General features: G+C 39.3%; 2 protein-coding genes across 11 annotated transcripts in view; one reads left to right on the plus strand and one right to left on the minus strand.

Annotated features, from left to right (window-relative positions):
- Positions 1–600: 600 nt before the first annotated feature.
- Positions 601–42627, minus strand: NKTR (natural killer cell triggering receptor). Of its 8 annotated transcripts, XR_009747058.1 has the most exons (18): positions 42497–42627; positions 42078–42172; positions 33488–33562; positions 29575–29682; positions 28504–28548; positions 26644–26731; positions 17438–17467; positions 16444–16589; positions 14958–15180; positions 14208–14363; positions 13217–13304; positions 9514–9659; positions 5608–8538; positions 5323–5418; positions 4955–5014; positions 4289–4387; positions 2668–2916; positions 601–2598 (listed from the first exon to the last, which is right to left on the minus strand). XR_009747058.1 is itself a non-coding variant. In XM_061474428.1 (17 exons), exons 2-17 carry the CDS (start codon positions 42133–42135, stop codon positions 2838–2840), a joined length of 4404 nt encoding a protein of 1467 aa, XP_061330412.1. In that variant the 5' UTR covers positions 42136–42172; positions 42497–42627; the 3' UTR covers positions 601–2837. The 8 variants fall into 8 exon arrangements, 7 of the variants coding, with proteins under 7 accessions (XP_061330412.1, XP_061330411.1, XP_061330409.1 ...); XM_061474428.1 differs by having other exon boundaries at positions 601–2916; positions 14208–14360; positions 14979–15180; XM_061474427.1 differs by having other exon boundaries at positions 601–2916; positions 4289–4384; positions 14208–14360.
- Positions 42628–70741: 28114 nt separating this feature from the next.
- The window catches only part of SEC22C (SEC22 homolog C, vesicle trafficking protein), a 15693-nt gene continuing 14345 nt past the window's right edge, over positions 70742–72089 (plus strand). For 2 of the 3 annotated variants that reach the window (XM_061474280.1, XM_061474282.1), the window contains exons 1-2: positions 70742–70897; positions 71451–71660. In XM_061474280.1, the coding sequence (XP_061330264.1) occupies positions 71479–71660 (182 nt within the window). In that variant the 5' untranslated portion in view covers positions 70742–70897; positions 71451–71478. The remainder of the gene's footprint in view (positions 70898–71450; positions 71661–72089) is intronic. The other variant, XM_061474281.1, reaches the window with a different exon arrangement.

Genomic DNA, 72089 nt, shown 5'->3' on the forward strand with positions numbered 1-72089 from the left:
ACCACATTTCCAACATGCTATGGAAATGATGTGGGAACGTGCATTTTGGAAAGAATATTTAGTGAAGTAATTAAACCTGGCTCATACAGAGATTTCCATGTAGATCTGGTAAGTGTATCTTTTCACAGAGGAAAGGACCCTTTATACATCTTTAGGAAATGGTAAGACCTCAAATCACATAGAAATTTCAAAATATTTGCTCTGACGATGACTCTTATGTAAACACAGCACAGAGTCTTGCTGAGGAATCATTCCCTATGTAGGTCAGGAAAAGGAAAGGCAACTTGTATGCAGTCTTGCAATGGAGAAAAGCAGATACAGAAATCAGTGTATTTTTAATTTCCCTGCCTGTTTCCCCTCAAGCAGCAATGGATTGTTCCAGATGTAGAGAAAACAGTATTTGCAGATATATATAAAAGTTTATTTTACAAACAGCAACTACCTTTGAGTAACAAAATTGCAAAACCACAGACCAACATTAGAAAAAACAGCTCAGGGGTACGTTTTCTATCTGAAGTAGAACTTAACAGACTTCATTAAGTAAAAATACACCCTCCCCCCTTCACTCAAACCCCTCCCCCAGTCATCTACCAGATAGAATTTCTTTATAAAGCTTTAATTCAAGATATGAAATAGCCATTAATGGCATTACAGTAATTTTGGACAACTGCAATTAACTGATTGACTGTATTTTTATTACCTTTACCTGATCTTAAAAAGTCAACTCTGATCTGAAATACGATGAAGTCCAATGCTGGAGCAAGTTCTTCTCTAGTAAGTAAATGACAATCTTTATAGTTGTGCATTTTTACAGACCACTAATCCACTAGTTCCATTTTCTCAGTAAGGGAAAAAAACAAAACTGTGAAACTCTTTTGAGTTAGCACTATCTGTTGAGGACTTTGAAATGGTGGCTACTGTTAGAAACATGCCTGTAGATGTGTACTGACTTGAGTAATAAATGTCCTTAGTGTTAAAAAAAGCACAAGAAGCTTACAAAATATTGATTTGAAAGGATTACATGCACACAATTTTTCATTGAGCTTCAAGAGGAGGAAGGGTATAAGCCCAGAATTTTGGGTTCTTCTCAAAAGTGGAAAAAACAGTATGACAAATTCAGTTTTGGGAACTTACGACAAACGTCTTACTCAGCTGTTCATGAGCAGAAATGGAGGGCACCATCACTATCTTCAAACTTCACTCTGAGCTTTCTTTTCATGTTTCTGAAGTGTATCAAAAGCTAATTTTGCATAGCTTAATTCAATCAAAGAGACTGCATGAATTAATGTCTAAGCAAGAAATTACCACTTTCAATTTTCAAAGCTTGTTGGGTCCTGATGAGGTTGTTGGGTTTTTTGTAATTTCAGTATCTGAAAAATTTGAGAAAATGAAAGCATCTCAAGACATTACAGAAAGTTGGTAATGAAAACTATTATCATACAACAGTACCCTTTAGCTCTAATAAAGCTGTGTTAATCTGTTTTTTCACTACAGAGCTCACTTTTATTATTATGCCACTATAAAACTGTGTCTAAGTACACAACTTCCTAGACACTGAAAAACTTTACAAATTATTTAAAATCAACTCAAATCAGAATATCGTAAAAATTGCTCAGTGCTCTTCAGCTGAAATCTGTGTGTTTTTCTGCAAACCATTTACCTGTAACACAGAGTCATTTTTGGTATTAAACTTTACTTTGAAAGTACTGTCCATGCTTTTTACCAGGCATACCAGGCTTTTTGTAGTTATATCACTTTAACAATATGTAGATCAGTATTTGCAATATCAGTATCTGATATTCCCTATGGCAAATGGAATACACCTACAGACATTCTTATAAAGGAACCATTATGGTTTGTTTTTTTTTAAAAATCATTACATATCATTAAAAAAGTGTTTTGAACAAACTTGTGATATACTCAACAGTTTACAACATTCAACTTCAAAATATGCTGAAGTACACCAAGCACTGTAATGTGAACTGAAATTGAATTCAAAATTCTTAGACACTTGAGAGTATTGCTGTTTTATCACAAAATTAACTTTAAATGTAAAGTTTAGACAAAATGGATATCAAGAGCAAAATCCGTCATGCTTTTGCTCACTATTGTCAGTTTAACAATTCGTGTTGTGTAATCTCACCCTTTTCAGCAGACTTCTGAAATCACAGTACGGAAAGGATTAAGACAGAGTGGCAGCCTTTGTTTTCATCACCTAGCTCTTGTGCGTATGCACTGTATATAATGCAATAATCAACAAGACATCACAGAAACCCATCTTCCAGCATTAGAAAAAGCATTTTAATAAACTAGAAATGGCAGCCTTTGTTAGAAGGTTTGGTTTTTTTCTTCACAGTTTTACAGTTGCTAGCATCTATTTAACAGGAACAGGCAGGAAGACCTAAGATGTTTATAAACATACTTGAAGACAGTAACAATAGCTGCACCCAGAAAAGTGGTGGCAGCAAATTCGCCTGTCATTCATGGCTTGGAAACCTAATTCAAGGAAATAGTACTTTTTATTTTTTTTTAATTTCATGTTTTGTAAAAGCAGTTGATATTAAAAAAAATTAATAAAAAACCCAGTTAAGTTCAGTACTCTATACTTGTATGGAGTACTATGTATGGAGTATACATGACTGTATACTCCGTAAGTATACAGTATACTTACACTTCATAAGTATACAGTCTCTCAGGCGAGTTCACCGTTAAATAGGAAAGTTTCAACTAACTCAGTAAACACCCTTCAACTTTACTTGTGACACTGTCAAAACGGTTTTAACATAACACTGAAAAAAAAATTATTAAATGCAGTTTCCATCGTAAAAGAAACGGTTTCAGCTATATCTGCTGCTTTCACTGGGGCTCCGATTGTTAGAGTAACTGCGATCGCTTTCACTGTCAGAGCCGTAAGATCTACAAAGAAAAGATTAAAATGCCTCAAAATTGTATTTTGAGCTTCAAATTCAAAATTTCATCATGTAAAAAAAAATGTCAAGAAGCACAACAGACAGCAAGAAAACATATAAGAAGTCTTTTACAGGATATTTCATATAACTGAAGTATTCGTTAAAGGACTCTCAAATTAAAATGATGATTAATTCAAAGGATGAAAACCCTGTGTAACTCCAGTCAAACAACTGTGGTTGTAACTACATAATTTCTTGTCTTCTCTGATAACTACATAACTTCTTGTCTTCTCATCCCAAATAAATGGGTTTGTAAATGCTAATAGCTGAGAAGTATATTCTAACAAACATAATTTTATAATTGCAAGCATTTTCTCAATTATTTCCCAAATCCTTGCTTTATATATGTTACAGTGCTTCATCTAAAGAAGGATCTTATGAATTAGGCCCCGTAACAACAACAGAGAAGGATGACTGTCTGCAGAGTGGAAATTGTAGATTAAAATATTTTGGCTTATACGGACAAATTCCAAGCACCTGGCTAAACATCAAGATAGAGTCCAGATGGTTTCAGACAAGCCACAGGACATATTCTAATTACACAGAATAAACTTTCATTAGAGATTTTCTAGCCTCATGCCTGTAGAGAAGGCTTTCTAAACAAAAGGTGAACACATCCTAATCCAGCATTGTTCCTCTGAAGCTTCCCAACATCCTAAACCAATGATTTTGCAAGTCTTTTTTCCACAAGCCAATCTCATTTCCCCTCAAACACATGATGAAAATTGTCCTACTGTTAAAGCTAGATGTGGAAATGGGCGAGAACAAAGTCCATTAAAAGCTGGTACAAAGTTCTAGAAAAATAAGCATGAGGACAGCAGGGGATAAAAATTTACAATAGTCTTAGGGGTCTTCCTGATTCACCACTAACGTGGGACATTAAAAAGGTATAAAAGCAAATCATCACTGATAGAATTTACCATCCAATGACATTCTCTGCAGACTGGGTATTTTTTAATCCACAATAGGACACTTGATTTAAATCTTATGTTCACTGTAGTTTTTAAGAAACATTTAAAATTAATAAAAAATTACATGTATGTATTTTGAATGCATACATACAATGAACTGGAGCCTTCTCAAATCTTTCTTCCCCTAGTTTCTTCCCCATCCTCAAATTTAGTAAGTTAGAAATTCTGATTTCCTCAATCACATGCTTGCTCTAATTTGAACTGGCTTTAATTACTACTTTTGCTAACAGTGCATTTTTTACGCTTGGGGGAAAAAGAACCACATCAGCCTTCATGAACATCCTAAGTATATATTTAGCAAATTCTTTTACATAAATTCAGTGTCAAGTCATGCTAGCAAAAACCTACCTGGATCGCCTATCATAACTTCTGGATCTTCGATAGCTGTCACTCCTTTTACTTCGACTTCGACTTCTGCTGTAGTAACTATCATATGTGTATGACCTACTTTATAAGAAAAAGAAAGTTAAGTGTAAATTTACAATTCCTTGTCTAAAATGTATAATATATGTATCAAAGACATTCATATACAGAGATGAGCAGCTATACAGAAATTACTTTTGAAGGGTGTGTCAAACAATAATTCTATATTTTATAAAAGTTTAAATACAAGTACCTTAAAAACAACAGTAAAAATCTCAAATTTATTAATCCAGAAAAGAGACAGTAGCCATTTAAACAGTTCCACATTTCACATTTTCTCTACAAATTGTAGATGCAGTAAACATCATTTATACCTCAGTTGTTTTTTTTTAACCAATAAAGGGAAATGGGTACACTATTACTTATCTCGTATCATCTATAACTGCAATGCCAAGATGATTTTGTTATTTTTTGCTTTTAAATGTATCTGATGTTGATTTTGCTTTGATTCAAGGTGCTATCACGGTATTATAAAATGTAAATACCATAGATAAAGAGGTACTCTTAGATTTTATTTTTTTATAATATGCACATTTACTACAGAGTTTGTATAAAACTATAATACAGCTTTTATAAAGCTATAATCCATACCTGGATCGACTATGATGATCGTAAGAACTACTTCTGGATCTACTTCTACTATAGGTTCGACTGACAAAAACAAAAACAGAGATGTTTTAAGTTAATCAGAAACAAGTGCTGAAGAGAGAGGGAAGAGGGGGAAGCAAGAGACAAGTAACATATTTTGATCAAAATTCCTTATCTGTACTACAAAACATTAGATAAAATTATTTTTCAGTAACAGGAAATTCTGAAATCCAACTATTCTAACCTGCACATTTCAAGTAGCTACTTCAGACTGTAGTACGCATAGCCAAGCGTATAGCCAAGCTCAGAGACTGAGGCATCAGACTGGTTTGTAATACATCCTAACACTGTCACCAGTTAGAGAAACTTACCTACGGCTCTTGTAACTGTGGTAAGAACTACTTCGACTTCTTGACCGATCTCTACTATACCATCCTCTGCTTCGGCTTCTTGTGTAGCTTCTTGATCTACAATGAATGAACAACTTTGAAAAGCACAAAATAGGATGTAAATGAAGAGAAGACCATTATAAAGCTTCACCTTTTAAGCTAGGTATTTATTCCATACTTGATAAGTGACATAGCTGAAAAAGAAAATAAGACTTCAAAATATCAGAGCTTTCACTTTCAGCTGTGGGAGCAGCACAAACTTCTTACCGATATGAAGATGTAGAACTTCGTGAGTGACTTCTTGAGTGACTGTAAGATATGGACCTTGTTCTGCGTCTGGATTTAGATTCAGATTTACTTCGTGACCTACTGAGACTCCTGGATGGGCTATTATCATCTCTACTTGGAGATTCTTCCTCACTGGAACTTTCTTGGTTCCTTGGCCTTCGATTTAGCCGTGCTGTTTTTCTAACTTCATCAAACAGAGATCCGGGCCTTACTTTATTTTTAGCTTTTATTTCAATTCTTAAACCTGCTGGTTTAGGCTCTGGTGCTGAAGCTATGTTCTTAACTTCTGCAGCAGTACTAATTGTGGTTGGTTGTAAGTTAGCAACACCTTGCAAAGGCTTCCATTTATTATCTATCGTATTGCTTTGTGTATTTTCAGTAATTTCACCTTTTAAACTACAGTCTTTAGCACTAGACACAGGGGCAGAATTATTTTCTTGTATTCCCATTTCTTTTTCTTCTTTAATATTCATGAAGTCTATAACATTGTTTCCTAGTTTGACAGCATCTTGTTCATGGGTCTTAACCTGTAAATCTTTGTTTATACTAGCAGCTAAAGCCTGAGGTTTAGCAGTGAGAATGACAGGAGACAAAACATCTACATCAACCTTCCCTGGTGAGTTACGATCTGGAGTACAAATCTCCATGTTGTCATCTGTCTCAATAACATCTTGCAATCCATTCTGGTTACTTTCTTCAGCTTGTTTCATCTCATCTTTGCAACCGGTCACATTTATTTCTGCATTTAAGATACTGTCTGAAGCATTCATTTCAATGCTATCTTTATTAAGGTTATTACAATCTGGAGAGGCACCACGTGTAGGGTTTTTAGTTAAAAGGTTTTCATCCACAGAAGGCTTTTCAGTTAAATTTTTCATTTTATCTTTGACTATTTCATCCTTGTCATAAACTTGGTTTTTATCTTTTAAGTTCCTGTTAAGCTGCTTTTCTTTATCATCCTTGGTAACTGGCTTTTCATTAATCTCATCATCATCTTCTTCACCATACTCCAGGGGGGGCTGCCAATGAAACATTTCTTTTCTTTTCTGAACTTTGTGTTTCTTCTCCTTTTTCCCTTTTGATTTGTCTTTTGCTTTTTTTGAATGGGATTTTTTAAGAGCTTTTTTCGATCCACGTTTGTGTTTTTTTGACTTTCCTCTAATGTTTGTTGAGCTAGAACAAGAGCTGTCAGACTCAGAAGATGACAACTGCTTGCTTGTCTTCCATGTACAATCAGAATCCAGAAAGCCTTCTGAAGAATTTGACCGTTTTTTTATTCTTTTGGTAACACTAAGCTCTGCATCAGATCCTGATGTGGCCTCTCCTTCTTCTTTACTAGAGGAGAGTCTGGAATCTCCCCTATTACGCCTTGCCTCTCCTTTTTCAGAATTTGATTCAGAGTCCCATTTACTACCTGAATAGGATTTTTGTTTAGTTTTTCCACCACCCCTAGGTTGCTCAGAAGATTTCTCCTTAACTGCTTTCTTTTTAGCATCATCAGAATCCTGCTCACACTTGGGTTCCTTCTCCCCTTGCTCAGAACTTAAGCTATTTTTGTCCTGTTTCTGAGTACCTCTTTCTAACTGAAAACGGCCTTCTTTTTCTTGGACTACTTTCATTTTGGCAGAATGCTCACTGTCAGTAGAGAAGTCTGAAGATGATGAACTATCACTCTCTTTCAAGCCCTGAGAAGACTCATCATAGTCTTTTGTACGCTTATAAGGGACAGTGCTTTCAGAGCTTGTTTCTTGCCTCAGTTTAAGAGGTCGAGCCTTCTGATCACTTGATGCAGATTTTCTTTTGCTTCTGTCATCATCACTAAGGGAAGAGTAAGACGTTGACTCACTATAACGTGACCTGTCACTGCAGTATTTACTCAGTGATGGTGACCGGCCAGAAGAATGAGATTTTGTCCTAGAGCTTGATGGACTTCTAGATCTCGTATAAGATCTTGAGTATGACCTACTTCGAGAAGACCTGCTTCTTGATCTCAGACAACTGTCTGAGCTTCTGTCACTATGGTATTTGGAATAACCACTTCGATCGCTATCTGAACTCCTTTGTCGCTTATGATATGAGGAAGTAGTATTAGGCTCTTTAACAGCTACTAAATTGTAATTAGTTTGTGTGGGTATTAAATGTGTCGTTTTAGCTTTCATTTCCTGAATTCGCTCATAAGATGGCTTCCATGGTTTCTGCCCAGGTTTCCACCTTGAAGGTGGTGGACTCTCACTTAAGGGTATAACAGGGAGGTTTTCTGAGACAACTGGTGGTACGACAACTTTATCACTTGGGAGTATAGCTGCTCTTACAGGCTCAGCAGTCTTGGTAAGCTTATTCTCATTTAATCGCGTTGAAATATTTCGTGGAGAACTGGAAACTGTCTTTTGATGCCTAGGGTTAGAACTTGACCTTGACCTACTTCGTGAACATGATGATTTAGAGGCTGATCTTGACCTAGAGCTTCTTCGGGAGTAAGATCTTGATTTAGACCTAGATCTGGACCTGTAGTATGATCGAGTCCCTCTGCTTGATAAAGTCGATGAGCTCTGGTCTTCCTTGTCAGATTTAGACCAGTCCCTTCTGGAGGAATGCCTGGAAGATGATGAAGAAGAACGAGATTTCCTGTCACGATCACAAGATGATTTTGTCCTCCTGAGGAAGGAATGAGAAGACTCTACATCTGATGAAGCGGACGTTTTCTTCTTTTTTGTTTGCTTGTGCTTCTTGAAATGCTTCTGCTTTTTAGATTTCTTTTTATGTTTCATCTTTTTTTTATCTTTTCTGTGCTTTTTGTGGTGGCTAGAGTATCTCACAGTACTTAAATCAGAATAACCGTTACGTGACCAAGATCTTGATCTCTGGGACACACTTCTTTCATCCCATCTGCTTGTACATGGGTCGCTCAACCTAGAAAACAAACCCCACACTGAGTGGAAATTCTTTAAAAACTTCAGATAAATTAAGTATTTTCCACACCTCCAAGGCAAGTAAGTAAGTTTAAGAGAAATTAACACAGCCCCCCTTTACTACCAGACAATTATGTTTTAACTGAGCTTGTTACACTCTTTTTAAGATACGAATTACATCACTATCAAGAAAGCTACTTCTCTCTAACAACTGAATCAGCCAACATCAGAAAATTTTGCATACTGTAGTGCCTGTGTGAAGAGAGTCAATGCTTTAACTACCCTAGACTACATGTCTTTGACATCTACAACAAAAGGATTCTTAAACATTTAAATACAAATTTTAAAACATCTTATTTAGTAGTCTTTTAGGTGGTATGTTGCAATACAGCAATAAACTGAACACACAATATATAAAATTATTCAGCAATAATTTATGATAGATAAAAAAGAAAAACTGAAAATATTACATATAATTTGTTATAAGCTCCTATTTATTATCAAGTCATCAGAAATTCTGAAGAGCTGGCTTCCATCTCTAAGTTTGCAATTGCAGAAAATACATAACTAAAACAACGTAAGATTGATGGATTTTGTTGTCTTACTTGGTATTCAAAGAAACCACATAACCAAGTTTGAGGTTAAAGGAAATCTGACATGACTAGCTATAGGGAAAGCAACAGGAAACTGGACAGGTCAATTAATTACTTCTTAAATAAGTATCCAAGATGACACCATGACAAACAACTCTTCTGACACTTTTCAGCTTGTGTTCATCTGGTGTCACATTAGCAAAGCAGAAAGGTTTTAAGAAAGTTTTCCACTTTTATTTTTTGGAACTTAAATGGAACATGTTAACCACAAAGTTGTTCACATTTTCTTCTTTTCAAATATGAATAACACAGTACATGCACATAATTTATTAAAGCTTGTGTAAAAAAAACAAGACATTTTAAAATTGCAGTAAGGATCTTACTTATCGCCTTTACTCCACTTTTCTCCACTAGGTGGTCTGTATGTTCGTAATCTCTGCATTTCCTCCTTCCAGTGAGGAGGGGTCTCACTGCTCTCATCATCATCAGATTCAGAACACGATCGTGATTGAGGTGGGGTGTGATATCGCTATGAAAGCAAGGAAAGATAGTTATATATTATATTTTTCTTTACAAAAGACTGGAAAATACAGCAAATAGAACTATATCATAAAATCTTACAATGGTTTAGGCTGGAAGGGACCTTAAAGCTCATCTCATTCCAACCCCCCTGCCATAGGCAGGAACACCTTCCACTAGACCAGGTTGCTCCAAGCCCTGTTCAGCCTGGCCTTGAACACCATCAGGCAGGGGGCAACCACAGGTTCTCTGGGCAACCTGTGCCAGGGCCTCCACCACCCTCACAGGAAAGTTCTTCCTCAGATCTCATCTTAATCTCCCCTCTGTCAGTTTAAAGGCATTCCACCTTGTCCTATGCCTAGATGCCCTTGTAAAAATTGAAGAAAAAAGAAAAAGTGCATCCATACAAGGTCTACGAGGTAAACACAAATTCCAGGTTTCCTGCCAAAAAATACCCACGCTTGGTATGCATATATCCCACACAGTTGGCTGTATCTTTTCATTCTCCAAAAGCATTTCACAAATAGGGCCCAGGAGCTAACCCGTTTTTACCAGACATAAAAGGAAGAATCAAGAAGAAGTCATAGATTCTCTTTACGTAACACCTTTTGGAATAACACAATTACTGCAGATAACCAGCTTTTTTGGGGGGATACTAAAGCACAGATGTTTCACTTCAGTTAGAAGACTCTTAACTGCCTGTATGAGAAAAGACAAGCCCTATTTCAAAAGTTAACACTGTTCACTCCTTCAGAAATGGGAATCCAGTGTAAGCCACCTTCCAAAACCACCCCCCCCCCCCAAAAAAAAAAAAAGACATCTTCCACAGAAGTGTAATGAAGTATCATGCTTAAAACATTACACTTAAGCAGGCAATAAGAACTACTTGTGCAGCAGCAAAAGAACTCAAATGTTGCTAACTCATTATTTTCCATTACCCAGTTGGATACACTTAGGTAAATTCTGTGAGGAAATTAGATGCTCCTTGACTCAATAAAGAAAAACATCTGGAATTCAGTTGATTATTTTAAGCCACTTAGAAATGAAAGCAATTAGGGAAAAAATATTGCCCCCCCCTGAAAAAATACAGAAAGATGTATGTATTGGTTTATTCAGTTGATTACAGGCAGAAGTTCTTAAGATATCCTGTTTATATAAAAGGTAACCTGCCATGAAGATTTGGAGGTTCTCTACTCTTTGAGGTGAAGCAATGACTACTTAAAAAAAAACCTCTTACAAATAAAGGGCATACAATAGGTTGCGAAAGTGTCATGAACCTTCCTAATTCTCTCATATTACATTCAGGAGTCTCACAGAACCCCAGAAAATTCAAAACTAAAAGCGAGTATTTTGAAAAACATCAGACAAGTTCACCCTGGCTACAAACTTTTGCTAATCAGTCTATTAGAGACAGGAGAAAAAATGTGTTTCTCCAACTAAATGCTAGCCCTGAATTATTTCTGTTATGACTGGTTTTCATTCTTGATTTTGCCAAGAAGGTACCAAAAATATGAAAAACAGGACAGAGACACCCAAATCCCTGACAAAAGCCAATTCCACTCAACTTTAAACTAGTTTTCTGAAAGTCTTTTTTTGACATAAGTATTTTAAAACACTCCATTTAAAAAGCCTCCTTTCGTGGATATCACAAATAACAAATACAAATGAAAGATTTAATGTCATGGCTGGCAAATGAGGGCTGGTTCTCAGGTGAGGCTCAAACACTACAATACCTTGTAGTGGCTACAGCCAAGCCATTAATTTTGTGGCTTAAAATAATTGCACCATAGGAATCAAGAGAAAAGTACTTCTCAAATTCACTGGCTACCACATAAGAAAACAATGCTCAGAGAAGCCTCAGTTAAGATTACTGTAATGAAAAATGTTGTCAACTATGCAGATACTGGTTTTGGGGTTTTTATTTGTTTGGTTTTGTTTTTTTTTTTAGAACTTCCACCTACAAAAAAAATTGTCAGGACCAAACCTTGGTTTGGTTTATGGTTACCCACACGCTGCTTGCAAAATTGATCGAGGAAAACATTCAAAACGGGAAGAATATGCTCAGTCATGGTATGCTACAATTTGAAATACACCAAAATCGAATGCACAATTACAAAAGCTTTTCTTATTTTCTCCCTCTTTTACTGACTGAAAAACACGAACACAGCTGCACAGTGCTTTGAGTCCCGTACTGAGGTTTATTAGAGAAAAGTTTTGCTTGAGTAGAGTTGAACTAAGGCAAAAGCAAAAGTCTTCATGATACCAAAGATTTGAAGTGGAAGTGATATTTGCATAACAGGGGCAGTCTTCAGAAAGGAAGGTAGGGAAAAAGGACAAAGTCTGCAGGTCTGTAAAAAGGCTTTGCTATCAGCATTGCAATGAAGTAACTTCTTGCCCATGCAGAGCCATCTATGAAATAACACAGACATGATCTCAGTCCAGACAGCTGATGAAATTTGACAAGCTACCATAGAATCCTACAATATTTTGGGACCTCCAAGCTCATCCAGTTCCAATCCCCTCCCACTGGCAGGGACACCTTCCACTAGACCAGGTTGCTCCAAGCTGCATCCAACCTGGCCTTGAACACTGCCAGGGATGGGGCAGCCACAGCTTCTCTGGGCAACCTGTGCCAGGGCCTCACCACCCTCACAGGGAAGAACTTCTTCCTCAGATCTCATCTCAGTCTCCCCTCTGGCAGTTTAAAGCCATTCTCCCTTGTCCTATCACTACATGCCCTTGTCAAAAGGCCCTCCCCAGCTTTCTTGTTGGCCCTATTTTAGGTACTGTGAAGCTGTTCTAAGGTCTCCCTGGAGCTTTCTCTTTAGAATGAACAAGCCCAGCTCTCTCAGCCTGTCTTCATATCAAAAGTGCTCCAGCCCAACACATGAAACTATATTAAGTGGATAAAAAAAAAAAAAGCAAGAAGGAAATAAAAGGTTGACAAAATGTCAAAAAGCCGAACAAACAATTTAAGCTATTCTGCCAAAGCTGCCAACAAAACTGCTGTTTCTCAGCAATGCTAAGTACAGGCATCAGAAGATGAAAATATCAAAACTCAGGAGGACAAGCAATATACATCACAAAGGACTGCATATACTGAGGACACTATAGACCTGCTTTGTCTACTGTTACATGTTACAGTCCTAATGCTGAACAGAAACAGCAAAGAAATCCAGTGAGTGGAGTAAAAGCTCTTGTCACTTCTCATTACTTTAGATCTTGTGGTTCATGTGGGATGACTGCCTGAATTACTTTCAATCTTCAACAAAAAAATAATTAAAAAAATTATGTCTGAAGACTTCTCATAGCTGAGGAGTAAGCATTTGTTCCAATCTTCTTATAAAAAGACAGTAACAAGAAGGATGGAATAAAAGTGTAATAAAATGAACTATCAGACAATATTTCAACCTAAACTGGAATCTACAACATGCCAACAACGATTAAAGTGCCACACAAAAGCCTCAAAAAAAGTTCAAAGCTGAAGGTCAAAGAAGATATTCTGGATGGAAGGAGGAAAAAAAAAAATAAAAAAAATGGGAAAATCAAGAAAAAATTGCCACATACTATTGTGCCTCTTCCTTTAATTTTTCGTCCAGATTTAGAGACTGATGGTTTCGGGTCAGCCAGAACTGGTGTAGTATCAAGAAGCTTCCTACATAAATAAATAAAATATGAGCTTACATGGAAAAAAAACAACAAAAAAATTAACTTGAATTAATTTTAAGTTAATAATGCAAAATATTAATCTTATTTATCTTAAGATGGCAGACCTAAGAATTCAGTGAATTCTCCAGGAAATAAAGCAAGACATGAACAGTTCTGCAATGAAAAGGAAATCAAGATCCTTGTTTTAGATCAAATCTGTAGCCAATCTGACCTCTCCACCTGTAAATAAATGCTAACAGTGAACTTGCAAAGCACTATTGAAGTGGCAAGTGGCTTTTCTAAAGAGGTTAACTGCATTTGGTGCACAAATCATGAAGACGACATGGACAGAAGAGTTTCAGGATCTCAGCAGTTATACAACCATGTCTTAACTCAGAGACTGACAATTCATGATAGGTCACAGGTTCCAAAGCGTTGCTTCTTTCCTGAGCAATAGGAGGTAACTCAGCACTCCTTTTTACAGTTTGTGTAATGTCCTTCAGAGAAGCAGTTACTAAGGCTTTGAAAACATAAATAATGTTTCAAGGCAAAACGTACAGGAGACTACACCATTAACTGAAATGAATCAATTAAAAAAAAAAACAAATCACCAAGCTTATTTTAAGAACTTCTGGCAATGTAACATATTGCTGATTTGAAGAGGTATCTCACAATGTAACTTAATAGCTCATCTGAGTCCAAACACAAAGAAATTTGGCAGAAAAAGAACCAAACTGCAATTTAGTAGAGGTGCAAAACAAAGAAAACTGCAAAAAGGACAATTAAATTACCTCATTTAGAAACTTTAGCCATTGTTTGCTACCAGCACTAGTTACTTGAATGGTAACAGGAAAATTTTTTGCCTAGTTTCCACCAAGAAAACATCATAAAAAAGCTCAATGTTCCTTACGGTTCAGGTTCTATATTGACAACGGGCACATCTCTTCTCAGCAAAAATCTATTTTCAGGCACTGGGGGAATTTCTTCAGGACGTACCACTGGTTTGTCTCTCTTCATGCTAACATCAATTGCTTTTTCTGTTATATCACTCTTGTCAGAAAGGCTGCTAAGGGAATAAACAAGTTGATAAATCAAAATTAACTGTCAACTGATAAACACCCCTTTTCAAAGCAAATTCCAAAAAAAAGCCCATGTGGTGCATCAAGCTTTAAGATGGCTTAACAATCAAAACATGCTTCATTCACAACCCATTTTAAGCTAAAAAGGAAGGATACACAATTACTGGAAGGAAGGTTCAGGTTTTGCTTTACAGAAAAATAATTTTGCTTTGAATTTGCCATTTGTCAAGAAATATTTTAAAATCTAATCAAATATATATCAAATCTATTCCCTAATCTTTCACTTTAACACAGGTATACCGAGTCCCAAATACTTGAACATGCTGAGATTTACTCATTTCAAAATCACTCTAGCTTCCATCTACAAAGATCTTAAACTCTTTCATGGAAAAATCTACTCAACAAGCTTGGCTTTAGGGTTTTTTTGGTTGGTGTTTTTTAATAAAGACCAAGCACCAAACCCCAAACCTAAATAAAACATAAATAATTTTCATATTAATTGCTTCAGTATTTCATGAAAACAAAAGTAGAATTTCTCCGATTTCTCTGAAATTCTTAAATTTAAGAGACTAGTCACCCACCGTCTTTGGTTTGAGGTTCGCCTGCACTTTGGATCCTCTTTCTTCCTCTCTTCCTTTCTTCGTTTTCTTGATTGTTTGGTTTTAGCTCTTCTTTTACGCTTTCTTCTTCTGCTTCTTTCACTTTCAGCTTCACTTTCAGATGAACTTTCTGAAGAGCTTGATGCACTGGAGGAGGAGTCTGAAGCTTCTGACTCCGAACATACTTTCTTCTTCTTCTCCAAAGCTTAAAACAGATATTTTAAATTTACAGTGTGCACATGTCCATGTGTGTGTAGCGTGTATATATAGAGCACAAAATATATCATTTTATATATGTATAAATACACAGAGATACTGTTTCAGAAGAGCTCTTTGAACTTTTTTCACAAGGAGTTAAAGTACAATAATAAAAACTGATTTTGGCCTAGTCTAAAGCCATACCACTAAAAGATACAAATATTTTCCAGCAAAGATAGCTCCTATACAGTAAGCTGTAAGAACTTCCATGCATGAATTCCACCATATAAGGTGACATATCACTGCAAAGCCAAAACTTTTTTACATTAATACACAGTAAGTTTATAAATGAAGTTCGACATTATGATGTGCCAAGCTAATACAAAGAAAATAGTTTTAAGAAGGAGGGTTCCCCCCTTTTCTCTTTTGAAAAAGGTATTTTAAGTTGTAATACTGACTTCACACCTTTAAGTTAGAATACACAGATAAGAAAAGACCATCTGTAGTAAAAAAAAATAATTTCTAGAAAACAATGCATAGGTTACAGAACAAAGTTTAAGAAAGAATTAGTCATAGCCTCAGCTGTTTATTTCTTATTTATAAATCTTTGTCATTCTCTCTGCATGCGATACTTTCTTACTCTATCCTCCTGACTTTTTTTAAAGGACATAAATAACCACATTATCCTTAAGGAAGGCCAAAAATGAAGGGGAAAACACAAACTTTTAACACTCCGCTACATTACAGAGACTGTCCAAACACGTATTTAAAATTATTTATTCCCTAAGAATTCTCATGAAATTATGTTAACTACGTATACTGCGTATTAACATTACATGATCTTACAATTCAAATTCTGGAAACTGCACAAAATTCAACTCCAAGAAGATAGTATGTTGAAACTCTATCTTTCAAACTCAGAAAATCAGATTGTAATTATTTTCTGTGTAAGTCACATTAACCTCAAACATTAAGAACAGGAAGCAGGGATACACTGTCCAACACACAAAGGTTCAGGTCAAAAAAAGCCTTCTCCCTTGCTATGCCTTCCTCTTCTACACCAGTTTTTTTTTAAGTTTTAAATGCTTGTAAGACTTAAGATTCTAGACATTCACCATAATGATTTTTTGATGTTGGCAAAATTTTCATGTTCTCCGAACTCTAATGTTTGGACTCTATGATCTTAAAGGTCTTTTCCAAGCTAAACAAATCTGTAATTCTATGAAAACAATATCAACATTCAATTAACTTCAGATGTATGTATGCTTACCATCTTTTGCTGATTTTGTAACAAGCACCCCACAGTCAATAACTCGTACATCTGCATAGGGCCTACTTGCAGTATCGGTTTTCAGATTTTCTATTTGTTCTATTACCTCAAACCCAGAAATAACCAGTCCAAAGACAACATGTACACTGCAGAAATAAAATGTTTGGAAAGTACATTTATATATTGCTGTAATTATTTTATAATGAATTTCAGATTTAAGAAGCCACTCTGAACTAGAAACACTAAGCTCTTTAAAACGCATTAGAGTAATAAACATCTTGTCTTTAAGTTTCACATTTACAACAATCTAAGATTTTACTGGAACATGAAAAAAGGGTCCACTATGGTTCAATGAGAGAAAAGTTTGATGTCATTCCACTCTCTTTTACATAGGCAGAGTAAATAGATCATTATTTCTAACATATCCTTCTACTTTCGCAGTTTCATGCAACAGGGAGATCATAAATCCATATATAAAGATGACAAAGAACTGCAGTTTTCCCCAGAAAAGAAACATTTATAGGTCTATACAAACTCAGCACACAAATTCCCCACTAGCACTGCAGGGACAGCTATAACTAAGAAATTCCCATTTCTGTCCACATTTCTCTCCACTTCTTCTGTTTGCCCATAACTTATACTCCAAGGATCTAACCTATTCTGGGGATAAAACCACACCACACAAGAGAGTACTATCCAAATACATTAAACTTGACATTTCAACTCACTCATTTATGGATTGAGGGCAGCAACCAGTTTTAAAAAAAAATATTATTAGGGTTTAAGCCCTTCTAAGTTTTTGACCAGCTGTAGGAATTAAGTTGCAACTTGAATTTTTTATAGAACTGAAGTCTTTTTTTTTTCCTTTTTCTTCTATTGTATAGTCTTCCAGATGATTAAGAATTTGTTTCCCCGTTATTGTCTATTTTAACATGTGAAGACTTACAACCTTCAAATTTTAGACATCACTGGAGGAACTATAAAGGATTCTTACCCATCGAGATGAGGAGCAGGTTTTGTTGTTCTGTTTGACAAACAGCAAGATGGTAAGATGGAAGAAAAATAAAAAAAAAAATAATAATCAGGGATTCAGATGAAGTAAAAGAGGAGAATGGAACAGGGGAAAAAAAAAAAGAAGTGAAGGTAAGACAAAAAAATAGTGAAAAAATCCAGTTACACACACAGAATTAAAATATTTTATAGATTATACATACAGGCTTTCTTAAACTTTTACATGAAATTTATTTGAAGCTTAGCTAACTATGCACACTTGAAAGATGTACCAAGCATCATTTTAATGCATGCAATAAACAATTTTGAAATAAACGATTTTGAAATAATAGTCTTTAAATACACATTAAAATATAATTCACTAACATTTTTAGTCACAGAGAAGATGCAATTTGGCATTAAATACTGGGTAACTAATGACTGTTAGGTTCTTACATTACAAGGTCACTATAAAGTCAGTTTATTCAAAAAGAGTTATCACATGTAACAGATACTTTGCTCCCCCCTCCCACTTCTTTCTTACTTTCTACTTCCCTGATTGGCATCATGACCCAGAATGCAAAGCAACACTTTAACCACCAGCTACAGCACTTCATCAGCTCACAGGCTTCCCAAAGGCAACAGCAGCATAATGCAAGCAGACATTATGTGCTGCCCTACAGTTTACTACTGTGGTTAAGTGCAGATTTCCTCCCTATTTTTCAGCTTCCCACCTTCAGCCATTTGTAGCCTGAAGGAACCACCTTCCATTTTGTACACTATCCTAAAAACAAGCCTTTGGAGTTATGCGAGACTTCTGAGTTGACTTCAAATTGGAATATTCAAGGCTGTGCATATATGTTAAGATTCACCCTTTTCATGGTAATGCTATGACCTAGTATTTCTCCAGATCCTTTTCCAAAAAGGAAAGGAAATTACTTTTGCAAGTAAGCCTGCATTAAGGCTGCACAGAGAACCTTGCTATGCAGACACAATCTGTAAAGAACATCAGAGCACTAAAAAAAAAAAAAAAGGAGGGAAGCTAATTTGCATCCAAAGCTATTTTAATATTTGAACACATCCTTCCTCTCTCTTCCCCAGGCACTATTTTGCCTTTCCAGCCTTCTTCCACTGAACTCACCTCTGAAAATATATAATCCATCACAGATACTTTTTTAAATTTACAGTAGCACAGATGTGGTACAATGAAGTCAGTTTTTCGCTGCTAAAATAAAATACTACTTTTAAAGCATGTATCTTCACTCAGGTTTTGAACTATCCAGTCACAAAACACCGCAGTGCTGAACACATGCCAAAAGATGGAACTGTGAATCAGGAGTGTTTACACTCTTGATTTTTATATATATATATATATATATATTTTTTTTTTAAGCCCCAAATGCCAACCAGACCTTCCACTTCTGTAATACTGAATAATACAGAAAACTTTGGTTTTACATGGGGAAATAAACGCTATCAAGACAATGTTTAATTTTGCAATAGTTGGGGGGTGTTCTTTGGTTTTCCCTTGCTAGTATTGCTACAAACAAAAAAAATGTTAACAGCTTTTGAGGTTCTTTAAGCAAGAGTTAACTGCATTAATAACCTCCTGCTAAGCAAACAGTTTAAGCGGGCTTAATTATAAGGCTGATTTAAAGTAGTGAAACAACAGAAGTGGGTTATTTCAGTGAAACCAATAATAAACAAGACTGAGTGCTTAGAATTAGCTAGAAACAGCAGCAGGTTCAAACACACTTGATGCAGAGGCTGTAGTACTGTGCTCCTGCTATGTCAAAGCAGCACTTGAAGACCTTGAGCAAATTACCTGATCATTTACTTTTCTTAGACTAGTCCTTGATAGCAAAGAAAGGGATAGCTGGCACATTAAAACTCATGTAGGGGTTTCTTCCATTGCACTGATAATTTGATAAATTTATTGAATTTCTCTCATTTACTTGTATATGCAGTGAGAACACAAGGAAGAGAATTATCCCAAAAGAAAACTTCAGATGCATGATGAGGAGTTAGGTGACTTTAACAGACTTCCTACGGGAAGAAGAAACCCAACGCCTCACTCTGCTTTTGAAAGTTCTCATTTAAATGTGAAGGTTTTAACATGACATTTATTTTGCAAACATGCACTTTAAATGACCGCTTCACAGTTGTCCACATATGCTCTGCCTTTGACTCTTGAATGTTTACTTTGGCTTCAAAACAATCAGGAGAAAACCTGCTTACTGCCTTTGCACTAGGGAAACCTAGAATCACGATGAGTTCCTCCCCCAAAATAATATTTCAATGAAACATTTCTATACAGAACTTTTGTAAGTTAAAACACTCAAAATCTGCCTTATACTGTTATCCATGTTATTTACAGAATACCTTTCTTCACTCAAGTTTAAAGAAAATTAGCTTAAGATACTGATGAAGAGAAAAGCATCTTTTTGATAACAGCAAGTTATCACCCACCCCCCAAGTACCTCACTCCTAACAAAGGATTCAATGCACATAACAATATGATCAGAAGAAAACAAGAAAGATAAAAACAGAAAGAAGAAAAGGAAAGGACACAGCCTTAGAGGAATGAAACATTACCTTTGGAGCGCACGATGTAACACTGTTTCTGTAAATTTTACACAAAAATGGCAGAAATAAATTGTAATACAATTTCAGACAAAACTGAGTCTATGTTTTATTAAATACAAGTTTACAATTAATATTAATCAAGTTGTATGCAGAACAAGGATGCCTAAAAGAGGGCTCTAAATTTTCTTTAGAATACAAAGTACTTTTAAAACTACAGTAAGTTCTCCTTAAAACCAAAAAGAAACCTGTAGATATAACCTGCTTGCATACACTATTAAAAAATATAAACAGTTAGAAAGGAGAATCCTCCCACTCCCCTCTAAGTCTCAATCCAACAAAAGGGTTAGAACACATGCACAACCTTAAGCATATGAATAACTGATTTCAATGGGTTTATTCATGTGCTTGCAGTTACATAGGTGTTCAAATGCTCTCCTGAATGCAGTCCTAAATATATGCTTCAAAGGATGGCACACCATAGCATAAACGTTTTGATTTACAAGTGAAATGTGTAAAGTCAGCAAGTTTACAACTTCATACATTTCATAATTAGCTGACAACTTCCTTGCATCATGAAGCATTTCTAGAGCTAAGAAAAATAAGTGGTTTCTCTAAAATAGGTTCATCGCTTGGGCTCAGAATTACAGAAGGACAAACACATGGCAGACAGCAGCAGACAAAAATACCATGGAATCATAGAATATGCACCAACTACTACCATACATTTGCTCTGGTATAATTCTGAACAGCAGCAATATTTTAAAAATGCATTATCAGTTGAGCTTATCCATATTGCTCCCCCTGTAAACTATTACTTCTTAATTATATCTCTGCATATTCAAGCATGGAGATTATGTTTTTTTACTGATTAAAAATAAAAGCATCCTGTGAATAATTTCATGTGGGCTGTGCTTTCACATAAACTTTTGATCAAGCCAGTGGAACTTGTTTGTGTGATCAGTGCACATGTACCACTTCTTGCTCAAAGAAACTGCAATGTCAGCACTTTCCATTCAAAATGTTTAGGTTTTCGTATCACTGTCAAATGCTCAAGAATTAGCTCAAAAGCTATTTAATTCTCAGTAAAAAACACCCAAACTGTTGATTAGAAAAATACCTGTTTTGAGACACCAAAGACTGAGCAATGAACCACTTTTAATAAGCTGGTAACATTGAGAAACCATTTGTAAAATCAAAACAGGAAAATCCTGAAAATTTATTTTATCCTTCATTTAGCAGATCAAAGTGGTTAGTTTGTTGAAATTTAGTAACTAGGCATGGCACCACACATTAAAAACATTTTTAAAGCAAAAAAGTCATTTAGTTTTGAGCAAGAAAAGAGCTTGACCCACATTAAACCAACAATACCCTCAATATGGAAATAGAATAAATCTACTAGAAACAGCAAAACGACCTCAAGTTTTAAATAACTTTTGAACACAGAAGCAAGAACTCCAAGCATTTGAGCTGATAAGGAACACAACCTAGGACTGCTCTTTTAAGTTGTAAAAAGGACTTCGTGGCTAAATAACAAAGCAATAAATTAATTATTACACAGAACTTCCCAGGGACAACATAGAGGTAGGTTACTTTTTTTTTCCCCTTCTGTCGTTTTCTTTATGCTTCATTCTGCACAGACATTTCTCTTTATCTGGTAAGTGTAGCTTGACAAATTGTGTATGACCACAGAAGCAAAGTTAAGCCCATGCAAGCATTTCTCGGATCAGGAATCTCATTAATTTTATAGCACTTCATATACCCATTTTCACACTTATTTTGTGTGCTACTTTCCCTACTAGCAGGCTGGTTATGGCCACATGTATGATGGAGTTGCTCTAAATAGATAAGATACCATTATCAAGCTGGAACATCCAAGGACAGCCCAACTATTCCTCCCTGACTTTAACTCAGGGACCTAAAGACATTGGCTGTATTTGTGCAATGATCTAGATGCACTCCCCCAGTAGCTACTACTACTTGCATTTTCAGCAGCAGTTTAAAACAGATATTGGAGTACATGAAAAAAGGAAGACGATTCTAGAGTGGTTCCTGTCAACCTTGAATCCATCCCAGAAATTCTGTATCCGAGTATCAACATGGAAACAGGACAATTAAAAGAAGATGAGCACACTCTAGTGGTGCTTAAAATACTTGCTGAATAACTGGTAGTTCCGGAAGGAGTTATTCACAGAAAAGAATCAAATTAAATAGTGGCACTATTTAAAAATACAAATAGCCAATTTATAACCTGGTACCTTACAACTACCTTAAACACAAGATGCAATTAAATGCTCCAACAGATCCCTTTGGGTAAAGAAAAACCAAAGTTCCAATATTTCACAAGTCTAAACAGCACAAAGGGATACTCTCTGTATCACACTGGATTTAAACAAAGTGCATTTCTTCAGACTAGGAAATGTTTCTTAATCACATGTGTGAATAGACTTGGCCTATTTAAAGTACATGTGCATGACAACCGTAATCCTTCCTTAGCTCAACATTCCCCTTTCAAGCCAATTATTACTCCTACTCAGGTAAGGACAAAAATTATACGTCGGGAAAATTAGTCAACAAACATTACACACACCACTTGGGACATCATATATATATATAGATATATATACACACACACTTCTGACTTTATTCTGCTTTTGCACTTTGCCAGTTTCTACCAGGCTTTTATCTTATGTTCTACCAGGCTTTTATCTTATGAGGCCCCCTTCTTCAGGGGCCTCACTGGAGCTCCCTGACAATACTTACACTGTCTATTCCCATGCCCAGTTCTCTATTGTTGCTTATAAATGCTTCAAGCTCATTCATGCCAGAGAAATTCTTGACGAACCAATGAAAGTTGATGATACTTTAGGACTAGGCAGATGCTTGTTTACTTAAGATTAGTCTGGAGCTTCCATTTCAAGTAAACTGACCACTGTAGCTCAACTTTTTAAACAGTTTTTAGGCACTGCACAGTTTTCTTGTGACCAACTTGTTAGTGCAGCCTGCCAAAGAAATACATTCTGTCCAGTTCCTTTCTCTAAAGACTAGTTACTCCAAATGACATTTTTCTGTGGTAAGCAGGAAAAGCACTTCTGATGATTAAGCAAACCTGTTCTGGTCATAATTCTTCCTATTATTTTAGCCCTACTTGGACAAAAACATAAAAATAACTTATTTGCATTCCTTATCTGCCACATTAGATGTACATGAGAGGGAAAGAGTTCTCATTCCTGAAGTTACCTCTGAAAAAAATGCAGAGGGCTAAAGAAATATCTAACCAGTAAAATTAAACATGTTCAAACTACGAAAAAATAATAATAACAAAAAAATCTAAAGTCTGCCACTGAATACTGCCTTTCACACAATTTTCAGGTTATACATTTGAAGAACATTTTTCCTAATGATAAACTACTTGAATAACTGAGCATTCTTTTGAGTATAAGAAGCACATTCTACATTCTGATTTCAGCTTGAAGTATATCACTAAAGGAAGCAAACATTTAATTAAAGAAAAGCTGTCTATGTGCACAATATATTCCCTAAAGTAACTCAACAAACGTCACCAAGCAAGACTAACTGTTTTATTATATTGCATTTTAGAGTTAAGACAGGAACTGCCTAGATAAAATCTTCAGTACTTGTTTCCTACTTTGAATCTTAAAATCCAAGCTTTCCACATTACAAAGTTGAAACCAAGGGCTGCACTATTAAAAAAATCTGTACAAAAAAACAGATTGTTGAACTATCCAGCCTTGCCTAGTTGTAAACTGGGTTATCAAATGTGAACCTGATTTTGCAACTGACTGTACACACAATATACATGCAGTTGTAAGGGGCTTCAGAGCCTTCTGCGCATATTCTGTAATTGTACGGATTCATTCCTGGGTTCAGCTGCAGTACTGGAGGCTAATGGTGGGGTTCAGCTTAAATGCATAAAGCTGAATACAGTAAAGGCATCCATAAGCAAGGCAGGCATTTCAGCTGGTGGTGAGATCTGGGGAGAACACTCAGTCACTGACATACAGAAATCCTGAGCTGCCCTACTTATCGTGCCTGGGTTCAGCTACTACTCCAGGAGTGCAGGGGGTCTTGTAGGTGCTACATCATATTCGCACTCCCTGTCTTGGAGTCCCCAAAGGTGTCTCAAACAGCATTAGATGCCTGCATGCAGTAAAATGAAAAAAGCCCCAGACAAGAGGATTGCAGAAGTCTAGAGCGTTAGAGGATGCTTTAAAGACTTGACAGCAGCCCACGGAAACCTCATTGGTTATCTGGGAGTTCACTCCTGGGCTTGATTCACTTGCCTGACTCTAGAGCAAGATGGTGCCACTTATGACATTACAGGATCATAGAATGGTTTGTGTTGGAAGGGAACATAAATCTCTTCCAGTTCCAAACCCCCTGCCATGGGCAGGGACACCTTCCACTAGACAAGACTGCTCAAAGCCTTGTCCAACCTGGCCTTGACACTGCTAGGGATGGGGCATCCACAACTTATCTGGGCAACCTGTGCCAGTGCCTCACCACCCTCATAGTGAATATCCAAAGTAATGATATCCAAGAAATCTGCATGGGACAGGCCAATAAGACAATGGCCTTTCTCTCCCAGCCAGTTAGGACATACCAGGACCCTAAAATGCCTTTAGATTTCCTACAGGGAGCTGAGGTGAATCTAGCTTACATGGAGACAATTATGGTCAGGTAACTTACTCTGCCTGAATTTCCACCAAACTAACACTTTATAGAGAATTGGGGGGAGAAGGGGAGCAAAGCAGGGAAAATTGAAGAAATATGCATTAAATCTGATTAAAATACATTAAATCACCATCATTCAAAATAATTGTTTGATGAAAGTGCTCTTAAATAGTTCATTTTATTGTTCCCTGTAAATTACAATTTTAGCATCCTACACAACCTTAGATTGTTTTGATGTATGGAGAGAGACAAGGTGTTTATTAAATCTAATTGAATAAGTAGCTGAGCCTACTGAGCATAAAGGAAATAAGATGACTTCTGAATCGAGTGCAGGAGAGAAAAGAAACTTTAGAGCCCTCAAATGAAAGCTTCTTGACTGATGTGACATCATAAAGTTTCCATCTATATTGTTCAGATAAGCTTAAAAATGGAAAATTATGGCAAGAGAACCAAGAGAGAAGTCACCAAGCAGTAAACAATGAACCAATGTTTTTCAAAGAGCTTATTAAGCCACATTTCCAGATTAATGTGTATACTTATCCACTCAGATTTACTATAAGGTAGCCCAACATCCAAAACTTGTTTTGAAGATGACATAAAACAAGCTTTTGACAAAATTTTACCTCTATGGAAAGTCGGAATGGTGGTAACCGTGAAAGACTTCCTCTTAGGTTCCTATTTATTTTCCATTTTTAGGGCATTCTTTAGGAAGAAACCTAAAAATGTCTCTTATCTGAACTTTACCATATCATACTGAAGATCTTTTTCAAGCAAAGAAAAAAAAAAAAAAAAAGATTCTTGAGGACAATTAACTCCTTTACTGAAGACAGGGAAGCGCCATTCATTCTTATCCCCCAAGAAAGATGGCAAAGAAAAAAATAGGTTTTTCTAGTTAGGTAACTAAACTAAAATTTACTTTTGAAAACAGCAGTGTTATTTCCCAAAGTTGTTCTCAGCACAAGCCCAAAGCTATAATTCAGCTCTTTTAGCTGTTAAAGATTAACAGAAGGCAATTTTTACAAGGGATTTACCAGGAGGAATGATCATGTAAAAATACATGCAAGCTTAAAAATACTAATACTGAATCTAGAATACAACTAACTATTGTAACCAGAAGACCCTGACATATCAGACCTGAGTATTTATTGATGGTAGAGTCTCATGTATTTTCTACAATTTAACAAAATACGGCTATATACTGGAATGGATTATTTAATTTTTTTTTAAGGTAATGGAGGAAAAATCTTATTATGAACACATAATTTTATATAGTGTTGGTACCAACACAGTTGGCATATGCACAAGTAAACAGAACTGGGTAGCAACATAGAAGAAAAGCATGTCAGGAACAAATACTCCAAAATTAAACAAAAAAAAAAAACACCCCAGAAATGGAACAAACAAAAATACCAACCCCACAAACAAACAAAACCACCCACAAAACAATAAATAAAACCCTACTCATCCTCCCCCCAAAAAGAAGAGACAACAAAACTCCCAAACTAAATCATAAACTATCATATTTTAATAACTATGTGCAAATCCATACAAACCACCTCTAGATCTTGCTCCCTCCTGCATACAATACTCAACATTGTAATTTGCAGATAACCTGTTAAGATTTGGTTGGTGCATATACAAAGCCAAAGAATGTATTTAATGGACATAAGAACTTACTACCCTAGCTGCATTTTTAGGGTAAAAAGCAATGAACAAGGAACACCCATGTAGTACCAGCTTCTAATCCAAATATGTATCACAAGAAAGTTGTAACTAATGTTTCCTATTATAGCTTACACTGCAGGTACCCACTCAACCCTAGTTAAAGTAAGGCAAATGACATTGTTATAGGTAATTTAGCAATACCATCTTTCTCATGAATAGCGCTTCTCTGTTTAAGAAAAGCTCAACTGTCATATTACATCTACTCACATGAAAAATTGGGAACCATTGGTATGTTTCCCTCGGTTTGCCATTGACAAAAGGAACGCTCTGTCATGTTTGAGAATAAAGTTTTCATCTGTTTGAAGAAAAAATATGTTTGTCAGATTTTCCCTGACAAGGAACATTAGGCTAAGTTTCTTAGTAACTTATGGATGCTACAAGGAGAAATTCTGCTGCTGCTGCTAAAGAAACATGAATAAGTTGAAGAAAAACAAAAATAAAGCTTTAATAAGCACCTCAAAGTTACAGTAGAAGCAGTTATGAGACAGAAAATGTTCTTTCTTAAAGAAAAAGCTTTAGATACAGTGCAAACATTTCTAATGAAAAAACATTTAAAGTCATCAGTACTGTCTTCAATAAACAGTAGACTCCCATAGACTTGGATTTAAATCCAGCATTTTCTGAATAAGAACACTGTTGGCAAATTGACTGAAATCCTAAACCAAGACTAAACATACATGATACTGTTATTTACACAGTATGCACCTCAGGAAGAAAGATCAGGAGAACAAACCATTTCCCCAGTGTGTATCGTTATGAGATAGCCACCTATCCACTCCAAACTGGAAGTCTCAAAATGTCCAAGGGAGAAAAAAATAAATACCTGAATAAGAAACTAAAGAACAAACTGTTCCTGCAACCTAAGTATAAAATCAATTAAGACTAAACTAAACATGTATTTTGCATTCCAGTAAATTAAAGAGGACTTCTGGTTGCACAGCATAATATAAACCCAGATCTTCTGAAGCTCATTTTCAAAGCTAAAAATAGTAATTTGAGTGTACAAAGCCGTTACTTGCAAGATTACACATCATGGTCCTGCATGTTCAGCACTCACCCCCTTTAGAAACTAACCCTACTAACTTTTTAGCAAATGGATCTGTTCAAGACTTTCTTTTGACTAAAGGTTGTAATACTCCAAAACCAAATGATGTCCCTGTAAGACAAACTTAATGGCATGCACTTAACCACGCAGAGCTACTTGAAAAACATACAGAATCCGGGGCTGTTACCCAAATACATGTAATGCTTTTTTTAATGCTTAAATACAACATTAACTACCCATTGGTTTGGGTTGGTTTTTTTTCCAGTAAAGAATTTTATGTCTTTGAATATGTTATAAATTCACCATTTTTCTTCCAACAACAGATTTTGAAAAGAAGTAAATGCACATTTATTTACAAATTCTTTGCAAGTAAAGTAACTTATTTAGCATATAAACAAAGTAAAACTACTTTCAGAAACAAACACCAAGCATACAAACCTTGAATAGGGAAGGGGAGGAAAGGGACATTAACAAAACAAGAAATAATTGTTTAGAGATGGAAATTATGCCAGTATTCTTTTTCAGAATAAGCTACTAACCCTCAGAAAGGTCAGACACAGAACACTTCATTTTTCCAAGCAACAGATATCCATCTACAAACGGACGTATCACTTGGCTATATATTTACTAGGGAGGGTACAAGGGAACAGAGTTTGAATTTGTGTTACTGAGCTTTTGTCTCTTACCTTTTCATTTTGCAAAAGACCACAATCTCTATAAACAAAAGAATATGTTGACAGTTTTAGGCAGGAAGATAGGAGTTTATTCATGAATAAAGTTGCCTAACCTCCATGCTGAAAGTCATGTTTAACAAATAATGTTAGCCTTAATTGTCAGTTAAAGTTAAGTATTACCAAAAAAATTATCTGAAAGTCATGCATATAAAAAGGATTCTCATGCAACATTAGTTTCATGCAAAAAGTGATCTATAAGTATACCTGTCTGCATTAAATACCTTCAGAATCAAGATTTGTTTATCTCAGAACTAAATAAAGAATCTGCAAAGATGTATTTCCTCTTACCTTTGAAATAGCCACCATAAATAGATTCACCTCCTTTTCCATTACCTGTGCATTAAAAAGCATGAATTAAACCTTTTGTTTTGTTTATGAAAAAAAAGTCATACGTAACATTCCACCAGTTTACTGCAAACCAGTACACTCTGGCCAGTTACTAGAATTACTCCTCAACTCAGTCACAGCCACGCATTGTCCTGTTGACACTCGAAATACTGAGAATGAAGATAGCCTTAGTACCTCTGAACACTGGGCTCTAAAGGCCAGTTCTCCAGTCCTCACTGGTATTTGCTAAAGCAACAGCATCCAGCAAAACAACAGCAAGGAGGAAATAATAAAAAATAAAAATGAAACAGACAACAGTAGGTATGAGCAACAATCTTGCCTGGCCCAAAGCCGTTGAAAGGCCACTAGAATGGAAGGGCTAAGAACATAACTAGCAGTTTTAAATGCTCTTCTACTTGACTCTCAAAGCAAGATACTCCTTCACCACACACATTTTATCAGGCAAAAGATTTCAGTAAGTGAAGGAGAAAGACATTTTGGTAAGGACAGGTATTTCAGGGAAGGACAAAATGCTAAAACATTCTGTTGTACACTGCTGTACTGTTGTACATGCTGCAGGGAAGAAAGCAAAGAAACTCCTAGATAATATCCTTTTAGAGATTTTTTTCATTAAACACTTCTAACTTATCTACTATTTTATTTCTAAACTTATTCAAACAGTTATGTCCCAGTATTAATAGGGCATGATTCGTGCCACCTCTACTGCAGGCACGAAAGTGAAAAGCAGTTAAAACTACAGTTTGGACTTGAACTGTTTTAATAATGTAAGTGTTACCAGCCCCTAAACTAAAGGGTTTTTCCTTCTTTAACTTAATACATTTTTCTAAACAAATATTACTTCAAATGAAACATAATTTCAAAAATTGACAAAGAAGTGCTATAATTCACAGCAAATTAAATATTTTTATGGCACTGTAATAATTCCACAGCACTTTCTAAAGTTACATTATAATCACGTAAGTCATAACAAAGTTCCATTTATAGCATTTCAGTTTTAAACATGTATTTTACCTTCGCTGAAGTCCCCACCCTGGATCATGAAGTTTTTAACCACACGATGGAAGGTAGTGCCTTTGTAACACAGCTTCTTTCCAGTTGTTTTGCCAATTCCTTTTTCACCTGCAAGAGGGTTAAATAAAAAGAATCTACAGACTGTCACAAAATAAATTGTAAGGGTTTTCCCTCCCTACTGCTGATGTATATAAGAGCCATCAGAATCGTAGAACTATATAAGACACCACACCTCTACCTGTTGCCTTTTCAACATTCATTAATAGCAGACAGGACCTCTTTACAAGGGGACTCAAGTGAAAATTAGGTTATTTCTTAAAAAAAAAAATTCTAGCCCCTCCCAAGGAAGAGTGTATTTATTAGCAAACCACTTGTGACAATTTATAGAAAATAAAAGTTCATTATAATGATGGGTTAATTACTTTCTGTGGTTATGGCTATACTGTGATGCTAGCTGAAGCTTACACCCGACTCCTTTTCAAACCGTTATATATCTGGATTTGGCACCTGAATCCTTGGACAGAAATTTGAGGTCAGAACAGGCTTCAAATCAGCTTCAATACAGTCCAGTCATGGAAAAATGGGACTGAGCTACTCCAAGCATGCTTCAGATCTTTACCAGTTCATGAACAGTGTTGGGCCACCCACTAATGCCAATTTACCCAGCACTGACCCTCACCATCTCAGTATGAAAATTGAGACTTTCATTTCTGAAAAGAGTGACAGAACAGGGGAACAGAATTGTTTATACAAGATCAGTTCCAGGGTGAACTGAATGTTAATTGTAACGGGGATTGGAGAGGAGGGCAACAACCGAAAACCAAAAAATTCCTCAAATCCTGTACTGTTACCGGGGTCACTCTTATGCAGCAGCAGAAGGCACACCAGGCCATAGTAACCTGTTAATTCTTTCTGAGCCTTGTATTTTTTAAGGAATGACAGCCAGTGGACTCCTGCTGCAGCTGTAGCTCAAGCCTAGTGGTGATTTTTGAGAAAGTTTCATTAACAGTTCTTCCAAAATTCAGGAGAAAAACTTCACTGGGCATGTGGATGAGGGTACTGCGACTGGCAGGGCAGAGGTCCTGCTAGTAGGTTCATGAGGGATTTATACTGACCCAGTCAAGGAACAAACAAGAGACACTGACTTCAGATTCCAGAAAGTGGAGAGCTGGCAGAACACTGTGATTAAGGGCATTAGGTATATTATACCCCATACAACAGCTAAAATCCCATGTAAACCATAGTTCAGGAGATAGTCTGTAATGAGAAAGGACAAATAACCTAATTTTCTGTTTCATCCCACCACTAATTATGAAAAAGACATTTGACACTCTATCAGAGGACATTTAACCTGTATGTTCTGTACCATGTAGTTCACTCAGAAATGTTCCTGTACTTGTTACCTAGAACCAACACTCTCCTTTTGCAATCTCTTGCTCCTCCACACAAAATTAACTCCTGGCCAAATCACACCGAATTTGCCATTCTAAATAGCCAACTGCTGCCAGGATGAGGGCAAAGAGAGTGACACAAAACCCACTCACGGCATTGTACTTGTAGAACCCTCTTCTTGGAGAATATAATGTATTTTCCATTACCCTGACTCTCCATACCCATGGCTCTCACCAGTTATCTTCATTTGATATTATGAGAAAGGAAGCTCCTGACAAAGTGCCAAAGAGCAGATGGGCTTGGGCCTGTGCTTGTTCAATAGGTGGACTGACGGAAGGACCTGAAAATGACAGTTTGCAAGCCCAGATGTTTTAATTTAAATGCAAGGAGCCTCTCACTGTCAAGGCAGACAGCATTTTTTCACAGGAGCCAGGTCTATTTCTGACAACGTCAGGCTGCAGGAAGGCTGCCCGAATCACCCCATCCTCCATCTGTCTCCGACAAAAACATCCTGGCTTGCTTCACATAGATTATGGAGGGAGCAGCAGGCAGGATGATGGGCACAGCATTTTAAATACTGGTCTTTCTCTCATGCCATATCCCTCTACCTTGAGACAAATGAAACCACCATTTGTGTGGTTTCACAAAATGCATGCCCACCACACAATGGATGGACACAGCTCAAGTTGCTACAAGGTCCATATCTCAAGAGTAGACCTCCTAACTTTGCTTACTTTACAATATTCTTCCAATTAAAGACAAGCTGCAACTGAAGACATCAATGAAACTTGTACAGCCAGCTGCAGAAGAGAACTGAAACAGGGATCCAGTACAAAGAACTCAGACTTTTTTGCTTTAAAAACTTGTTCTGCCTGTTTGTTTTGTTCCTCATTATCTCCAACACCTTTCCCTTCCTTTACCTCCACCTAACATTATTCTAGCAAAGTTGCTGTCAGGATTTAAACAATTCTTTGGAGCTACAGAACATGAGGCTCAGACATTATGCTATCCAGTCTAATACTGCATTTAATTTTTTATCTTTTGTACTCTATTCTGAATAAGATAAACTTCAAATGAGCTCCCATTTTTGTATGAGAGCTGTACCATTCTTGCCCATTTTTAGTCTATCTCTAGGTATCTCTAAGAGGAAAAAAAATAATCTGAGAGTAGAATAAAAAGAGGAAGCACCACAGAAAGACCTCAAAAAAATGAGGTACATACTGCACCTTCCACAGTTCATAGTGTTATGAAGCTATTCTGAATCTTCAGAGATTATCTAGAACACATCACATTCTGGGATTTGAGCTCTGACAAGATTAGCTTTAAGAAGTTAATACATAAGGATATCAACAAATTTATTTCACATAACCAGATAGCTAAAAGCTGCTGCTCACTAGAGCCAGATGTTAAAATGCTGCCTGGAAAGTCTTGCTGGAGTCTTTGAAGGAATTGGAAAAGAGTTACTTCATGTTAAAAGGGAGAGGCTTCACTGGTATAGTTAGTTCAAGATATATTGTAAATCACTGAGCACCCAGTTATAAAAGACCAGGAGAGCACCAACAGACACTTATGCGAAGAATGTATTTTGAAACACACACCAATTCCTGTAATAATCCAATCAAGATTAATCTGCAGTTTACAGCTGAAAAATCTCTGAGGAACAGCGCAGACCAAAAAACCCCACCAAATCCTTGCTAATAGTACTCTTTTTGAAAAAGCTAAGTCCTGCTTAATTTAAAAAAAAAACAAAAAACCAAAACTCAAAACAAAACAAAAACCAAAACCCCCAAAAACCAAAACCACCCTTAAAAAATGGACTGGAAGGTGCTACATTATACCCAGACATTCTTTTTTAAGTGCTGCACCTTTGATTTCACAGATCTCCAACCAAACAATGCCAGTATTTCTATGGGGCCATCATATTCCCTTTTAGTCCTTCATTAGCTAAAAATGAAGAAGTTTTCTCAGATTTAAAAGATGGTTCTTTCCTCTGATCTCTGCAGCACTTCTATGAACCTGAAATATACTCAAAGTTTTATTATAGATAAGTAACATTTTATATAAGAAAAAGTTTCAATATATTCAGCTTTATGTAGTGTCCCAAGTCAAACATCACTATCATACTGTGCAGTGACATTAATATTAAATATGTCTCCTGACAAATCCTAGCACCCTGATAATCCTACATTTGTGTAACTTCAGTGACCTCTTGTTAGTCTCAGCCTTGTCAATCACTTCTACCTAAAGGAGTCCCACATTAGGGACCAGAAGTTTTTGTTCCATAAATTCAGTTAGCATTCTCTAATCATGTATTATTGCCACTATCCTAACTCAGACAGTTACAGAATACCACACTATTTCCTGCTATGCATTATTCAAACATTCTTCAGGTCTAACAAGTCTCAGCTTTGTTTTCCCCAGGAAAACAAAGATCAGCACTATTATTATGCTGTGGATTATACTTGCATAACAAATAATAATTCTAAGAAATAGAAATCTTAAATATGAGCATGCTACTTACCCGAGCACAAGCAAAGGAAGTTTTTACAAGTCTTCGGACATATGTCTGAGAAGAGTTGAAACATAATTCGACCAACTAAAAGGTTAAAAAAAAAAAATTAAGAGTTTTATAACTTATAATAAAACTTCACATAAATAAGCATATTTTGAAAAAAAAATTTTCCCATAAATTTTTTTATCAATTTTTTATTATTTTTATCAATACATTTATTTTATCAACCAGAAAACATCTCAAATATGCATACATTAAAACAAGCAGCAGGAAAGAACAACACCATAACAAAAAAATGAAGACTGATATCATTACATCTAATTTTATTTAAAATCCTAATTATTCCATTTTGATTTGAAAGACAAACTTACTTATTAAAATTTTTTATCCTGCCGATTCCTGTTTTGAAAACATGTGCCATAAATACAGGTCCTCAGAGAGCTGGAGTAATTCCCCTGCTCCCGTGTACTATATTTATACAAGTAAATTAATAGTAACATTATCACAGCTTCCTCTGTGGCAGTTACCTAAAAAGCCCAACTGACTTAGTCCCATACTGTGTTAAGGACTAGAGATACATCAGCACTCTTCTCCCAAAATCGTCTAGTTTAACAACAAACGAACAAAAAAGATGAACCAAAATACAAAAGGCAGGCAAAACGCCAACAACAATTTTAGCATTTACATTCCACTTGCCAGGTACTATGAGCCACATACTACCTTCTGCCTATGCAAAGTGGGCAGACTAATTCTCTCAGTCCAGCTACCCCCATGCTACTGGTGGTAGTTATGCTACGTACCTTCCAAGACAATTAAGTACTGCTGAAGAGTGCTTTCATATATACTGGGTTAGAACTGATTCACATTTTCTTTTATATTCCAAGATACTGGGGTGTATGTTGCTAAAGAAAAATACCCACAAAACCCACATGAAAGCTTCAAAAAATATACAATTAGCAAATAGGAAGCTGCTAAATAAGTCATAAATAAGCCACACTGTCAACCAGCATTACAAGGAGACCAGAAATAATCTGTTAATGAGCACTACACTCTAGTGGCGTGCACTGGTAAGACTTCAAAGATTTTTTTATTTTCCTTCTGTCCTGGGTTCAGCAGTAGCAGTCATTTTTCTCCTTCTTAGTAGCTGGTGCAGTGCTGTGTTTTTGACTTTCAGCCTGGGAACAACGCTGATAACACCGATGGTTTTAGTTGCTGCTAAGTAATGTTTACTCTTACGAAGGACTTTTTCAGTCTCATGCTCTGCCAGGGAGGAGGGGAAGCCAGGAGGAAGCAGAGACAGGACACCTGACCCAAACTAGCCAAAGGGGTATCCCATACCACAGCATGTCATGCCCAGCATATAAACTGGTGGGAGCTACCCAGAAGGGCTAGATCACTGCTTGGTAGGGCTGGGTGAGCAGCTGTATTCTCTCCCTTTGTTATTTCCGTTATCATTATTATGGCAGCAGTGATTTGTATTATACCTTAGTTACTGGACTGTTCTGATATCAACCCCCAGGAGTTACATTCTATCGATTCTCCTCCCCATCCCTTCTGGAGCAGGGGGAGGAAGAGGGGGGGCAGTGAGCAAGCGGCTGTGTGGTTCTGAATTACTGGCTGGGCTTAAACCACGATGCCTTCCACACCCAAAAAAAAAAGAAGTTCAAATGCCTTTTATTCAATATTTTGTCATTAAGAAAAATTCTGAGAAGCTCCTAAGAAATTGCATTCAATTTTAAGCCTTTGTCCAAACATACGTAATTGCCAACAAGGTGAACTGTTGGTTAAAAAGGGGGAGAAACAAAATAATACCACCTGTATTTTGTAGTCTTGGATATAAATTCAAGATGCCTTCAGCTGATGAAATGTCTGCATTTCATAGGATTATAAAACAGTTTGGGTTGGAAGGGACCTTAAAGCTCATCCAGTTCCAACCCCCTGCCACAGGCAGGGACACCTTCCACTAGACCAGGTTGCTGCAAGCCACATCGAACCTGACCTTGAACACTGCCAGGGATAGGGCAGCCACAGCTTCTCTGGGCAACCTGTGCCAGGGCCTCACCACCCTCACAGGGAAGAACTTCCTAGTATCCAATCTAAATTTACCCTCTTTCAGCTTAAGGCCATTCCCCCTTGTCGTCTCACTACATGTACTTGTAAGAAGTCCACTAACTACAGTAAGAAGGTTCTCTGAATTTTCTCATTACAGTAGGAAAATCTAAAGAAAATGGTGAGGAACGGTCTCCAAAGAATGAAGAAACTGCAAATATTCAAAGACCTCACATTAAACAGTGGTAGCTGTAACAACCAGTATGAAAAAGCAGCTATTCTCAAGTGAAGAAATAATGATAACCTATGCAGATTGAAGACTCATGCAGAGAACACAATGGAGTAGACAGTTTAGTAAGAGTTATCAATTTTCACTAAAAGCACAGTCATTCAGAAGAACAGAAGGCCCATTCCCCCTCTTGCAAAAGCGCTGAACAGTGACTAAATACTTTAAAAAGCCACATATACATTTTCTCTTGCATTCACTGTGTGAAATAATATATGCACTTTGCAAAGAAAAGGTCATCACTATCCCCATTATACCAAGAGTAGAGAAATAGAGACGAGCTGCCCTCAGACATAAACTGCAGAAGCCTCTGGCTTGCAAGTTCCTGTCCTACATACAAACCCCACCATATCTAGCACGTGAAGCAGCAAACACCACCACTTCTGTTTTCTGGTTGAAGAATGTCATTTGAAGCTCTTGAAGATGCTAAGGCAGAAGGTGGGAAAAAACATTCATAACTAAGGTGTCATGATTTCAACAGCATCTTAAGCTCATGCTTTGTCAATAATAGCATCTGGTAGCTTCTCCTGCCTTTCAACTCCAACAAACTGCTTGTAATGCACATATCCACAACCAAAAGACTAAAACCAGTTTAAAAGACAAGGACCTCCATATAACCTAAAGTACTGCTTACCCAGTTTACCTGGCTATATAAAATAGTGCCATGTGCTTACAAGACACAAACCACATACTGTGTGTCCATCTGCTGCGTTGCTACCTGTATGTTACCTAAGCTGCATCAATACCATTATCACTGAAAGCTTTTCCACTGACAGTCAATTAAATGTGCCAGAGAAAGATCAAACACATTTTCACACCTTGATCTGACAAATACATATGAAACAGCAGCTGTTAATTAAAAAAAAAAAATCTGCATAAAAGTTATGCTTAGAACTTACAAATCTTTCTCATCTCTCAAACAAAAAAATAACAGGAAACATCTAATTTTAAACTTGGAGCTGAGGTAGGTGCTGACATAACACAGATAAAGCATTTGAGATGCTATTCATTTTCTCAGATTTAGACACCTCTTATCTCAAATGATCCACCTACACTGTATAGAGGAAATTAACAAAAGATTAAGTTATCCCATTAGGGAACAAACTTTCCAGGACTAACAACAAGACAACAAGCAAACAAACAAATTGCTAAGAAGAGGTATTCAAGTAGGTGAAGTTTGCTTACAACCTACCCTGACTCTTCGGTTGGTCTTGGCCAAGAGATGAACCTGCAGAGATGCCTCACTATAAATTAAAACTAAAAAATTAGGATTATATTTTTAACAATGAAACTCTCATCTAACATGAGATGTAAATGTTCCAGTACCACAAGAAAGTTACACAAACTCTTAAATCTTGATTTTAACACATCAACAGGCAGGACATTTATGTAATTTTAGTGTATTCTCAATAGAAGACTGAATCTCACCACCTCACAGCTATGATGATGTGCTTGCCTATAGTACAGTGTAGATTTTAAAGTACGTTACTGTACTTCTTGAGATAGCCAACACCATAGGAATTTATCCAGTCATAACGTAACATCTGCCTATTATTTATAAGACAATACTTTGATAAAACATTCTTATTTGTTAGAAAACTTTTGACTTTTTAAACAATATTTTTGATAGAAATTAAAGTGATGAAAGAGTATTTACCTTACTGGTAACTACATACAGTAAGTGATGTATATATAAAGTCAAAGATGTTTTCAAGTTTGGTTTCACAAAGTGCTGTACACAGCTAATAAGCTTATAGAAACCTGAAAGCATTACAATCAGAAATAATCCAGTTCCAGGACTATTTTCAAATCAAAAGATGAGAGGTTTTTTTCTTGTGTTTTTGAACACATGATCAATTTTTCAGCTGAGGAAGAACTAGTACTTGATTCAAATTAAGTGGTAAAAATTAAGGGTAGGAATGTCCATGCTATATTGTGCTGAGGGCTTCTGCTGGCAAAGTCTAATAAAATCAGTGAATTAAAATGTTTATTCAGTGATTTCCTCCAGTTTAGCTGCTCAACTTTTCTGAAACAACCTCAGGAGCCATGTAGTACAAACTGTTTTGCTAGATGTTATGTTTAGACCATAAAGGTGTCAATTTCAGACAGACATTCCCAAAATAAATCTAGCTATTCAAAAATATATTGGGTTTGACTTTTCCCAGTTTCCCAGAGCAAGCCAAGTACACAGTCACTGAAGCATTTTTTTTTCAGTATATCAACAGGAATATCCTGCTGAAGAGGAAAGCAGGGATTACAACCATTAAAACAGCAACGCACATCCCCTACAGGCTGACTCCAGGATGCCTGTCAGAGGCCAAAAAGCTTAGACAGATCTGCCTGAAAGTTTAAATAACAGCTCACTAAAAAGAATGTATTTTAACGTTATTGATATATTTATCCCTAAATTTGTCAGCACTAAGTCATATAAACTTTAAAAGACTGCGTCAAAGTAGAAATGTAGCTACAGTTTTCAGAAAAATACAAACTTACTGTGGAAAAGGAACAGATTGTAAACACCAGGTAAAACAATGGATGTCACAGTTGCCCTGAGCAGGCATCTATGCCTTGACACATTAATACTTGGTTAATGCTTCCTTACCCCACTTTACACTCTTTTCAAGGAAAGCCTCCATAAACTTACTTCCCCAGCTCTCTACTAAGCCCAGTCTTCCATAAGTACTACCTGAAGCTCCTCCATTACAGAACTCTGTGGTCTCCACTAAAGCAAACATATTTCAGTACTGCATACAACAAAAATTTACTATCTTACTATATTTCACAGAGATATGCAAGTGAAAGACTGCACTTTTTCTTCTCCTAGCAAAAGAGGCTCATCAGTTAGATCTTCCACTTACTAATCCAATTTGTTCTACACTTCAAAGTAAGTCTTCAGGGTATTTCATTCTGCACTGACAACAATTTTATATGATGACTGGATTACAGTTTTTATTAAACCAGTTCCCTCCGAATCTACACCTTAGCTCCCTTATAGGCCCTGACAGGGGTACCCCATACAGAGTGCCCCATTGGCTCCTGCTGTACTACACCTAACTGGATTGACAACTGTTTCATGGACAAAGTGCTGATCTGTTTTCTGCCAATATACAACTTTTTGCCTTCAAAGGCCTGAAGGTTAATGAGAAGCCAGTTAAGAACAGTTTCTGTCTCCAGGAAGGGTAACAAAATCCCCATAAAGCATCCCTGGTTCTATTAATGCAAGCACAGTACTACAACTTTTGCAGTGGAGCTTATTTCACATAAATTCATAGCAGCAGCAGCTGAAATTCCAAAATATACCAGACTTTTGCCTGAATTGACTAGAAGGAGAGAAGTAATAGAACAGCAGATTGACTGATAAGGGAAGGGGCATACCAAAGGAAGGAAACTGAAACAGAATGAAAAAGTGAGGAAAGGGTTAAACAATAACAAAGGACAGCGGGAGGGGAGGTAATAAACCAAGATGAAAAGGAAAATTCTTCCAAGAATAAGAATGAAAAAAGCAAAAATGAATAAATAATATATTTCATGATGTATAAATCTAGCTGGGGAAGGGTGGGAGGGGAAATGTGTGAAAAAAAAAGAATCTTGGATGGCCACAAGAAATGCTACAGCAGCAGACTCAGACTATGTATGCGATATCCTAGTCAGGCATCTGTTCTAATTATCACAGTATCTGAAAGACTGAAGCTCCACACAGATTTTTGCATCAGAGATTAGAGATAGAATTATTTAAATTGGCATCTGCTGCCATCCCAAGATTCTTGGAATACTGTAAGGTAGTTTACTCCTATGTGCACCCTGTATGCAGCCACATCCATTGGTATGGGGGCCCAAGAGGAGGGAGAGGTGCTGTTGGTGTTAGTATCAAGATAAACACTTATTTCTGATTTATTCTCCCTTTGCTCTTCAAAAGCTATGAACCATAATGTGCATTCATAAAAAATGCTTAACAGGCAACTTATTAAAAACAGCCTAAATTTAGACTTAAAAACACAGACGCAAAGCCTTCAAAATTTGCCCCACTGTTGGGGGAACATTTTTGGACACCCAACTACGCTGTTAAACATAACATGGTTGTGTGTTCTGCAGGTGAAGAGATGTCTCCAATATGTTAAGAGGCATGTTTGCTTATTCTCTGAATTTTGTGGGGAGATATTAGTTCAGCTGTTCAGTGTAGACAGGGTGGGGGGTATGTCTTATCTCTTGGCTAGCGACAAGATGTAGGACTGATCTTTTGCCCAGTTCTTTCTCCCTACATCTAATAAAAATGAGCCAGCAGATCAGCTTATTGTATTAAAGTCAAATAAACAAAGCCTTAACTTCAAAATCTGCTGGCAGTTTAAAAGTTAAAATGAATACCTCACTAGTATCAGCAGGGAGAGTACATCTCACAGTTAGTGCTTCATGTCATCTGGAAGCACTGCTTTATCATTCCCACTTGATTCAGCTTTTGAAGGTCATCTTACAGCTAGAAGAGCAATGTTTAAGCTTTTTAAATATAACCTTAAATCCTGAGGCATAGTTGCATAGTGAATTCATAAACAGACACCAGAATAAAGTAGCATAACCAGATTACACCTAAGTCCCATACCAATATTTTACAAATTGGCACATTTTCCTGCAAAAATACAAGCCATTAGTCAGGTGCAATGAAACCAGCACGGCTCTGAATTTGATATACACTTTTGAGATCCCTGTTACTTTAAAGGGACAATAAACACTGACAGCCACAAATACAGCCAAAGCCCTCTGTCTACTTCAGGTAACCAAAGCTCTGCACCACCAAGAACACTAACACTGCAATTCCTCTCTGACACCGCTATCAGTCATCAAACCCAAACAGATGTGAGGAAAAACAAGGTAATGTGCTTTCACTCATGATGCACAGCAGAAGGCTGAGGAGACAAGGCAGTCAACAAGGGATATAATGAAAGAGCAGGAACACATACATAAACAGCAGAAGAGTACAGTACAGGGAGAGATTCTTCAGATGGAGAGTCAAAACAAAAAACCCCTAACAATGATTACAAGCAAATGAGATGAATAATGAGTTGTCTTTGCTATAAAGCAATGCCATTAAACTATCATTCCTAAACTGGAAACCTACCCAACGTAAAACCTTTTTAGTAGTCTTATTCATAGTAAAACTAAATTTAAAGACATAGAAAATGTTAAAAGTCCATTTACATTAACTTTTTTCTCCTCAATAAAAGTATTCAGAAAAGGCACATTTAAATAACTCAAACAGGAGTGACACCAGCAACAGATTTATAGATATGCACTATCTGAAGGCTGAATTCAGAATTCACTGAAGCTTGAATTGAATCTGTCTTTTGAAATGAAAAAGCAAGTTAAATGGGTTACAGTTATATTTGAAAGCAACTGAAATTTGAAGTGCAAAGATACAAACTTATTTCAAAGGCTTTCAGAGAAACACTGAAGCAAAAACTGAAAGTGAAAGCATAATGAAGCCATCACATTCCTTAATTTTTCTGAGAGATAGACAGCAGCAATATAAAGCATTTTATGCGAGGCAACTCGGATGCATTAACAAATTCATGTTCAAAGCCATGGGTAAATAAATCTCCACAACCATTTTTACAGAGGGCGGAAAACAGAAGAGGGAATCAAGTACCTATTCCGGGATTAAAACTCACAGTCTGCCCCTAACAGGCAGATTACACTTCCCATAGGGAAAATATGAGTTAAGAGATGGATTTGTTTTAATTATGTTTCTTTTTTGAAGCGGCCACCTGATGAGACATTCTCTGCTTCTACAATCCCATGGTCAATTCCTTATTTACACTCACAAGACTCATTTTAAGCAGGAGGAGGAAAGATTTTTTGCCAGCTGACCTCCTGAGGTCCCTTTCCGATTTTAATTACCATATGATTAAAATTACTTCTCCGAGTACCTTTCCAGTTTCCTCACGACTTGCCCCAGTTTTCCGTAGTTTACAGAACTGTAAAGGTACAATAAACAACCAGGCAGCACTTCTAATAAAGGATGCTCCTTATCTTGAAAATGGTGTTAGCCTCACAGAGCCTCTCACGTATGAGACTAAAAATGTGTCTTAAGAGAATAAAAAAACATCCAACACACTGGTAAACATCAAAAGTTACTAAAACTAACTCAGAAATAAGATCAATGGGCAAACTCATTGATAACGGCTCGAGTGCATTAGGGAGGCAAAAATGTGGTAAAACCCATCCCAAACACGACACTTCAGACAAGACTCGTGCCAGAGACACTGGCCTTACCTGGCTCCCGGTTGATCTCTATCTCGAAGAAGCACTGAGGCCGGTCCTGCACCCCCATGGCCGCGGGCAGCCCTGCAGCCCCTCGGCCTCGCCACCTGGACACAAAGAGGAGCCGCGCTGGGAGCCAAGCCCGCCCCGCCGAGGGGTAGCATTACACGGCCGCAGCGCTGCCAGAAACTCCGGGAGACACCTTCCCCTCCCACTCCCCCTTCAGCCGCCGGCAGCGGGGCCGCCGGAGAGCGAGGGCAGGCGGCAGGGCACCGGGAGGAGGCCGGCGGGGGGAAACCACGCCGAGGGGAATTTCCTCCTCTCACAAACATGGGGGAGGTGAACAGGGAGAGGGGGGCACAGCCCCGTTCAGCGCTGCCTGCCCTACCTATCTCCTCCCCCGGGAAGGGGTGCGGCGGCCGCGGCCTTACCTGGCAGCTCCGGCGCTTTGTTCGCTCTCCGCGCCGCACGCCCCGCTCAGCGCCCCCGCCCTCCGCCCCGCTGCCAGGAAGCGCCGCCGGCCCCCAGCGCCATTAGCCGACGGGCTCCACGGCCCGTCCGTCCGCCCCGCCCCGGTACGGCGCAGCACAGCGCGGCCCCGCCTCCAGCTGCTACGGCCCGCCCCTCCCCGCCCCCGCCGCGGTTTCCCGCCGCCTGCTGTGAGGGAACGGGGGCGCGGTGATGGTGGGGTCGGGCGCCCAGTCTCAGGGCTGGGGGCACCGCTCCCTCCTGAGGGGCGAACCTGCCGTGTCTCCTTTCGTGGCCGGGGGATAGGCACGGTGTGAGGAGTTTACAGCGTTAATAAAATCGTGATCCCCGTGGCGAGCGTCCCTCCTCACTGCCCTGACCCCGAGCTGTCATGACCGTGCAGGACGCTGGAGCTAAGCGACCATCTCGCACACGGTGCTTCACCTTTCTAATTTGAGAAGTCTGGGTGGATTTACAGAAATACCGCCCTCTGAAGGGAAAATCTTTTTGAAAGCACAAAAAAAAAAAAAAAAGCCCAACCAAAAACTTCGGAGATTCTGTATGAGGGAGTGTTCGCCTTGATGCATGTGTCAGGGCTGTGGTAGGATCGCTCTGGTTTTCTGGCATAAAAACAAGGCTGGCCTGGGGTGATCCCGTCCTTTGCTGAGCCTTAGCTCTGCATAAACTTACAGAGCCTTGCCTTTGGAACTCAAGAAGTGTTTGGAAGCATTCAAGGCCAGGCTGGATGGGGCTTGGAGCAACCTGGTCTAGTGGAAGGTATCCCTGTCCATGGCAGAGGGGTGGAACTGGTTGAGCTTTAAGGTCCTTTACAAACCATTTTGTGATTCTATTCCACAATTCCAGCAATAAGTTTTGTTGCTTTCTAAGCAGTGAGGACATCTTATTCAGTCCTTGCCACACCAGAAGCAAAACATTTCTGAAGCAAAACATTTCAGAATGTTTTCCAGAAGTTGTACAAACGAGAATTCATTGCAGTAGTTGTACCTGGCAGCTGTATCTGTGGTTACGTCCTTGTCTGAGGAGAAACTCAGAGGTGTTAGATTAAAAAAAGAATGTGCTGAGAATAAAGACTAGCAACGCTGACATCAATGGATGTTTTAGAAGTTAGGAATGCAGCAAAATGGGATTGGTTTAGATGTAATTTATCTATAGCTTTAATGGCTGCTAGCACTATAGTATTTAGGCCTCCAAAGGCATTTTAACAGCCAGATTCTGTCATTCTTTATTATGTTTAATAACATGGATTGTGCAAGTGGTCCCTAAGGAGTTGTCACAGAAGTTTGCTGGTCCTTTGGAGATACTTGCATGGTAAGCCATCACACAACGTAAAAAAAACCTAGCACAGTCTGGCCCTAAATTATTTAGCTGTGAAATGCTTTTATAATATAGAAGCTTATTGTTTTCCACAATTTAAAATGGCAACTGAGAAACAAAGCTACTGAGAAGCTGAGTTACAGTAGCTTCGCGGAATTCCTTTCCAAAAATTAAAAATTTGAAATTTGATTTCCTTAATCTTCCCAAACAATAAATGTATGCTTGGGTTTTATGGTTATATGGGTTTTTTTTGTTTCCTCCTGAGCTGAAATAACCTATTAATTCCCTTTTAACCTGCATCCTCTTGCTCTTTTGCTTTCAGAACATGAGCTTGCTAAAGGCAGGTAAGCAAATAAATAAGCTAAAGTCTCATAAATAAATAAATAAAGACATGGAAATGTGCTATTTGTTCTTTGTGCAAGTAGCAAAGATTGTAAGCAATTAAAAAGTTCATTTCAAGCCCTGATTATTTTCATAAAGAAGCAAATTGGAAAGGAGTTCTGATCCCCTGGGAGATAAGCTCTGAAGATCATCTCAGGACTAGAGCTGAAAAATATATCTTGATGGAAGACAGACATACTCCCCCCACCCAAAAAAAGTCTCCCATGCACATCTGAGGCCACTCATCTGAAACATGAAAGGTTTAGTTACAAATGAAGATTTTTCCTAGTGTTCCTATCTGTGAACTGCTGCAGATGCTGTTCTGGTAACATCCTGTGTCCATTGAAACTGGTGACAAAGCCCTCATTGATTTCAACAGCTATAGCTGGCTGAGGGGCATTACAGGCTATGTGGCAAAGCAGTATGGTTATGAATAATTGCTTCTGTACAATACTAGTTTTTGATAAGCCACAAATTTGTGAAACACTCCCTTTGTAGGCTAAAATATTCCCAGCTATGTTATGTTCCTAAAGACAACTTTTGCATACATCAAAATCAGTGGACCCAACTTTATTCTACCTCAGATCAACTTTAGAAATTTCTTAGTTGTAGATTTTATGCCTAAGAATTCATGTTGACAAATCTTGGCCAGAAGCTGCATTCTTTTCTGAGATGGAGTATGCTTGGCTACAGGAATTTGGAAAGCAGGAGGGTGCAAAAGCCACTGCTGAGCAGTTATGCAACCTACGTGTGGGTTGGGGTGAAACTGCTTAAATTAGGTCACAGTCTTTATTTTCCAAAGTGTCTTTGATTGCCTTAGTAATTATTAGTCTACAGGTGCCCATGAAAGCTTGATCTAAGCAGCTTTTGTTTAGGTATTTATAGAGGCTTTTCCTTATCTTTTGGCAAATTCCATGCCTAGAACCTGAGTCTGAAAAAAAAAAGTTTGGAAACAAGCTTCTTTTATAAGCAATAAGTTGTTGGTCAGTTCTTTTTCATGCTATTTTAGATGTTGCCATTGCAGGTACATTTTGTTTGTCAACTGTGATACTACAGAGGGCCTAGTGTCCAAAAAACATCTGGTCTGCTCCTGGGGTGCCAAATATTTTCTTACCTGATTTGTGATTTGCATGCACATTAGTTCCATAAGGAGGAGAAGGAATTTTCAACAAAGCTTTTCATTATCTGGGGCATTTGTTTGGGGGTGGTGGTGGTGCTCAAAAATACTTCTGTGAGACAAATTCATGGCTGCTTATTGAAGATCTCACTCTGAAATCGCTCTGTGTAGATTCCAATCTGGCACGAAAGGATGCAAAGTGTTGACACCAGGAGAAGTGACTCAGAGCTGTTCATCGGGGTTACTGGAGTTCCACACGTTGAGAGGCGGTGAATAAAAAAGCCAGGAAATTCTGCAGTTTAATTTAAAAACTTGTGTTACTGAAGAACAGATGAGCACCTGAAGTGTTTCCTTCAATCATTCAGTCATGCAAAACCATTTCTTCGGTACTTTTTTCTGAAGAATAAATATCGCAGACCAGAATAACTGAAAAATGGGCTTTTAATTATGAAAAGCCTCACTGCTGAGCAATCAAGAAGTTAAAAGTGGAAAGCCTGCAGGCAGTTGTCTGTTTAGCGAACTTAAACAGTGAAAAGGTGCTTAATTAAGAAATACCCACGTCAGCATTTAAGTGCCATGTTTAGAGTGTTAAAGGGACAGAAATGGCTTGGGGATAAGTAATAAACAGTAAAACCTGTCAGGTGTAGGCTGCTGATCAAAATCCACTGCATGGCAGTCATATCTGACATTTATCCACATATTAAATGCCAAGAGGTTAAAGATCGTACATGGCTAGCAAGAAGCTTCTACCCACATCAAAACATTAAAGCTGGGCTTTTATAGAGCCTTGGGAACACTTAATGGTTCCTATTTTGACAGAATTGAGTAAATTAGGAACTAAAGGATACAGAAATGAGAAAGTTCCAAGTGCAGCAGGAGATTCAGGGGCTTAGACCAGTAGACTATTGCTAGTGCCTGCCTCCAACAGTAGCTTTCCCACTTCACACCATGCATTAACAGCTACGGTGTGAGCCTGTGAAGGTTACTCCAGAAACAAACTGTTACCCTTCAGCTGCCCCAGAGTCCAGTGTGTGAGTGGTTACAGCAAGCCTGCCCACAGAAATAAAAAGCTGTGTCTTTTGAAATCACTCTCACTGAAGAGGGTGGTGAGGCCTTGGCACAGGTTGCCCAGGGAAGCTGTGGCTGTCCCATCCCTGGCAGTGTTCAAGGCCAGGTTGGACGGGGCTTGGAGCAACCTGGTCTAGTGGAAGGTGTCCCTGCTCACGGCAAGAGAGGTTGGAGCTGGATGAGCTTTAAGGTCCCTTCCAACCCAAACCATGCACTCATGTGGGGACACACGTATCCTCAGACAGGTTATAGGGATATTTGTAACCTCATGCATCCAAACACTCCCTATGGTTCTCTTCATCTATACTTCCCTTTCCCCGGGGATTTCCTATGAAACATAAACCAATTTAATACCTGAACCATTAACAGACTTCCTAAAGTATTACTGAGCTTTTCCCCATTCTGCCCTAAAGCTTTAGGAGTGTTTCCATCCTTGGCATGATAAGGTGGATCTGCTGTCCAGACACTAAAGAGAATTTGTTAATGACTGCCCCTTGTGATAAAAGTATTATTGAACCATTAATCCATCATGTGGTAACCTGCTTAACGGGGCAAGCCCTGAAACCCATATTTCATGTAAACTAGTGTATCAGACTTCAAATACACACTATGTATACAGGGTACTACCAGCAGCTTGCTGAGACTAAAAATAAAGTCAGCCAGTTGCTTGTGAGGAAGATCAGATCTGGGAGACTGGAGCTCTCCTCTAGCTGCCTGTGCTCTGCCTGGATAAATAAACAGCTTCAGTCTCCCTGGCTGACACGGCATAAATCTCAACAGTGCCAAAAGCTCATCCAGAAAAACATTCAAAAGCAAATGCTGTCAAGAAACCTGAATATGAGTGAGTTCAGGATCTGGAACATCATTTAATGTAGTTCTGTATACAATTCTCCCAGCAGCTCCAGACATACTCTTCTACAGTCTTCCCATCCACCCAGCTGCTTATTGCTCCCTTTCATTAGTATCTGAGTTCTCCCCAAATAATTTTACAAAATTACCTCCCTTTCACTCGTTTCACTGCTTGTAGAGAAAAATGTTGGTGATTTTATATTTCCTTGATCGATGAATGCCAGATAGATATCTGATGTGTGGGTTGGTGTTTGTGTAGGTTTCAAGATCACATTTGGCCTGATCCAAACCCCAATGCAATTATTATTTTGTTTGGTTTTTTTTCATTTACTTCAGGGGGTTATAACTCAGGCCTATTGAAAGCAAACAGTCTTGCTAGTAATCAAAACTATTCTTTAGCCAAAGGATGAAGCCTACTACTTCATATCAGACTTGATTTACACATTCAGTAATACTTAAACTAGGTCAAAGAAATTTGTTTATAGAGCATCTAATTTACTGGTGAAACTTGGTGCCAGGGGAGAGTGCGTAGTTTAATGATACGATGGCTGGTTTTGTCTGTGGAATCCTATGTGGAAACCAGTGAGTGGGCCATGCTACATAACAGAAACACAACAGAGTCTCACCCTCACAGTAAAATCAGACTGCACTACCCTGTTCTTGCAATCTCCCATCTGTTTCTCTGCGTCTGCTGTCTCTTGCCTTGTATTAAATTATGAGATCTTGGATTGGATGACAACAGAGGATTTTTGGTCAGTACTTTGACAACATGTATTGGTCTTATGTCAGTAAAAGAAATAAGGTAATTTTGCTAAAAGCATACCCATATTCAGAAGCGACACTGAAGTGGGGATTAGAAATGGAAAATGGCACTGAAAATGCAGTCAGGGGAAAAAAGAAAATAACGTACTGCTGAAGGCAGCTAACCGACCCTGTGAGAAGCTTGGTGTGAAATGTGATATCCCCAGGATCACTGTGATTCAAAATAATATTTAATTAATAGCTTTTTGAGGGGAAAATGGCATGATGATTCCTTTTTTTTTTCCATTTTTCTCTAAGTTTAGTTTACCTTTTACCTTTGCATTAAAGATGTATAAACCCCAGCTCAACATTCTCACTAAGCACCATCTGAGAACACTGTTATGCAGCACAGAATCCTTGACTGAAACCGAGTCAGCTCAGGTACCTCAGAGCTTGTTAGTTTTTCCTCAGATTGTTTCGATGTTTCTGACTGTGCTTGCCAGCAATGTGGACTGCAAGAGGGTTTGTCAATTCAGCTGCGATGAAAACATACACAGCCATCAGAGCCTCAGGGCCCTGCCCACATCTGGGACCACTCTACCACTGGCAGAGTCCAGAGGAGGCCATGGAGATACTCCAAGGGCTGGAGCACCTCTGCTATGGAGACCGGCTGAGAGAGCTGGGCTTGTTCAGCCTGAAGAAAAGGCTCCAGGGACACCTTAGACCTTAGAGACCAGTGCCTAAAGGGGCTGACAAGAAAGCTGGAGAGGGGCTTTTGACAAGGTCATGATAGGACAAGGGAGAATGCCTTTAAGATGAAAGAGGGTAGATTTAGATTAGATATTGGGAAGAAGTTCTTCCCTGTGAGGGTGGTGAGAAACTAGAACAATTTGCCCAGTGGCTGCCCCATCCCTGACAGTGTTCAAGGCTGGGCTGGACAGGGTTCTGGGCAACCTGGTCCAGCGTAAGATGTCCCTGCCATGACAGGGGGATTGGAATGAGATGGTCTTTAAGGTCCTTTCCAATCCAAGCCATTCTATGATTCTATGATTCTACATTTCCATGATTTGCTGTGCTGAGCCAGAAATTACTAGACTTGGTGGGACACCTTTTCACTGCCCTCCCAAAGTTATCACTTCCAGGAGTGTGACATGTGGCACAGAGATGCTTGAGTTGTTCAAGGCAGAACCAGCTGAGATCTGGCAGGGGCTTCATTTCAAGGGAACCGTATGACTCCTAGACCCTAATTGGCCCCAGAATGAGCACAGCTCCATTTGTATGCACTGCTGTTCCTGAACCAGTAAATCACATTGAAGTCATGATGACAACACACAGTCATACCAGGTTCCTCTAAATTCAGACAGCTGGCAGGTGTTAAAAACAAAGAAAGTCACAACACAAAGGTAGCTGGGTGAAGTGTAGTGGCCCCTGCAAGCTAGGAGGTCAAACTGATCGGTGCAGTACTTTGTTCTGGTGTTAAAGCTGGGAATCTGCAGCTGAAGCTCCAAAGATGAATGACACTAATAGCAAGAGCAGAGGAAAAAAAACGAGTGGTTGGCAAAGCCATGGCTGCAGTGTGGGGGTAATTCTCAGATGTGAGCAGGCAAAAGGGTCTGTTTTAAAAGGGTTACCTACCCCTCAGCCTGAGGGAAGAATGGAGAATTCTGGTAACAAAAGAGGGCACAGAAAAATTCTGGCTTGTGGATACAGGCAGAATCATTGGGATGAGGGAGAGGGATGGATATGTGCAGGGAGTTCCTGCAAAGAAGTGGGAGGTTTCTATAGGAGGAACTTAGTGGGAAATGAAGGATTGCCAGAAATCCTCAATCATCACAGTAAGTTTAGAGAACAGTATTAATAAAATATGCAGTGTCTCCTGGTAACAGCGCTAGTAATAAACCATAAAGATTAATGTTAATGTTGGTATAAATAAAGCTATACACAATTATGATCAACTAAGGTCAGGAAGATATTCTTCTGCATTGAACAATTAAGTGCATTGTGCGCACTTATGGACAGAAGAGGGTGGAAGGGGAGGATTTATTTTATCTTCTGAAGCATTCAGAACACTGACCGCTGTCAGAGAAAGGATACTACATCGATCTATTTGGGAATGACAATTTCTCTTTTCTGCAACAACTGCAAAATATTTATGGTGGGAGTTCAGAGCTTTGCCCTCACTAAGTTTACTACTAACAGATCTTGGTGGACAGAAATATAAAACTTCCAGCATGATCTAGTGAGAATCTTGTTTATGCCTCTGAATAGGAAGAGTTTGTCTTATGCAAAGGCAGGAGCTTGAAGTAAAACCTGAATGTAAACATATCAATAAAATGGTTTAGTGTTTACTTTAGACTCTAAATTCTAGCTCCCAAAATATAAATAAAATGGCTTGGTATTTACTCCATCTCTCACTTGAAATGCAGGCTAGAATAATGTAGGTTTGTTTTAGTTTAGTGGCAGGCTAATAATTGCAGATATACTATCAGTTGTGCTGGTATATTCGTTTAATGGATTGCAGTTGTTGCTATAAACAAATGATAATTGCTTGGGATTTAAAATATACTGTAACTGCACTTTTAACATTGAACTTTAGTGATATAAAGATGGTAACTGTGGTATCTTTCAGTTCGATCTGTTTAAAATACAAGGGCAAGGGCAGTTTTGCAAGGAAGACCACAAAAGTAAGAGAACACTTTTAGTCAGAGAGCAGCTAGCCTCCCATCCTGTTTTCCTCCCAGTGCACACCAAAACTTCCCTCCCACTTCAAGAAATTAGGATTAGCCACATGTGAAACCACACGGGGAATTCCAGAATAGAGCCTTCAAGTTTTTGCACATAAGTCAAGACTTCTATTGGTGTAACCAGAGTGGATTTGCTGGGAAGGGGGGGGGGGGGATGAGAAAAGGATGATCCTGATGCCAAGTTTGCATGATGGGAGTATAGGGGAGGCTGCCAGTCCTGCTCCATGGCTCCAGCTGTGGCTCTCTCTCTCTCTCTCTCTATATATATATATATATATATATTGGCAGGATATAGAGTATGGGCAGGAGTCTCCCTGAGCACTAAACTTTGCTCAGGCTACGTTTATGTGAATAAATAGCCTTTACCTTATCTCTTTGCTCTGACACATCTGAAGCACCCATGAGGGAAGAAGGCATCTCCTCCTAACTTTCTGCACTGGTCTGAGCTCATCTCATAGTAAGGTTTCCTAAAACAAGTAAGCCTGTCTAATGACTCTGCCTTTCACAGTCACTGGCACCTATGTCATTTATTCAACACTGAATAAACAACCTAAACCAGCAGAAAACTGCCCCCCCAAAACCCAAACATAAAAAAACACTAAACCAAACCCACAAACCTAAGACCCCCTCCAAACAGGTAAGTTTTTTGCTGGTCTAACAACCTGGGGATGAAGGAGGAAAGAGCAGGACTACCACTTTCAGCAGGAGCAGCAAGCTGCTAGAGGCTCAGGAATTTCACAAAACCTCACTGATAGCTGCATCAGAGAGATGAAGTAGGATGAACCTGAACCACAGAGGTGTCATCTCAGTGAGATATCTTTTACCTACAGCTTAGCAAAGGTGACCTGATCAGTGGGTGCGCATTTGTCAAAGGAAGATAAACATTGCTGTTCTGATGGAGGATTATAGTTCAGCTGGGAAACCAGCTATGTTACATCCTGCTACACACTGTTAGTTTTAGTCCTGGTGTTCAGATGTGTCAAGTATTTACCTGGGATAACTCCCTGGCCTTTGTAAGAGTAATAATGAATAATAAGCTTTTTACTGTCACAGTAATAATGAAGTATTAATGGTGAATGAAGGAACAGAGTGAGAGGAAATCCAGCCATGCAGACATTGCTGCCAGTTAGCACCTAAATAGGTTGTCAGATGTGGAAGCGTTAATGTATCTCGGTAAGTGAAGAAGTGATATAATTGCACAGTGTCTATAAATATAAATCAAGATCAGTAAAAGCACCAGCTGCACAGATTCAACCTCAGGTTCTGAGGGTGGATTAAGCGGCTTTAAGGCTACAAAACATAATTTTCTGACCACCTGTACCTTTAGCATCCTACTTGTATATTCTAAAAACACTTCAATATCTTCCTGTGCCAGTGGTTACACTGAATTCCTGAAAGGACGTACATGTGTTCTAGGAGAAGAAACATTTAACTGCATCAAGGATGGAGTAGAAAAGGAAAAAAAAGCAAAAGACTTTACAAGCAAAAAACCTCTCTAACTTGAAATTATCCATTTAATGTTTCACGTATAATGAAAGTCCACAGAAAAATCTGTAAATCTAGTTATTACAAGCTAATTGAGAAACAGCTATAAACTTAAATTCCTGGGCTTTTAGATCTTGGCTGCAGTAGAAAATGGTTCTTTTGTAAAGCTGAGCTTCAGTGCTGCTGGCCAACATCTGCAGAGCTGGCCAAGCAGGTCCACACAGTAGAAAATGGTTTTGAGTATCATTTCTGACACAAGCATTGGATACACTCAGGTCTGACTATAATTTAGGAGCCAGGGAAAATAACTGGAAAATTTCATTAGAGGCTGTTTAATCACATCTCCATGGCCAAGTTTTCTCGTGCCTGCCCCACCAGTGAGATGTGGTCAAATTCTCCTGATGCTACACATGGGAATAAACTGTGTCCCCTAATCCCCAGGGGAAAACAATTCACTTCTTGAAACAAAACTATGTCTCTATCTTCATTTTCTTCCTGTTTTCCCCTCTGCCAGAGCACTGTATCAATGATTTTCCTTCACTAAAGACAACCTCTGCTGTTAATTTGTCTCAAACAATTGTAGGATGAACTCACTGTCAGAAAACACCTTCTGGTGTTTGGCTTGACTGAACTGCCACTGACCCACCACATGAACTCCCTCACACCTCTCTTCCCAATTACAGGGAAATGAAGGGGAAAACCATAAAAATAACAAGCATGTAAGCAACGCTGCTGGGGAATAAACAGCTCAGAGGAAGAGTGGTGAAAATTCAGACAGAGCAGAGAAAGTCTTCCCAGACAAATGTGAAGATTTCAGGCAGGCAGACAGTAATTGCAGTGTTTGCAAAAGTCAGTATGCATGCACCACATTATTTACAGCAAATATCTTCAGTCAACACAGCCTGTTCTCTGTTCCTCAGACTGGTATTTTCTTTTGTTTTGTTCTCTCCCTGTTTGACCAGACTTCCCAAATAACTTCCCCAATGCTTTGGCCTCTTGTTTGCAGTTTTATAGGCTGTTACAAGCACTGTTGATATCCAATGTTCTAAAATCAAGTTAATTTGGATTAGTCATAACAAGAGTGCTTTACCACCATGGTTGGATAAGCTTTACCCTAAAAGGCAGGTTTGTAGGACAAACAATATTTATGAGCGCAGGCAGCATGAGTGGAGTGAAATGTGGGCTCTTTGGAGGAAGACTGAGAAAACAAAATTGTATAAATGCAAGTGCATCATAATTTTCTACATTATTGCCTGCTTAATATCTACCAAAGACAATAGAATCATTAAATGGTTTGAGTTGGAAGGGACCTTAAAGCTCATCCAGTTCCAAAGCCCCTTGTCATGGCCAGGGACACCTTCCACTAGATCAGATTGCTCAAAGCCCCATCCAACCTGGACTTGAACACTGTCAGGGATGGGGCAGCCACAGCTGCTCTCGGTATCCTGTGCGAGGGCCTCACCACCCTCACAGGGAAGAACTTCTTCCTCAAATCTCATCTCAGTCTCCCCTCTGTCAGTTTGAAGCCATTCCTCCTTGTCCTATCCCTACCTGCCTTGTCAAAAGTCCCTCTCCAGCTTTCTTGTTGGCCCCTTTAGGCACTGGAAGCTGCTCTAAGGTGTCCTCAGAGCCTTCTCTTCCCCAGGCTGAACAAGCCCAGCTCTCTCAGCCTGTCTCCATAGGAGAGATGCTCCAGCCCTTGGAGCATCTTTGTGGCCTCCTGTTTGGCCAGTATTTGTTCTGCAGCATGTAAGCGATGTATGGGTATCACTCAAGAAGCAGCCTTCTTGATCAGATGACACAGAGGTCTTACCTCGTGCAGAAGCAAGATGTGAAAGTTTCACTCTCTGTTCTTATATAGATTTTGGGCTGCAGGAGCAAGATAGAAAATGGCAGAAAAGATATGGTGAAATATTGAAATGGAAAAACAGTACCTTTGCAGGAAATCATGAGATCAGCATAGTTTCTGTACTCCAGTGATTTTTTCCTAAGAAAATGAGAGTGGTTTAACCTGTGTTATTTCATTGTTCAGGGCATATTTCTCATGCATTCTTTTGCATGTCTTTATTAAGACGAGTCACTTCATAAACCTGGTACAAGGCTGCTCCTTTTCCCCCTCAGCGAAGGTGTTAACTGGGTAGCAGATGACTCACCTTCTCTTGATGCACCACTCCCAGTGTACAGCTGTGACACCATCATCTCCAGATGCTCATCAGACATCAACCCCAAATAATCCTAAAATTGAATTAAATGAGATTTTTAAAACAAAGAGGGTTGGGGTGATATTTAAAATGCTTTTAAGGGTTCACATTTTTGCTCTACTCTCCTGTTATGAGGTCTATAAATTATCCCTGTTTTGGAAAGCAAGCTATGGTTTCCCTCAGTTTCCCATTATTCCAGAGTTTCAAACTTTAAAAACTGGCATTTCATAGGTTATGGTAAAATTGATGAAGATGATTATAGTGCTCAAAATAAGCTCTGTAAGCTCTTTTCTTCTCTCTAAATAAATACCAGATGAAGAATGGTCTAATTTTCAGACCGCCTCTCATGTATCTGTAATGGAAAGGAAAAATCAAATGACTGCTAGATAAAATGGATCTTTCTGATAAAATCCTTAAGGACCACCTAGGATTTAGGTTTTATGGTCTGAAATGGATTGGGCTGGGTGGACAGCATGCAGGCTGAAAAGGGATGCTGCTGGAGGGAAGGCAGTCTCTTCATCTCTCATCCTTGCCACTCCCATAAACTCTGCCTGGGGATGTATGTGCAGGCAGGGTAGCTTGCTGAATGCACTGTATTCTCCTTCATGGTACATTATACAGATGATTCTTGTAGGAAAGCGCTCCAGGGACACTCAGAAGCTTCTATTTTCTCTGTCTCATAGGTGAAGGCTTGTAGGTGCCTGCAAATGGATGTGTGCCCAAAACGTGTAGGCGTGCTTGGGACAGGTTTAATCTAGCTAAGTAGGGTACAACAGTGAAGGTGGTTTGGTGGCACAGGCGTTTGATGAGATATGGCAACTGGAGAATATACCCAGGATCCCATGCGGGTTTATGTGGCCAGTACTGTGATCAACGCCATTCTACTCCCAGCATAAATAAGCTATGTTGGGAGATACACACTTTGCCTATGTATGTTGCAGTCCAGATTCTAATTGCCATGAAGCCACACTTCACATTGCACTGAATGCCCCAACATCCTCTCAGTACTGTGTATCTGGTGATCTGTGTTGTTTGACAGGAGGAAGAGATAACATTCCAAATGCTCCATCCCTCAGGACTGAATGCAGACACATGGGCATGAAGCAGAGTTGGGATGTATAGTAACAACACTGCTAGTCTCTCTCTACTATTACCATGTACTATTGGCACGGGCGCCATAGTCCATCCTCCTGTGTTAAAACTGTCCATGGGATTCATTAAACAGTGGCATATTAGCCGTGTTAGCTCTGGTGTTCCTAGCTGAAGCTGTCAGACTTAAATTCCCTCTGTAACTATAACTGGTCACTATTTATATGTTCTTTTTACAATGTGTAGTTCTCCATTTCTGTGCATTCAGCATGACTGTACTACAAGCAGGGCATATTTACATGGTGGATGATGCTGTTTCTCTAAAAGGCTAATCCTAGAGATCCTCAGGGGAAAAAGGTTCTTTGAACATTCTAAAACTGCGCATTTGCCTACTGCTAATTAGGCAAATGTAACTTCCAGTTTGAATGTTCTTGGAGGCTGGGAAGAAGAAAATTACACTGAAAGCAGGTGGGGAAGGGTTAAAAAAAGGAAACTCAGGCTGTAGAATTGAAATATTTTTTCTGGCTCCAAGGTAGTAGGCAAAAGCACTTATCAAGCACAGAGTCTCTTTATCTGGTATCTGACAGTACCGCAGGGGACAGCAAAGCTGTCTGCAAACCAAGGTCATTGCCTCATTCTTTGAAGTCATGCATTACCACATACCGGCATAGAAGTAAAAGCTGGACCTCCAGCACTGCCAAACCTGAGTGACACAAATAAGGCAAAAAAGTGTGGAAAAAGGCTAAAGTTTCAGCACCCAAATCCTCAGATACTAAGAGCTAAAAGAGATGAGGAAATTATCCAGGATGACCTCATTTGTGATTGGGTTTTTTCCCTCCATAGAGTCTGACAACTCATAGATCATAGAATGACTAGAGTTGGGAAGTTCCTTAAAGATCATCTAGTTCCAACCCCCCCTGCCACAGGGGAACTAGGAGTCAGTAACCTATGGATGGTAGATAAATTAAAACTCACCCTTTTTGAGCTGGGAATCGGGAGAAAATGAAACAGTTTTTAGGATTAAATTCTGCAAAGAATTATGCATGTGCTTGTCCAAAGGACTAGATACAGTTCAGTAAAGATGGCCAGACAGTAGCGTGAACACTTGTTCATGGCTGTCTGTACTCCTCAGTTGTTGGCATTGCTTTTAGTATGGCATTGGTTTCTGCTGACTGAGACAGGCATGGTCGGAGAAGGTCATGGGTCAGCAGTTCTTCCTGGGTCATGGGTCAGCAGAAGGAAGAAGCTGCCTGGTCCATGGATGGAGGGGAGCACAAAAGCAGAGTTCAGCTATATCGACAGAAGCCCTGATATGCCCTTTGATCTCAGGTCACAGCATTGCCTGAGGAGGAGGAGCAACGATGGCTCTTTGGAGGAAGAACTGTCATAACATACAAAGACAAGCATCCTTTTAGCTCGCAAGAAATAGCAGAGCTCTCCAATATCAAGCAGATGTCATCTTTTAATGTCTGAAGAAGGGGGAGACTTACAATGAAGGGGGAGAGAGAACAGAAAGAGGGAGGCTCTGTGTTAAGGAACACAAAGCTGCAACCAGCTCCCTTGCTGCCTCCACTAACTCCCAGCCAGCTTAAGAGGCTCCTGGACTCTGTCTGGCCTTACACATTAATACAGCGTGACAAGACAATGTAAAGAACAAGATGAGCCTTTCACTGGCGTCTTGCATGTACCACTAAGCTCTACAATCTCCTCCCTCCCCCTTTAGCTGCCTGTGCTGGAGGGAGCTCTGATAACTATTCAGCCATAGCCTTGGGCCAGCCTGCTAGAACAAGAGTATGCCTCACCATGGGGTGAGTGCACCACCCAGACTGCTGCTTTGGTTGACCTGGGGCGTCCCATAATTTTGTTGCTTCCGAGTTTGCCAATAAAGTGTGAATGTCTGCCCAGCCCTGAGTTACCCCAATGGCTGCCACTGCTCGTGGTGGGACTTCACTGCTCAGATGGTTGCCCCATTAATTTGACCTCAGTAAAAGGAGAGTCTCTTGTAAGCACCTACACAGTGTCACATCCTCAACTGGTGGTCCTGGAACACCCCAAGGTAAATCTGGCATTTGAGGGACAATGTCTGCACATTGGGCATTTCCTAACACTCACCTTTCCAAAACTGGACCCTTGTAACTTGTGGGGACAAACACTGATGGGAAGGAAGGTGACTGTCATAGTGCTGAGTGCACCAACAGGTTCTGCAACCTCTTCTCTGCCCCTCCTCTGGTTTTAGCTGCTTGTGCTCACGGTCAGCCCTGATGTAAGGAAGGCTGGGTCAGGCTGCTGAGATGGAAGAGCAAGCTATAAGTCCTGTCTGGTGTCTTTGCCCATGAACTTGCTGACCCTGGGTTGAGAGCTGCATTTCACCACAAGCCTTTGCCCTTGGTCTGCCTGAGCTGTATGGTTCTGCCCTGCCAAGCAGTTCTTTCAGCTTCCTGGAAGAGGGAAGTAGGAAGATGGAGGTCACAGTAATATAATAAAAGTAAAGGCTTATTCCCATTCTGCTCATTCAAGTAAGTATTAAAATGGTGGGATTTTTCACCAGCATAAATACATAATTGATTATTAATTCTGTTTGCAGAGGCTTTTATGTCTTTTAGTCCCTGCTTCATGAGGACCATAAACGGAGTACAGAATGAAAACATGTTGATGGGGTTCCATTTAGCATCTGGCTTATTGCTTATGCTGTTCAGGCTTTTAAAAGTCAAAGTACATAGGGCTCCCTGCTGATAAAAGTATTCCAAATTGCTGCTTGACTCAAGGGTAAATGCAATATGAAACCTTCTCAAAGTAGTATTGACTTAAAACACTCTCACCATCCTCCTGCACTGCTGCTTTGGTTGCACCAGCATGCCTGCGGGGCTCTGCTCTGAACTGGAGGAGGGAACTGACAGAGCTTCTACCAAGAAGTAGGTGCATCTTTTTTCTTGCTCTGTTCTCTGATCTTTCTCATGGCTGTCTCTGATCTGTCTCATGACCAAAACCATCATGTCAGTGCAGGACAAGAATGAACAGCAGGGTGCAAGAAAACTTCATGCCACTGGTGTCACTCCTAGATCATGTGAAGCCTGGGCAGAAAGTGAAAATCTACTGTGAGCTGCCTCGAGGATTAGGCTGCTTTCTTTGTCCTGCGAGTATTAGCTGGGAGTAGAAAAAAAGGGAATAGAGAGAACATGGGTAAAGCAGACACTGCAGTGAGACACTCCGTGCAGCTGGTGCCTTCATGTTGTAGTGTCCTCACACACTTCCCTGGAATGAAATTACTCGTTATTGATGAAGTTGGGTCATTCCTCTGGATAGGCAAAGCTGATCCCATCTGATGACTCTGACGTTTCTGAGTAACAAAATAAGCTGCAAAGTGAGTGTTGAGAACTAATTTTAGATTTCTGGTAAGACTCCAAACTATACTACATCCAGTCAGTATCTCTCAAAAACCATTCTGGTTTAAATCAGATTTAAAATGCAATGATCACGATTATTTATTTGATGTCTTGCAAGGTTCACTACAGTCACTTTGAACGCTTTGCTACAAGCAGTGCAAAAATGAGATAGGGCGGGATCTACAGAATGAATTTATCTGGTGATTGTTACTCTTGAGGGAATAAAACCAATTTTTTAAATTGGGAGCTAGTTGTTATAGGCTACATAGATGCAACGGAAATAATATGGATGTAAGTCACAGTAACACTGGAAACACATGACAACTCGGGGTAAACCCATATTCAAAAAAACAACAAATGTATTCAAGAATGTGTATGTGTATTTCAGTGAAAATACAAAGGAAGAAGAGGTGGGTCTTCATGCTATTTTAGAATCATAGGATCATAGAATGATTGGAAGGAAGCTTAAAGCACATTCAGTTCTGACACCCCTGCCATGGGCAGGGACACCTTCCACTAGACCAGATTGCTCCAAGCCCCATCCAGCCTGGCCTTGGACACTGCCAGGGATGAACAAGCCTGGCTCTTTCAGCCTGTCTCCATAGGAAGATAGATTGAAAAAGTTCAGCTACAGACAGCTGAACTATAGAACTCCTTGACAGAGGTTGTGGATGTAAAATTTACCTGGGTTAAAAGGGAAAATAAGACAGGATTTTAGAGAGATCTCTTGATGATTAAAAAGTAGACAAACCACATCAGTTTCAGGAAATTCTCTGAGATGAAGCAGTTGGAGACTGCAGTTGGTGGAGGAAGTATCACTTCTTTCTTTGACATCTGTTTACAGACACTTTTGGAATCAGGACAGCGGACTGCTTATGCATTTGGTCTGAATCAATATCCTTGCTCCTTTTGATATTATTTGTTTACTAACAACAAACCTGAATAAACATGAATATGACAAAACTGAGTAATTGTTTATTGACTTTTCTCATATTTTGTTTAAAACAAACCCTATATCCTGAGAATACTAATACAAGCTAACACTACATTTCTTAAACGCATGTGATGGGATGCATTTACTTCAGTGGGAGAAGTCAGACAAATAAACCTTACATGTGTTCATCAAATGCTCACAAAATTGAAGATTTAGATTACAAATTATGACATGTTCTTCTACAATAATGTAGAGCAGAAGGCTTTACCTCCTGTTACAATATTAAACAAGATATTCTAGAAGTTAACAAATCTGCTTTCCAAATTCCTAGGAAATGAAAATTTAAGACTTTGCTTCTTATGTTCCTTCATCACAGATGTTTTGGGAAGTAATGAAATAAGCATTTTTGTGATTCAGAGACTGGCTTTACTATGTGCTTATACTTGCCCATAGTGGTCAGACAGTGTTTTACACTGATGTGTTGGTAATGCAAAGTTTAATGATGTCTCGTGACAGCCTGTCACCCTGCTGACAGTGTGGGAGAGACATGTGGCAGCTACAGAAGCACTGGCTATAGAGCAGGGTCTTGAACTACCTTGCTTTGCCAGCTGTTATCAGAGGAGTATCATGTCATAGAATCATAGAATCATTTAGGTTGGAAAACACCTTTAAAATCATCTGGTCCGACCGTTAACCTAACACTACCAAGTCCACCACTGAATCATGTCTCCAAGTGCCACATCTACATGTCTTTTCAATACCACTAGGGATGGTGATTCCAAAGCTTCCCAGGAAGCCTGTTCCAATACCTGATTACCCTTATGGTGAAGAATTTTTTCCTAATAACCAATCTAACCCTCCTCTGGCACAACTTGAGGTAATTTCCTCTGGTTCTATTGCTTGTCACCTGGGAAAAGAAATCAACCCCACTTTGCTAAAACCTGCTTTCAGGCAGTTGTAGAGAGCGATAAGGTTCCCCTTGAGCCTTTTCTTCTCCAGACTGAACAACCCCAGTTCCCTCAGCCACTCTTCATCTAAGACTTGTTCTCCAGATCCTTCCAGTTCTGTTGCTCTTTTCTGGACCTGCTCCAGCCCCTCAATGTCTCTCTTGTAGTGAGGGGTTCAGAACTGAACACAGGATTCGAGGTGTGACCTCACCAGTGCCGAGTTCAGGGGGATGATCACTGCCTTAATCCTGCTGGCCGCACTATTGCTGACATATGCCAGGATGCTGTTGGCCTCCCTTATCTAGGGAGGAATTTTACAGAGAACAATGGAGACTTAAAGAGGAGGATTTGGCTCAATTAAGTTGTGCTATTTTTAATTTTGTATTTTGATAGCATATTGGACTGCAGTTACAATAAAGTGCGCCTGACATAAGCAGAAGTAGTGGTTTTTCCAATATACTTTTTCATTGCAGATGGCAAACACGCAAAACTAAACCAAGACAAATGCAAATTTTAGAATTAAATGTTCCCTAAAATGTGCAGGAATTCTAAACTGTTTTTGCTTAAATAGGATGTTCACCAGTTGCCTTGCATGTCACATTTTCTTATATTGGGTAAGACATCAAATCTCCATTCAGAAAATGATTAATCTCCTCGGTCACATTTTCACTGAGGCTGCGATTACTGGACGTGTAAAACTGAGCATTCTGAGGTTTTGATCTCACACATACTTTCCCATCTTGCAAACTGTTTGATTCATTATTTGCGTATCTAAGATATACGACTGTTTCAGCTCCACTATTCATACACACAAAAGGTGTATCCACATGCTGTAAGTGGTTTTAAGAGAAAGATCGTAATAGCCTTCTCTTTCAGATTAGGGTTTACCTTTCTTTTTAAGCAGATCTGTGTGCTATCAGTCGGATAATTTGTAATTGTTTACCTTGGAACCAGCACTGTGGCCTTCTAAAAACAGGATTTGTGCCCAGCACTCTTGCTCACTCAGGAAGTACTGGTGAAGGCATTTGAGCTCTAACAAGCTATTACGTCTCTTTTGGTTTTAACATCACTGTCAAATGCCAACTTGTATTCATCCAGAAATCTGACAAGGGCTTTGCATGCCAGTGTTTTGTTCTATTTTAATTTAAACCTCTTAGTGAAAGTTTCAGTATTTGCCATGCTCTGTTCTTTCCCAGTCACGGCTAGGATCATTAAATCAAAAGAAAATCCCTAGGGCAAGCAATCAAATAAAGCAGTTTTGTGGCTAGCATGATAATATTCAATCGGGTTAGTAAAAAAATCATGCTTTCCTGAATGCTGTGGGGAAATGAGTGGATGAGTACCCTCCCTCTTTCTAACCACCATGCCACAGCAATAAGAAGTGAATTTGCATTTAATGCAAGAGATGCAAGTGAGGAAAAACTCATGCAGTGAAATAACAGCAGGTTATTTTCACAGCAAGACCCTGTTTGTGTTTGCTGGCACTTCCACAGCTTCCTGGGGATTTAGGGACTGCTGCAGAACTTTGTATAATCCACTCAGCCAGGCTGCCTGACCCTGAATATACCATGTCTAATGTATGCTAACCCTGCTCCCTATCACCTTGTGGAAGGAAACCTTAAAATATATTCCATCTACCTGCTTTGCCACCTCTTATCGGTGTCACCATCTTCCACCACGTTGCATCCATTACTGGTAAATTGGCCTGGCTATACTGCAAATTAGGAACTGCCCTGCCTTCAGACTGTGTCCTGGGTTTGGTTGTTTTGTTGATTTTTTGTTTTTGTTTTTTTTTTGTTTTGTTTATTTGTGTTTTTTTATTTTTTAATAGCTTTGAGTTACTTCATGCAAGAAGTGGAAAAAATTAAATAGTCTGAGTAGCAGTAAATAGTTTTCTGTCTGCTCTGTTTTCACTAACCATTGCTATCACCACCTCTCAGCTGGTAAGTAAAACAGCTCTTCAACAACTGAGGTTTTCATGCATGGTCAACACAGTGGTTAACAAGAAAGATTCTTCAAACACTCGTATTCAGTGGTGGATGATTGATTATTTTTTATTTTCTTTTGCTCCCCATACTCAATCTGTGCTTTATTCCATGGTTTTGTCTTTCAAAATGGAAGCAAAGATTGGCTTCAAATTCCCTGGCAAAGCTTCTCACACAGCATACAGATCATCTCAGCTTATCTGGTTCAAGCCTGTCTGCACATAACATTATTTTCTTTGGAAGTTCAGTATTGTTGCTCTGTGCTTCATTGTTCTCATTTCTTGCAGTTGGAGCTGTGACAAAAGAAAAATCAGCTTTTTGTTTCTTTTCTCTCCAGCACCAGTGGGTAGATCACTACTAATGCAAACTGAAACATTTTTTCCTTAAAATTATTTAGACTCAGCCTTCAAACTTCTTGTCCCAGATCCACTGCCAACTGCAAAGAACAATGTTGGGTGACCAGTAGCAGACTGAAAAGATGTGGAGCACTTGGTGGTCAGTGCAGCCTTACTGACAGTGGCAGTGCTTCAGCATTTTTATTTGTCAGGCATCTGATTTTCTCTGACAGCAGATACTGGGAAAAAATGGCAGTGGCTCTGGAGGATCCTGTATCTCTTCTGAGCCACTCTCGTGCTACAACTCAGTGTGGTCAGTAAGATGGAGCCCTGCAAAGGACTGGCTATCATTCACTGGTATGCTGCTAAGCTACAATTACATAAGGAGTTTACTTCTGAGCACAGAATAAAATTGTGGAACAACCCTCCAGTCTCTGTAAAGGACCGAAGTCTTGCATTTTGCATTAGGAGAAATGGGTAGGAGGAGGGGTTTTGTCACCAAGTGAAGCAGTTCAGTCACTGCCTGAGGGATATCCCCGGTCTGTCTTCTGGCCACACAAGTATCTTGAAGAGCAGGAAGCGTAAAAGAAGAGAGTGAAGGCTGAGCTTCTGCTGCTTTCAAAGTGTTGTGGTTTAATCCCAGCTGGCGACCAAACCCCACAAAGCCATTTGCTCACTCCCCCCTGGGTGGGATGGGGATGAGAACTGAAGAGTAAAAGTGAGAAAAATCATGGCTTGAGATAAAGACAGTTTAATACTGTCTGCAAAAGCAGACATGCAGGCGAAGAAAACACAGAATTCATTCCCATGGTCAGGCAGGTAGGTATTCAGCCATCTCTAGTAGAGCATGAGTGGAGCAGGGTTCCATCGTACCTAATGGTTACTTGGGAAGATGAGTGCCATCACTCCAAACATCCCCCCTTCCTCATTCTTCTTTCCCAGCTTTTATTGGTGAGCATATCACCATATGGAACAAAATATCCCTTGGGTCTGGTGGAGTGGAATGAGGAGTAGAAAAGGCCTTGACTTTGTGCAAGCACTGCTCAGCAGTAACTAAAATGCCCCTGAATTATCAACAGTTTCCATCACAAATCCAAAACATTGCCCCATACAAACTACTGCGGAGAAAATAAACTCTATGTCATCCAAAAGCAGCACAAAGGGTGTAACAAATCCTCCAACCAGCTAGCTCCACAAAAGGACTTGTGGAACAAGCAAACAGATTATGACACCCTAAGATCCCTGACTGGTGTGCCTCTGCCTACTAGTAAAATGCAGCTGTTGCTAACAGATCATAACAGCAATGGTTCATGGTTCTGCCAGTCATACGGATAATATTGGCTTTGGTGACAGCAGAGCTCCCACTAATACACCTGGGAGTAAGGATGCACTGAATGCTGAGTAGTTGGTGCTACCCACTGTATTGCAGACTTGCCTGGTCACCAGGTTCCTAGAAGAAGTCTAAAAAGGGGAGGAAAAAGCACACCATTTCTTTTGTTGGTGCTAGCAAACAGATTTCCTTTTAAAGGCAGAGTGAATGAGATCAAAGTCCACCATGCTATGGGAAGTGAGCAAACACCACCTTGCACAGAAGGAAGTGCTTGTAATTATGCTGATATTATCAACCAATTGCTGTTTCTCAGAAACCCAAAAACATATTCTTCCCTGAAAGAGACATATTTCATTTCAGCAGCAGGAAGAATTCAAAGCAGCAACTCTCAGCAGAGATGAAATGAGACTGTGAAACAAGCTATAGACCTGTACCAGTGTGATGAAATGTTTCAATGAGGAGTGAAAGCCGTTAGAAGAGTAGCAGAACATCGATGGCTATTCATACTGAATTGGCAACAACTTGTTTTCACTCAGATGATGTCCTCACATCAATATCTGTGAATTCTCAGCTACCACATTCAGTAACTGATTAATTTTAAAATTTTGGTTTTACTCATTTTATTTTGCTGTTTTCCCAGATGAATGTTCTGCGAGAAGACAGCATGTAACGTGTTACTGCCACAATGCACACAATGAGGCCCAGGTATCATTCCAGATGCAGAACTTCCTTTTTACTATGCCCAGCACCACTGGAAGTAAGAAGATAATCTACTTTGAATCCCAGTTCACCTTCTGCCGCAGCTTTTAACACTAAAAATCCATCTCTCATCTAGAAGGCACAGTGACAGAGTTACTCTTGAAGCACCAGTGCAAGCTAGGGAACTTAATTTTATTTCAACAGATGGCTCCAGAAGGGACTGGTATGACCGCTTCATGCTCCACTTGATGTCCAAGCCTCCGTGCAGTGTCACTGTGAAAACCTCACCGCTTCCCCCTCTCCCTCGGCCGCTGCATGGGGCCCGGTGTGACTCCCGCACCGTCAGATGAACGAGCGCTCCGGCCGAGAAGAAAGAGCCCACAGCCTCGCTGCGCGGATGAGGTTCACCTTCAGGCTCACATTAGCCTGCCCGTGTGTGACAACCCACTGCGGACGAACTATAGAGACTGCGAAATGACTTAAGGCCCTGATCCATGCCTGGCGCTGAAGGGAGTGTGTAATACACTCACGACGGGCTTCCTGCAGCCTCCGCAATCCCGGTGTGCCCCGCGCCGCGGACACTCTATCCACAGTCTCTGTAGGCGGAAGGGGGCGGGCTTGGGTGTGTTGTGGTGTTGCTGGCGCTGCACGGAGGGAAAGGCCCGAGGCCGCGGCGAGGAGTGGGGAAAGGTGAGTGAAGGGGGGGTTCTGGTGGCGTGTGTGCGTGTGGGGTGTCTTTCCTTTTCCATACTGTTCTGGGTCCCTAGGGCTGCGGATAAACGGTGTCGCGTGTGTGTGTGTGTGTGTGTGTGTGTGTGTGTGAGAGAGAGAGGGAGAGAGAGATGATGTGGGGTCCTCTGGTAGAGAAGTAAGGCTTGGGGTGCTTGAGTGGGGTTTTGGAAGAGGGGTTTGGGGTTATGTATTGGGGTCAGGATTCTGTGATGTGAGTGTAGGATTTGGGGGCTCTTTGGAGTGCTTGAGGGGTGTAGGGGAAGAAAGACTTGAGACTGAGGAGGGCTTGTGATCTGAGGGATTTGGATCTCACCTCTGGGACCCATGAGGGACTGAGTCTTTGCTGTACATCAGGGTGGGAGTCATAATTGGGAGTGTCTGGGTGCTTGAGGGGTGTATGGGGAGACTCCTCAGTACAAAGAAATGCCCTGATGGGGGGTTGATTTCAAGGGGTCTGGGTTTATTGAAGAATGTGGAAAGGGGTTGCTTGTGTGGGTTTTGGGACTCTTAATTGGAGAAGAGGGGTGATTAGTGTTCAGGTATGTTTAGTGTCATGGGTGGAACAGGATGGATGTGGGAAGGGTCCTTAGTTATGTGGCTGGTGAAGGTACGGAGATGAGCTGGTGGACTTCAGGAGGCCTCAGGGTGTAGGTTGGTGAGGATGGGTGCGTGTTCAGGAGCAGATAAGGTGGATGATGTTTCTGAGAGATTAATGTAGAGAGAGCTTCAGAGCGTCATAGAGTTGTTACAGTGTGTTTTGGCCAATTAGGAGGACTGTCCAGTGAGGTAGTGTGGTTGATGGGGAAGCTGAATGTTGGGGTTCGAGTTTTGTGTAACATGTTATTTTTGGTAACTCATAGGAAAGTATGTGTAAACAAGAGATTTGTGATGGAAAGGGCTTTAGCTTCCCTTTGGGGATAACAGTTGAAGCATATGGGGTTTACAGGAGCCTATAAGCTCTTGATATCCACAAATCCTGTTTTAAAAGCTAAGGTAACGTGCTTTCAAATTGTTTTTGTTCACTGCTAAATCTGGAGAGTGGCTTTTGCTGTACTGTGGGTCAGTGGTATCTGTAGCGTGGTGAGCATTGTTGTGAGCATTCAGAGAGAGCAGTTTAGAAGTAGCAAATGAATACCATTACTGCAGTATTAGAAGATAAGAAATTTAACAGCATTTCATATTTGCTATCTTATGTATGCAAGAAGTGGAAAAAATTCCACCTCATGATCATACAGAGAAGTGAACCATGTCTCAGTTCCTTTTTGCTTCTTGTTGGTTGAGACTGAAACCACCAGTTGAACTGCGTCACTATTAAATGTTTTGTGTTTGATTGAGTCAAGCTGAATCTCTTTTGTCTTCTGGCATCCCACCTGTAGCTTTGTGACTCCTTCTGAAGCTTACCTGCCTGGGGAAAGATGCATTAGGTCCAGTAGTTATGATTGTATATCAAGCTATCCCATGTCCAGAAAACTTCAGAGTGCTTCGGGAGCCTCCAAGCTGTGGTTACATTTGCTAAACCTTTAAGCTCTTTCTCCAGTAGGAAGAGCAGAACTTGACAAAATGGTTGTATGTTGTTGGGTTTGAAACTGGCCTACAAAAAGGGGAAATGTGTCCGAGTAGGAGAGAAGACAAATGCTTGAGAGAAATACCTATAACAAGACATTCTCAGTGTTGTGCCATTCTTAGAAAGAAACTTTTCTTTTGATGGTGCGATAAAATAATTTCTTAAAGAACAGTGTTTGTTTTTTTTTTTTAATAATTCCCCTCCTGAACTATGGTTTGCATTTGCTTTAGTAGCCTTTTGAGTAGATTGTTTTCTAAGTACAGACAATAAAGCAGGAGTTTGTCTAGCAGACCGAGAAGTGTGGCGCTTGTAAATCCTCTAATCATCTTGTGTAGAGGAGCTTGCATAATAGTATAGTAAAGTGTAAGAGGTCTGATTAAGGCGGCTTTAGTAATCCCTGTCTAGTCACTGGAGATAGTTGGCCGCTACCTGGGAAGCGAGGGATGGAATAACTGTGCTTCAGATTCCTGCTGTGGGAATACCTTGAAGAGTCTTGTTTCTTATAAGACTGCTAAACATGTATAGCTCATGAGAGTCTTGCACTGAACAGTTTTCTTCTGAAGTGCTGTTAAATCTACAGGTGCTTCAAAAAGTGAAGAAAGCTGTGTTTACTTTGGTCATAAATTAAACTCCTTCTTCTGAACAACTGCTTAAAAAGTTTCTCAAGACTTTGCATACTTTGTGCCAGTAAAGTAGCTGGACTGACATGATGTTGTTAATTCTGAGCTTAGCAAGATTTGATATCTCTTAATCAAAGACACAAGTATGTTGGCAAAGTTCAGTACTGAGTTCAAAGGCCTGCCACGTAAAGTCAGTTGCAGATACTTTGGGCTGCTAATGATACTGCAAATAGAAAGAGGCTGGAGGAGAGAAGGGTTGGTCAACCTGAAATAGTAAGATCATATTCACTTGGTTATGTGGGCACCTTGATCAGTCCAGTAAATTTTGATAGTGTGTGTTCACACACGTTGGTGTGTGACGTGGCAAAATTGGCTTGACAGTCATTAAGCTTTTAAGGGCAGTGATATTAGAAACTGTTATTTGCCATGGGCATGAAACACCTTCTGATGTGCAAGCAGTAAAAGTCTTGTGAAAAAGGAAAAGCAAATCCCAAAGCTTCATTGAGATGTAGTGCCAGAGGGTGGGCTGGGAGAATGTGGGAAAGAAAGGGAGAGGGCTGGATATCTCCGAGTCTCCCGTGCTTGGTGGGAAGATTTACACAGAAAACAGGTGAACTAGCAGCATGGATTTATTTTTAGGCTTTACCCTTTTCTGTGGGGTAATGTTGGCTCTCACCTCTGTTAGCTAAGCCTGTGCTACACTTCAAACAAACCCTGGAACTATAAAAGACTAGTGTTTTTGTTTGTTTTGTTTTGTATTTTGGGTTTGCTTTTTTTTTTTTTTTAACTCCTCAGAAGTCCTTAGACTTCATAGCAGCCATCCAGTATCTGAAGGGGGCCTATAGGGATGCTGGGGAGGGACTCTTCATTAGGGACTGTAGTGACAGGACAAGGGGTAATGAGTTTAAACTTTAACAGGGGAGGTTTAGATTGGATATAAGGAGGAAATTCTTTCCTGTTAGGGTGGTGAGACACTGGAATGGGTTGCCCAGGGAGGTTGTGAATGCTCCATCCCTGACAGTGTTCAAGGTTGGACGAAGCCTTGGGTGTGATGGTTTAGTGTGAAGCGTCCCTGCCCATGGCAGGGGGGTTGGAACTAGATGATCTTAAGGTCGTTTCCAATCCTAACTATTCTATGATTCTAAGTCTTTACAGGTACTGTTCTTAAATCTCACACCTCTTTGTTCTGTTGGAGAATAGGGTGTTACCTACACCGACATTCCTTTAGGCGATGTAAATGAGAGCTCTGTAGGAAGCAGAACCAGTGAACACGTTTCCAGTTTTTTTTTGCCCCGAGGTTGTGCTCACCTGCTCACTGTTAAGATTTGAGTCACTGCATCAGCCTTTCTCTCTGTTGGGGATGCACCTTTCTTTTATACAGATTTATCTATTTTCACCAAACCAAAGGGCACATAAGATACCTATCCCACTCACAGTTCCGTTGTGTAAGCCTCATTCCCTTAGGCAGCACACCTAAAAATTCATAGGCAGGAAGATTTATGAAATTAATCATAGATTTAAAATTATCATAGATTTTTTTTTTTAATAAAATAGATCAAGCCTTGTGGCTGAATAAAGCAGTGATAGTGTGACCCTGCATTACAGCAGGTGTGTTCTCCAAGAAAGGAGCATCGACTGCTTCAGTAAGGTCTGGCATTTAATTTGGAAGTCTGCCTGATACCAGATCTTTCACAGGAGAACAGAGCATCTCTCTGTGGGTAGCTGATATTTAGTGAAAGCCTCATGACCTGAAGCATGAAGGTTTGTGTGTCCTAGAAGTTTGTATACCTTGATGTATGCAGTTGGTTAACTACAGGTGGTATCCCTAGTGAATATATATATATATATATATATATTTAATCTTAAACACTTGCTGTTAGTGGCATAGCGAGTTGAATAATTTCATAGGCTGGGTACATTTCTTTAAAATACCTTTGGTTTCAAAGTTTGGTGCCTTTCCATTTTCCTGTTCATCTTCAGCTAGTTTCTGAAAGGTAAATGAGAGTGTTCAGTGTGTTGCCTCTGTGGCGTTCATCAGCTGGGGTATTTTGAAGTTGCAGTTCATCAGTGTTAACTAACCGTTGACCATAAAATTGTGCTGTTCTGAGCAGAAATGAGACCCTCTTAGTGCTGTGTGTGGTAAAAACTTAACCTGTATGAGATGGTAGAGAAGCTTTACAGACAGAGTAGTTTATGAAATCCTGAACTAGGAGAGATGCTTTGCTTTCTTACCTTCTCAAAAAAGAAAAACACTTGATGAGATGCATGTTTCAAAGAAACTTTGAGCATCTTAACAAATCGTTTGCTAGCAGGCTGTTTGAAGCAGCCATTCCCACTGTTAAAGTTTTGAGTTCACAGTGTGATTTTTTTTTTTTTTTTTTTTTTTTAACACACACCCCCCCCCCCTTTTTTTTTTTTTCCTTCCCCTCCCTAATGCTTCCTTTATGGAGTTTGCCTGAATTAGAGCTGGTCTTTTATAGCATGCTAGGATAACTAAGAAACAGAGAGTGGGACATCAGAAATATTTTGCATATCATTTCATAGTGTCTCTGAATGCATCTAGGAATTGATATATTGGATAAGAAATTTACTTGTCTGATTTTCTGTAGGCAAAATACTTTCTAGGACATGTTTACCCACTGCATGGGAGAGTTTACATTGTAAATATGTATAGACATATAAATCATTAGTTCATTTTCTAAAATGGTTCCTTATGGTTGTCTTTCAGAGATTATGTGAGTTGCTGCATTGGCTTTCTAACATCTCGCACGGATACTCCTGGTATGTCTGAAGGACAGATCTCTTTTATGTTCTGAATGTACCAGGTAAATCCCAGTAATAACTTTGCATGGGACATTGTGATCTGTTAAAAGTAAGAAGTCAAGAGAGGGCAACTTTTATTCTATATTTAGTCCTAGTTGATTCTGTAAAAAGCGCCTGACGGGCTGTAACCTGAAAATTATTTTTATATCTGTTATACTAGAAAATAACTGCAACACTAGTGCAGCTATTTGCAACACCAGTGAAGATGCTGTGTCAGAGGGGGTTAGCCACTTTCCATAAATACCTTTAAGAACTTTGCTCAGCATTTCTGGTGCTTGAGGTAAAGCAGAAGGAGGAAAAATAGTTTTATTTTTCAGGTAAATAATTCCTCTGTCAAATCTCCTGCCTCACCTGTTTGTCTGAGAGGCAAAAAATGGATGCAGCTGTGACCTTTGAGAGCAGTTTAATTGCCTTTTGTTTGCAGTGGTGTTACAAGAGCTACTGTTCAGTAGCAGTGGTGAATGAATGCTTACCTCGACATGTTCCTGGCTAGCATACTTAATTGTAAGTAACTAATATCACATCCATTAACCTAATTCAGTGTTTCGTTTTCAGGTTGTCCTCATGAGTACTCCTGTGGAGAATGTCCATGATCTTTTTTGCCTGTGTGGTGCGGGTGAGGGATGGACTTCCCCTCTCAGCCTCCACAGATTTTCATTTCAACCAGGACTTTCTGGAATGCAGAAAGAGATTGAAGGTGTTATCCTCAATTCTGGCACAGTATCCAAGTCGAGGCACAGTAAAAGGACATGACTTGAGCATACAGTAAGTTGCTGCTTTTGTTTGGTTGTGTTTTTTTACTTCCAAGTTTTGAAATGTTAGACCTGGGATTAGTTAAACTTTAGGTATATTCCATAGTGCCTAACTCCAGTTTGAAAATTCACCGCTCATCTCTAGATAACCTCCAAGTATTTCGAAACCTTATTTCTCAGCACCACAGCCACACAGCTCCTACTCAGTTTAGTAAGCATATGTTAAGAATTGCTTATTTTAGTTTTCATTTTTGTAGCAGATGCTTTGTGCTCAATGGGCAGTACTTGTTACTATTAGCAATTGGAATATCCTGGACTTCTACAAACACCTTCTAAGACAGCGTCCTAATGCCTAGGAATTAATTAGTTTAGTCTAAACCCCAGTTCCTTGTCATCTGATTCTGGCTTGCGCAGAACTGCCGTGCCTCTCTCCTGCATACTG

The sequence above is a fragment of the Pezoporus flaviventris genome, unplaced genomic scaffold (genome assembly GCF_033815535.1).
Source record: "Pezoporus flaviventris isolate CSIRO_AGI_PZ_B2104156 unplaced genomic scaffold, CSIRO_AGI_Pfla_v1 ptg000079l, whole genome shotgun sequence".
Taxonomy (NCBI): domain Eukaryota; kingdom Metazoa; phylum Chordata; class Aves; order Psittaciformes; family Psittacidae; genus Pezoporus; species Pezoporus flaviventris.

Bases quoted from the DNA above. Each gene is read 5' to 3' on its own strand.
- NKTR (XM_061474424.1), bottom strand. From the start codon at position 42,135: ATGGGGGTGCAGGACCGGCCTCAGTGCTTCTTCGAGATAGAGATCAAC. The intron at 14,364-14,957 runs GTGGGTGACTAG...TTATTCCCTTAG, and splicing joins CGAACCTCAAACCAAAGACG to CAGCCTTTCTGACAAGAGTG. The intron at 8,539-9,513 runs GTAAGATCCTTA...TTTGTTTTCTAG, and splicing joins AAGTGGAGTAAAGGCGATAA to GTTGAGCGACCCATGTACAA.